The following is a 72,089-nucleotide window of genomic DNA, read 5'->3' as shown; positions in this document are numbered from 1 at the left end:
TTTCTCACTTGTCTTTCAATGTTCTTGAGGATGATGTTCCTCTCAAGAACCTTCGATAGGCTTGTGACATTATGACTCGGGGTTATGTTCTCAACCCCATCGCCCAAGCAAAACTCCACATGTTTTTGGACCAACTCTCATTGCTTCTCCATTGGCACCGGACTTCTTTGGCCACCACCCAATCTTTGGACCAACTTTCATCCCTCCGAGTTCATACCCAGTATGAAGCAGAGAACCTCGTCGATGAATACAATGACTTCGAGAATAAAGATTCTGCGTACTGGGATGACTTGGATATGGACGAGCTGGAACAAAGGCTAAAAGAAACAGCGTTCGAAATAAAGGCTGAAGAGCTCTTTTATCAAATGAGAGCACATCAACTTCAACAGCCAAGCTTGGAACAAATAGAGGATCGAATAAAAAAGGAACAAAAATTTATTGCCCATAGCTGGACTAAATTCCATGATCTCGTTATTTATTCTATTCCTTACTTATATGAACTGGAATTTGTACCCAAAGAGGAACTTTTAATGTAATTGCTTTTGTTTTAATACATCTATGTCTTTTCTCTTTGTTTGGCATGATTCGAATTTATCTATGTTTGTCTTCATAAGCAAATTTAGGGCCTCGAACTAACCAATCTCATCCTTCGAATTTGGATTCAATCATCTCAAATAAAACACTGAAAAACCAACATGAATTTTCCAATTTATGGAATACAGTTGACAACTTTTATTGATTTCTATTTAGAATCAGTGTTTCGAATTTTAACAACCTCGCCCTTTAAAGCTTGTTTTAATCATGTTCAATATATGGTCATATGGTTAGCACAATCAATTAGTTTTAAATTGACCATTTTTTGCTTCAAACAACAGTTCATACCCTCAAAAATATGGAAGCCCTCCCCCCCTCGAAGGTTGCATTGCTTTAATCCAACAAGCAACCTTCAAACCAACTACTGGTTTTGATACTTCGAACAACAATTTCCATCCTTCAGGGATCTCAAATCTTGCTTCGAAGGATTTATTCTACTAAGAAACCTTAAAACAAGCTTTCAACCTTGTTGGGGTATACAAGCACTTGAGCTTTCTTGCATCCTTAGGTATGGGATGTGCTTCGAAGTCAGCTCCTTGCCTTCGAAGCTATTTGTTATTGGATCTCGGCGCCAAAATTTGGCTTCGAAGCCAAATACTATATTTCGAAGTTGATATCAGTATTTAAGATATGTTTCCCTCCAAAACTATCAACATTGAGCGAAACCTTTCGCATCCGTATTTTTAGTACTTTTTATGAATTCCATCCGTGTCACACGACTAGGTATATCTTCAGACACAAAAGTTTTAAAACCTTTTTATTTCGTGTTCGGAATTCACCTATTTGTCTATCGCACACACCCTTTATCTCTACCGACCTTCCACTTCTCTTTACTCTCTTTCCCAACTTCATCCTTTGAGAAAGCTTTCTATCAATGGCTTCTTCTTCATTGAAAGTACCAGTCGTAGAGCATGCGAGCCCGTCTGTAACCCTAAAAAGGATCATTGAGGCAGAATGTGAAAAGTACAAGGCTAGTGAGAAAAGCGCCATCGACGGACGCATTTTCATCCCTCGTCGTCATGAGTAACAAGACTATGTGCTTGGGCCCATCTTCAAGGAGATTCTTACTGAGCTTCCAGCTTTATATCCACGTCTAGAAGACCATTGTCTTTTTTATGAAGGTGGTCTTGATTGGGGAAACTGAAGGATGAACCGCCCCCACCGATGCTGGCCCACGGTGAGACCGGAGTGGCAAGAATGGTATGATCGGGTTTTCCTTTATAGGACTCTGGACCTTCAAGAGCTCTGCCTTCTCAACGCCCTCCAACTATCCAGGTTCACTATCTTAGAGGACCCTTTCTTAATACCTGCTGTCCTTTGCTTTTAGAATTATGCCTTTAATTTCTTTCAATTCAGATGTGGGATGATGGCCCCTACTGTTCTTGATATCTACCATCTGTTAGGATTGTCCCCCATTGGAACCCCCATTGGACTAGATTATCCTGACCTACCAACCCCCTTTTCCCTCCCCTCCCTTAACTCATCCTATAGTGACTTTGTCAAGGCTGAGAATGGAAGGGAGGGCCCTGTAACTGATAGGGAATTCTTTTCTTTCATACTATATTAGCTTTGCAAATTCCTTTTTTGCATCTCTTCCTAAAGAATCATGCTTGAATTTTCCCCTCTTGCCAAAGCCCTTGTCTTACAGAAAAAGGTAGCCTTAGCTCCATATGTTCTAAGTCACGTATATAGAGTATGTTCTCTTTTTTGTGAGAAACCCTTGGATGCCAATCAAGGGGGTCCATTTTGGATACTTCAGCTTTGGCTTTTTGCTTATTTTACTAAGCTACAATCTAAATGCCTTAAATTTTTTGAGCCAAACCCTACTACTTATGGCATGAGGCTAGCCAACGCTTCACTCTATCCTTCTACCTTTGCTTTTTACTTCTCTTTCTTCCACCAACTTCCAGTTTCCCTTCCTTCTTACAGCTTTCGTCCCTTCGAACCTACTACCATTGGCCCATCTTGGTTGAAAAATTCTCTAAGTGATAGGTTCTGTGCTTCACCTCATCATAAGGACATATGGGCCTCTATTCTGATCCCCAGAGAGTTATTCATTGGGACTATAAACCCCAGAGCTTATAAATGTATTGCTGAGCCCCATTGTCCTGCTCAATTTGCTAGACAATTTGGCTTCTCACAAGGGGTCCCAATACCTCTCTACAGTAACACCAATTTAAGTCTTACCAGCAGGGATTTAAAGGTTCGAAGGTCCAGACTAGAAGAAGCAACTTCTAAGTTTATACAGGACTTGATTGAGTTTGAGTATATCCCTTTCATTCCTCAAGGTAACCTACTGAAAAGGTGCCAAAATTGGAGGGTGACCAATATGGAGGTATACTTGGCCATTCCTCCTCAAGACCTATTAATGGTGTTGGATGTGCCCCAAGCCAAGCCCAAAGGAGCTGGAGTTGTCACTTCTTCCACTGCTCCTACCACTTCAGTTCCTATGCTTACCACCACACAGTCTACTCCTACCGTCTCAACTCCTCCTAGAGTTACTCGGGCTGCCTCGAAGAAAGGTATATATCCTTGTTTCTTCTCTTTTTCCCTTCTTTATAATGCTTTTATCCTTATCTTTAATTCTTTTTTTTTTTGTGTAGGTGGTGCGGGTGCCTCACAGGGAGATTCTCCTCAAAAAACCCAAGCTTTAAATCTTCTCAGGAACAAACAGCAAAAGAAGAAAAGGAAACTTTTACTTGATCCTAAAAAGGAAGCACCTGAAGTTCAGGTAGCAGAAGAAGAAGAAGAATATCAAGAGCAAGAGACACCCTTACAAAGAAGAAAGAAGATGATTGTCTCTTCTTTTGATTTGGCTGAAGGTCCCACTCATGAGGCAACTGCCAGCGTAGTAGAAGAGGAACTCACTTCTGAGGAATCTGAATCCCAGATTGAAGAGAGAGAGATTGAGAAAGAGTAGGAAATACCAATACAGAGAAAAAAGAGAAGGAAGATGACTGTCACTCCTTCTGATTTCGTCGAAGACCCCATTCATGAGGCAGCTGCCAAAGCAGTAGAGCAGGAACATTCTAAAGCCATAATTGTTTTCCAGAGAGCTGAAAAAGGGCGGCAGCAACAACTGTTAAGAGATGAAGCTATTGCTGCTGCTGCAATCCAAAGAGAAGCTGCAAGAAGGCAGCATATTGCTGAGCACTATTCCCTTCGTAGCTCTCCCATTATTGCTACCACTTCTGAAACAAGTAACTTCTTTCATGTCTCTATTCTTTTCTCTCTTTTTTTTGTCAAATTCTTGGTATTGAGACTTGACATTACTTTGTACTTCTTCTTTTGCAGCAACAACTACTGGATATATTCTTCCAATAAGGACTCCCTCAGTTTCAGTCAAAGTTGAACAACCTCAAGATGTGGAGCCCAATCAAATAATTCTTCCACTTCCAGGCCCTATATTTTCTATACCTTTCTTGAGGCCAAGTATTCCTGCTCTTTTTTCTTCTGGCTTAACTCCATATCTCCCTCATTTGTCTTTTGATTTTTCTCAATTTAATTCTCTTTCGAGCCTTACTTTTCCTTCCCCTCCTAAGGAAACTCTAGCTGCCACTTCCTCTTTGATGGTAGTTGATTCTTCTATAGAGGGTACTAGTAGTTCTCCAACTCATGGTTTATTACCTCTACCTAGTTCCAGCCCCTCTTTCCTCGACTTATTGGTAGCTAGAACTATAGAGACTGCTGAAGATGCTCCACCCATTTCTCCTATTCCTATGCAGTCCTTTGTGTCTTCCACCAAAGCTCTTTATGCACTTTTTATGTCCATGGATGAGGTAGAAATCTTCAAAGCTAGACTAGCTAGTCTCTTCGACATACCTTCCACCTCTCCGATGGTTAGTGATGAGACTGAGCCATTAGTCCTGGCTGATTCTCTGCTAGAAATTTTTTAGAGTTCTTCCACCGGTAGTAAGACTTCCTTGCCTCCAATGGACTTAGACAACTAGCTGGAGCTGCTGGCATCCTTTTCGAGGACCCCTTTTGAAGCCTTACAGAGGCCTATAATCAGAAATGGCTTCCTCCAATGCTGCAAGATTGTTGAGCAATCCGTCATGACTGTCTCAGGTCACTTGTCTCATACAGCAGCTACCATTGATTTTTACATCAACATTTGTCATGCTGCCAAAGCTATGGAGGAGAAATTGGTGAGAGACCAAAGCTTTGTTTCTAAAGTACATACTGAAGTATCAGAGCTAAAGGAACAACATTTCTCTGTCTCCTAATTTCGAACTCAACTACTGGAGAAGAAAGCTCAACTTGAAGAGGAGTTATCCGCAGTTAACCAGGCCTTAGACCGAATTGACACCAAGTTGTCGATTACCGATCAAGGATTGGCCGACCGAAAGTAAGAAATGACCACAGCCATTCAGTTGTTTTCATCATTTAAGAATAGAACATCCATTGTAAAAGAACAACTGAAGCATTATAGTGATTTTTGGGCCAATTTATGGCAAAATGTATTCAACTCTTTATGAAAAGTAAATTCTTATTTATTATTTGAATATTCTTATGTTCTTTTTCTTAGTATTTATTATATTCCTTGTGTTTCCCAAATGATTGGAAAATAAGGCTTCAAATATCTGCCATTAATCTTTTTAGGATGTACATATCCATTTAAATTTTTCAAATGGTATGCTCCAAAGGACAGGACTCTATGAACTTGATATGGTCTTTCCCAATTAGGTGACCATTTGCCAAACTTATGGCTTTTAATCCCTATTGGGAGTATTGTCTTCCATACCAAATCACTTTCATCAAAGCCAATATGTTTGACTTTCTTATTATAGTTTTTGGCTGCTTTCTTCTTTTGGAAAAGAATGTTATTTAATGCCAGAATTCTAACTTCATCTATACTTTCTAACTCCAAGCACATACTCTGATGGTATTGTTCAGGATTTAACTGATCCTGACATCTTACCTTCAAGGACTTTACATTAATTTCTACAAGTAACACTGCATCATGCCCATATACTACGACATGTGGAGTGATTCCTGTACTTGATCTTTGTGAACTCCTATAAGCCCATAACACATCCAACAACAAGTTATGTCAATCTCTGGGATTATCTTCCGCAACCTTCTGAATTCCTTTTTTCAAAGACTTATTGGATGATTCAGCTTGACCATTGGCTTGTGCATAATAGGGTGTAGAATTAACAAGACTAATCCCAAATTCTGCCACAAAAGACTTTACCATTTTCCCATCGAATACAGTCCCATTATCAACAGTTATAGTCTGTGGGATGCCAAATCTATGGATTAAATCCTTAATGAATCCAATGACTTCAATCTGGTCTACAGCCTTATATGGCTTAGCTTCGACCCACTTAGTGAAGTAATCAGTGGCCACTAAGATAAAACAATGATGCTTCGAAGAGAGTGGGTGTATTTTCCCTATCATATCCATAGTCCATCCTCTAAATGGCCAAGGCTTCACAACTGCATGCAGGTCAGTTATGGGCACGTGCCTTATTGTGCCATGCTTTTGGCATGCCTGGCAACCTCTTGCATATTCTATGCAGTCTTTAAGGATAGTTGGCCAATAGTAAGAATGCCTTCGAAACAACCATCTCATCTTTACACCGGGCTGATGAGCACCACAGATGCCTTCATGAACCTCAGCCATAGCTGTCAATGCTTCCTTTGGGCCTAAACATTCTAATAATAACCCATCTCCCCCCCCCCCCTTTTATAGAGAGCATTACCATACATTATGTATTGCATAGACTGCAATTTAATTTTTCTGCTGGCTTTTGAAAATGGGCCAGCCAAATACTACATTATTGGATGCCTTCAATCTTGTTCTTGTAAGTCATTATGATTGAATTCCAGAACCACATTCCTTTTATTCAAGGGTGGTATTACTTTCCGATATGTCGTTTGGCTTATATCTCTTCCAGTATTATCCCTTCTCTTAAAATTCGAAGCTTTTTGAGCTACATCATTAGCTTTATTATTCAAGAATCTTGGAACATGAGTTACATTTGCTATCTGAAATTGTGAAAGCAGATGTAATGCAACAACATAGTATAGCAACATGCTTATACTTTGACATTTGAAAATCCCTTTCACCTGGTTAACTACCAATTAAGAATCTCCAAATATGTCAACTGCATGAGCTTGTAATCCAATAAGTATTTCCAATCGCATTATTAATGTTTCATATTCAGCTTGATTATTGGAACAAGTAATTTCATCCACTCTGAAACCATGCGTGGTTTCTACTCCTTGTGGTGACTTAATTACTATACCAATTCCAGTTAAACCATTGGCTTTTGATCCATCGAACCACATTTGCCATGGTTCAACACTAGCCATACCAAGTTCCATTATCTCTTGGCTTTCTGTTTGACATAGATGGTTTGCCAAAAAATTGGCTAAAACTTGTCCTTTTACTGTCTTTTGGGGGACATATTCTAGGTGAAATTCTGATAAAGCTAGTATCCATTTGTCAATTCTTCCTCTCAATATGGGTCTAGATAACATATATATAACCAAATCTGTGGTTGCAATTACCAAGACAGTTGTAGGCAAAAGATAGTATCTTAATTTCACTGCAGTAAAATACAATGCAAGGCACAGCTTTTCTACAACTGAATATTTACATTCACAAGAATTTAGAAACCTACTAAGGTAATAAACAGCTTGCTCCTTGCCTTCTTCATTGTCTTGGGCTAAGAAAGCTCCCAATGAATCCTCTGTTGCAGCTATGTACAACTTCAAGGGCTTATCACCCTTTGGTGGCATTAGCACTGGAGAGTTGGCCAAGTAAGCTTTGATTCCTTCGAAAACAGTTTGATGCCCTGCTGTCCACACAAACTCCTCTGCATCTTTTAGCCTTAACAAGGATGAAAATACTTTAGTTTTCCCTGCAGTATTACAAATGAATCTTCAAAGAAAATTAACCCGTCCAAGGAACTTTTGTAATTCTTTCTTACTTGATGGAGGTCTGGCTTCGATGATGGCTTTGGCTTTATTCTGGTCAATCTGTATTCATTTCTTGTGTACTACATAGCCCAAGAAGTTTTCAGATGATACGCCAAAAGCACATTTAAGAGGATTGAGTTTCAACTTAAACTTTCTCATTCTTGTGAAAGCTGCTTCTAGGTGAAACAAATGTTCCTCCATGGATTGGGATTTCACTACAATGTCATCAATATAACACTCTAAATACCCTCTAATGAGGTCATGAAAGATAGTGTTCATAGCCCTCTGATATGCAGCCCCAGCATTCTTTAGGCCAAATGGCATCTTAACCCATTTGAAGGTGCCAATATTCCCAGGACATCTGAATACTGTCTTATGGACATCCTCCTCTGCAATGCAGATTTGGTTATAACCAGAGTGTCCATCCATCATTGATAAAATTTGATGCCCTGCTGAACTATCTACCAACAAATCTACTATAGGCATAGGATACTCATCTTTTGCAGTTGCTAGATTCAAGTTTCTGAAATCGATGCATACCCTCATTTTACCATTCTTCTTAACTACAGGCACAATATTAGATAGCCATTCAACATATCCGGCTGTCCTAATAAAGCCTGCCTTCAGGAGTCTAAGAATTTCCTCCTTAACTTTCTGAATCACTTCTGGACTCATTCTCCTTGGTTTTTGCTTGTATGGCTTGAAATTAGGTCTCATAGAGAGCCTATGTTCCACTAATAACCTATCCAATCCTAGTAGTTCATTATAAGACCATGTAAAAAAATCTTTATACTTCTTCAAAACAACCAACAGCTAGTCCCTGTCAAGAGTATTCAACCAAGCACTTATCTAGGTGGGCTGTTGTATAGAACCTTCTCTTAAATTTATTTCTTCTAAGGGGTCTTGTATCTGAGAACTTACTGATGCTCTTTCATTGATTCCTTCTGACTTCGGAGCAATCTCCTTGCTTTGTTCTATTCCCAGCTTCTTTGATTTAACATCTTTACCCTCCTCCTCATAGACAAAGTCTGTCCACAAGGCTTCTTCCTCCTGTATCTCCTGGACTTTTGTTTCAATGTCCAATGCATAATATTTATCTAAGGCCAAAACTTTGACCTGTTGTTGTTCCTTCTTACAACCAATCATTTTGGCTTATTTCTCTTGCTCTTGGACCTTCTGGATTACTGATTTTACATCCAATACTGAAAACCTAATTAGAGCCAATGACCTGGCTTCTTGAGCTTCATCTTTTTGCCTACAACCAAGCATCATTGTCATCCTTAATAGCAAACTCTTCATCAGCATTCTCTTGGACCAAGTGCTTTAGGTGTGCAAATACTTCATCAGCTGACACATCGGCTGAACCATCAGGTTTCCTCAGTATACTGAGTGGTACTACTCCTTCAGTATATAATTTGGCCTCTGCGAAATTTGCACAAGCTATGAAGGGTTGGGGATCTGCATTAATCTCCTCCGTCTCCCCATTACACAAAGCCATCATGATTTTCTAATGCAAAGAAGAAGGCAATCCAATCTCTTCTAAGTAAAGCATTATACTTAGCATTGATGTCGATAACGAAGAATGCTGTCATGCAGTCCCTAGTTCCCACACTCAGGTTGATTGGCAGAATACCTTGGGCCATCTGTTTATCTCCAGCAAAACCAGCAATGGTTGTACTAGTTGGGATTAGCCTGGGGTTCTTCTTTCCTAGTTTCTTTAATGAAGACTTTGGAAGCAGGTTTACTGCTGCCCCGTTATCCACCAGCACCTGATTCATCTATATTCCATCGAAGAATGCCTTGAGCTACAAGGCTTTGACATGCTGTGTCATGGACGTCGTGGGATACTCAAAAGGGTATGAGAGGTTAATACTTACCTCTTCCTCACTCTTGTCTTTAGTTTTCATAGGTGTGGCTGCTTTGGATTCGCCTTGCACCATACTTACTTGTGAGTCTTCACTGGAGACTGGAATTGGGTCAATATCTTAACCTTGGTTTTCATCTTCAGCTTGAAATTCCTGTGGTAATATAAGCACCATATTCACTGACACCGGAGGAAACGAGCCAAATTGGACGACTGGTTGCACCTGCTTTCCTTCTTGGTCAACTTGTTCAATTACTTCAGAAGCATCCTCCATGCTGCATTCTGGCACTTCTGTATTAGTAACTTCCTTTGAATGGTCTATTTCTGTTGGTTTTCCAACCAAAAATATAAGTCCCCGGTGTCCACATCAGGAATGGAGGGGGAGTTCCTAGGCTATAAAAGTAAAAACCTGGACCCTTATATAGCATCGAGGCCTTTTCCCAAGTGGTGAAATCCCTATTAGAACTCCCCAGTTAAGCGTGCTTAGGCTGGAGTAGTTCTAGGATGGGTGACCCACTGGGAAGAACAAATCCGTGCGGGCGTGGCCCAAAGCGGATAATATCGATGACGTGTAAAGGGTCGGGGCATTACAAATGGTATCAGAGCCGACTATCCGGAGTACCGAGTGTGGGCCCCTAGCGTCTCTCGATGCATGTGGGCGGGCGGGCGAGCTGGCAGGCTACTGCACGGGGACGTGCAGCCTTATGGGGGTGGATTGTAAGGCCTCAGTGTCCCACATCGGGAATGGAGGGGGAGTTCCTAGGCTATAAAAGTAAAAGCTGGACCCTTATATAGCATCAATGCCTTTTCCCAAGTGGTGAAATCCCTATTAGAACTTCCCAGTTAAGCGTGCTTAGGCTGGAGTAGTTCTAAGATGGGTGACCCATTGGGAAGAGGCCTCGATGCTATATAAGGGTACAAGTTTTTACTTTTATAGCCCAGGAACTCCCCCTCCATTCCCGATGTAGGACACCGGGGCCTTACAATCCATCCCCCATAAAGCTGCATATCCCCGTGCAGTAGCCTGCCAGCTCGCACGCCCGCCCACATGCACCGAAAGACGCTAGGGGCCCACACTCAGTACTTCAGAGAGTAGGCTCTGATACCATTTGTAATGCCCCGACCCTTTACACGTCATCGATATTGTTCGCTTTGGGCCACGCCCTCGCGGATTTGTTCTTCCCAGTGGGTCACCCATCCTCGAACTACTCCAGCCTAAGCACGCTTAATTGGGGAGTTCTAATAGGGATTTCACCACTTGGGAAAAGGCCTCGATGCTATATAAGGGTCCAGGTTTTTACTTTTATAGCCCAGGAACTCCCCCTCCATTCCCGATGTGGGACACCGTGTAAAGGGTCGGAGCGTTACAAATGGTATCAGAGCTGACTCTCCGGAGTACTGAGTGTGGGCCCTTGGCGTCTCTCGGTGCATGTGAGCCGGCATGCAAGTTGGCAGGCTAATGCACGGGGACGTGCAGCCTTATGGGGGGTGGATTGTAAGGCCCCGGTGTCCCACATCGGGAATGAATGAGGAGTTTCTAGGCTATAAAAGTAAAAACCTGGACCCTTATATAGCATCGAGGCCTTTTCCCAAGTGGTGAAATCCCTATTAGAACTTCCTAGTTAAGCGTGCTTAGGCTGGAGTAGTTCTAAGATGGGTGACCCACTGGGAAAAGGCCTCGATGCTATATACGGGTCCAGGTTTTTACTTTTATAGCCCAGGAACTCCCCTTCCATTCCCGATGTGGGACACCGGGGCCTTACAATCCACCCCCATAAGGCTGCACATCCCCGTGCAGTAGCCTGCCAGCTCGCATGCCCGCCCACATGCACCAAGAGACGCCAGGGGCCCACACTCGGTACTTCAGAGAGTCGGCTCTGATACCATTTGTAACGTCCCGACCCTTTACACGTCATCGATATTGTCCGCTTTGGGCCACGCCCTCGCGGATTTGTTCTTCCCAGTGGGTCAACCATCCTAGAACTACTCCAGCCTAAGCACGCTTAACTGGGGAGTTCTAATAGGGATTTCACCACTTGGGAAAAGGCCTCGATGCTATATAAAGGTCCAGGTTTTTACTTTTATAGCCCAGGAACTCCCCCTCCATTCCTGATGTGGGACACCGTGTAAAGGGTCGGGGCGTTACAAATAGTATCAGAGCCGACTCTCCGGAGTACCGAGTGTGGGCCCCTGGCATCTCTCGGTGCATGTGGGCGGAAGTGCGAGTTGGCAGGCTACTGCACGGGGACGTACAACCTTATGGGGGGTGGATTATAAGGCCCCGGTGTCCCACATCAGGAATGGAGGGGGAGTTCCTAGGCTATAAAAGTAAAAACCTAGACCCTTATATAGCATCAAGGCCTTTTCCCAAGTGGTGAAATCCCTATTAGAACTTCCCAGTTAAGCGTGCTTAGGCTGAAGTAGTTCTAAGATAGGTGACCCACTGAGAAGAGGCATCGATGCTATATAAGGGTCCAGGTTTTTACTTTTATAGCTCAGGAACTCCCCCTCCATTCCCGATGTGGGACACCAGGGCCTTACAATCCACCCCCCATAAGGCTGCACGTCCCCGTGCAATAGCCTGCCAGCTCACACGCTCGCCAGCTCGCACGCCCGCCCACATGCACCGAGAGATGCCAGGGGCCCACACTCGGTACTCCGGAGAGTCGGCTCTGATACCATTTGTAACGCCCCGACCCTTTACACGTCATCGATATTGTCCGCTTTGGGCCACGCCCTCACGGATTTGTTCTTCCTAGTGGGTCACCCATCCTAGAACTACTTCATCCTAAGCACGCTTAACTAGGGAGTTCTAATAGGGATTTCACCACTTGAGAAAAGGCCTCGATGCTATATAAGGGTCTAGGTTTTTACTTTTATAGCCCAAGAACTCCCCCTCCATTCTCGATGTGGGACACCGTGTAAAGGGTCGGGGCGTTACAAATGGTATCAGAGCCGACTCTTCGGAGTACCGAGTGTGGGCCCCTGGCGTCTCTCGGTGCATGTAGGCGGGCGTACGAGCTGGCAGGCTACTGCACGGGGACGTGCAGCCTTATGGGGGGTGGATTGTAAGGCCCCGGTGTCCCACATTCGGAATGGAGGGGGAGTTCCTGACCTATAAAAGTAAAAACCTGGACCCTTATATAGCATCGAGGCCTTTTCCCAATTGGTGAAATCCCTATTAGAACTCCCCAGTTAAGCGTGCTTAGACTGGAGTAATTCTAGGATGGGTGACCCACTGGGAAGAACAAATCCGTGCGGGCATGGCCCAAAGCGGACAACATCGATGACGTGTAAAGGGTCGGGGCGTTACAAAAAATGTTTGTTCAGCTATGAAAGCTTCGAACATTTCTTCCTCAGTCATCTTCTTTCCTTGGCCTGGGATGACTTCATCTTCTATCTCACTATCACTTTCCATCAAAGCTTTTTCTAACCCTACCAAGCTTGATCTTTCCTTGGCCTTTAGTTCAGAATGAACTTTGGCCAACTGTTCCCTGCTACAACTCCTTTCGTCTAGAATAGTCGATTTTAGATTATGATCTAATTTTGAATTTTCTTCTCTTTTTGCCTAGCTCTTTAGCTGAACTAATGAAGAACTTGCTCCTCCTTATTTCAGATCCTTCTGGTACTGAGTGTACCTTCGTTGGGACTTAGAAATCATTGAAACTATATTTGGTTCTTTTGTTTTCGGGTGCTTAAGCAGCACCCAATTGTTTGGAGCCACCAAAGGTGGTTTAACCATCCTACCTTGGTTTTCCACAACATTTCCTTGGGTAGATATCTCCCTAGGTTTGTTCTGCATAACGAACCAATCTGGAACTCCAGGTACCCAAGAACCTACTGATCCGGCTGTTGAACTGTTTCTTTCTTCCTTCGAAGCCATCTTCGAAGCTGGCTGTGAAGACCACTGCTTGGCCCTGACCTCCTTTTTTGGGCCTAACTCAGGCCTTTGATGAAGGTGGCCACTTTCCATCCTGCGTGAGGTTGGTCTAGGAAACCAATCTCTGGCTTTGATCCCATAAACTGAGCCCTTCTCCAACCTCCTTTCAGGATGACTGCTCTCCATTCTGTAATAATTAGGTGGTCTGGACTCATATAAAGGCCTCTTGCCTTTAGAATGCATTCTAGCTGCTTTGGCTCAGCCATTAATGGTTGCTACCTAACACTAGTTGGATATGGCCTTTTGTTATAAGCACTGGTTAGTTTAGGACGCCTCTGCACATCCTTGTAATATTGTTTCCCGTCAATTGGAAGCCCCTTCAACCACTTGTAGCTCAGTCTACATCTGAAACACATTCTTTGCATGACAGCTACTTCTAAAGAATCGTCATCCAGTGCTTCTTCATCAGAGTACTCCCTCTGGTCTGAAAAACCTTGTCCAATAGCTGGTAGATTTCCAGTGTCTTTCTTGACAATTGTCTGGCTAGCAACATACATCTGCATATTGACTTCTTCCAATTCTTTCAAGGACAAGTTCTGGAAGTCTAGCGTGATAACATTGGCTGCCACCTCTCCAATTTCTGGGAACGGATTGGTATCAATCCCCATGGCATTTTCTCCTTTAGTTGGGAATTTCAAACTCCCCTTTCAAATCTGCTCTTGGATCCTGTCTCGAAAAACAATACAGTTTGGATCCTGTCTCCATTTATAATACACATTTCCTTTCAGTTCCTCTAAAGATGGAATTTTGACTCATTTTGGTAACTTCGAGAAATTTGCAACAAGCAAACGATCAAAAATATCATCTACCTTTGTTAAATTGAAAGAGTCATTTCCTATAAAGGTCTTTCTTTTTAAACTGCTGGTCAATCGTTTTGTCTTTATGAATTAATGCTTCACAGATCACAGGTTCTTTCCCTACAATCTCTGCTGCATCAATCTCATAATTAGGATCTCTAAAATATGTCTTGTATGATGCATTAATATGTCTTGTATGAAGCATTACTTCGATCTTATTCTTCTTCGAGTAATGTTTCATACCTAGACACCTTATAGGTTAATTCCACTAAGTCTCTAAACTCAGTTGAGTCAAACTTCTTTCGAAGCCTAAACTCTAGACCATTTTGAGCCAATCTCACAAATTCAGGCTCTGGTAAAATGATCCTGCATTTATTTCGTGCTCTTTTAAATCTGGCAATAAACTGAGTAGCCTTCTCATCAGGCCTTTTACTCAATCTTGCCAAGTTTGCCATAGAAACCTCTAGTTCTGTTTAGAAGAATTGGGCATGCAATGCCTCTTCCATTTGTTGCCAAGTTTGGATAGAGCCGGGTGTAAGATTAATATACCATACAAATGCTCCTCCAGTTAGAGAATTTGGAAATAATCTTAATTTCATATAGTCATTATTGGTAAATTCACCACACTGAGCCGCGAATCTAGCAATATGTTCAACCGTTGACTGGTTTCTATTCCCATAAAAAAGGGCAAAATATGGTATCCTAAAACCTCTTGGGTATTCATGTACCCTATCTACCCATTCTAGGTATGGTTTCCTGTAGACAGGAGTCTGAACCCCCCGAGCCATCGGTCCACACATTTCCGCGAAAGGACCTGCGAAAGGTGCTGGAACAGGTGTTGTGTCTCTTCCAGTTGTAGGAAAACCTTCCAACCCCCCGGGTATAAATTCGAATAAAGGGTTAGTGAACCCCCTCGTTCCAGGTATGGCTTCGAACATGGGATTTGGAGCCATCCTTATGCCATTTTCTTGTACTGGGCTAGATCTACCAATTTGCATGGCATCACTGTTAAGTAACGAGGCATTTTGACTTGCATTAAGCCTCGAAATAGGTCCATACCAAGACTGAGGTGATGGTCTTTCATAGTTTTGATTACTAGTTTGACCATTAGAATGTCCATTAATCTACATAGGCTGTTTATCTCTAGCCAATCTTTGCTGAGGGACATTTGAAATTTCCACCATGTGTCTTGTGTTTGTTGGTTGTTGGGTATTCATTCGATCCAAAAAGAATGTTGCCCACCTTTCCATTGTATTCATTAACTGCTGTCCCATGGCATCTACTAGGCCACCCCATGGTTTCATTGGCTGAGTAGATGGAACAGTGGATGGTCCAATTCCTTGGCCTCGTCCAATATTATGAACATGTGGTATTTGTTCCGAAGTGCTGGTCTGTTCGACCATCGGTTCTGATAAAATAGGTGTTTCCACAGGATGTGTTATCACATTATCCTCTGAATTAGGTATTTCTACCTCTCCTTCCACGCCTTCTTCCAAGCGTTTATTTTCTCCTTGTCTCCTACGTCTAGCCATTTCAATTAGTCCCACCGGGCGTGCCAAAAATATATGTTGGCTTTTTTGGCTTTCAAAGGTTATTTTTGTAATTGTGAGCGTGCCAGCAAGGATCAATCAGTCCTTACAGAATGTTAATTGCTAACGAATTATCAAACGATTGTGTTTTAGTTCTTTCAACCTCAATGAAAAGGATTTTTACTGGTGGCTTTATTTAGGAGAATTAAGCAAACAACGAGTAAATAAAGAACAGTTGTAGTATTTCGTTAAGCAAAAATGAAAGACTTACAAAGATCTGAATCAGCCTCGTAGATGTTTACAACAACAAGCTACTTGAAAACTACTCCTATGAACGAAATGCAGTGCAGGAATTTGAAGTACAGAAATATAAAGAATAAGAAATGTAAAACTGGAAAAGAAATAATGTAAAATAAAACTGGTTTTCTGGATTTGAGTCTGGAGCTTCTTCTGGCGTCTTCTCTGCTATTTATACTTCTCAAGGAGAACCATCGAACTGCACTTCTAACCGTCAAACTGCTCCTCCATGATTGCTGATCATGTTGCCTTAGAGCTAGCTCCACTATGCCAATACCTGCAGTTAGTCTTCTCTCCTGATTTTGAATTTAAATGTGAGTAACCGTTGAAGTTACATTACTTTGCATATCTTTGTTGATTCAATACTACGCAGATCTTATGAAAATCAATATTAACTGCCACGTGTATGATCACGATCGAAGATTTGAGTTGTCTTCCCGTATTACCCTCAATCTGCCACGTGTTGAATTATAATCGGCTTATACAAAATATGTAGCCAACAGAGTTTAATGATTAAAATATAATTTTTTTCATTGATTTTACTTAACAAAAATAGACGAATAGTTTAGATTGAAAATAAATCAAAAGATTAGAATTTAAATTGATAAAATTAAAAATTAAAAATTTATTTTGTTAAATGACTCAAACTTTATTTATTTATTGTAATTGTCCCTACAATTATAGTAAGTGAGATCCTCTCTTCTACAAATTCTAGATGAACATCTTGTTTGCCCTTTAAACCACATGGTTTTCATCATATTTGATCTATCATTATGTGGGATTGTTGTATTAGTTTTAATGGGTTCCACAATTTATGTTTATTATTAATAGAATAAATAAATTGAATATTAAAAAAATGATATATATAACATTAATCGAAAGGAAAGAACATGGCCTAAATAGTTTTCGAATTATCTCTTCTCTTTGAAAACGCAAGAAGGTCAGATTTATCTTCTAAAATTAATTAAGTTATACAATCAAGTGTGTAATGTTTACACACTCGTAAAAGTAAGCACTTATGTGAGATTAACGTTTAATCCCAAGTTTTTAACCTTTAAAATCTTATTTTTAAATTGTTGCCATTTTTAAAAAAAATTTACTCTTAGTTAAAGGTTGAGAACACGACCTTCGTAGTTTGCCTCGTGCAAATTTAATGTCTTTATTTTTGCACATCTAATTTTGATAAAATTAATATTTTGAAATTTATTTGTCAAAATTTAAAAAATATTAATATCAATTATGGAATTACTTATAACAAAAAAAATTTAAAAATTTTGTGAAATTTTCACAATTATGAAAACTTTACAATTTTTTGAATTTTTTAATTTGTATGCATGTGTTTGTGTCTGATAGAGAGATATTTTATTTCTCTTGATTTTCAATTGATTATCACATAAATAATTTTCAAAATTGGCACATTAAATCGTACGCGTAAAAAAAATAAAAAATAAAAAAGTGAGAAATTCATGGACATTGTATGCGAGCCAGGGCGGGCCCGGCCCGTTGACAATGTGAATATTCACATTGAAATGTTAAAATTCACATTAATAGGAGTGTAAAATTGGCCCCCGTCCCGTGGCGGCGCGAAACTCGCCCGCGGCCCATGGGCGGCCCGGGGCAGGCCCGGTTCAGCCCGTTGACAATGTGAATATTCACATTAACATGTTAACATTCACATTGATAAGAGTATAAAATTGAGCCGCGGCCCATGGGCGGCCAAAAGCTCGCCCGCAGCCCGGGGCGGGCCCGGCCCGGCCCGTTGACAATGTGAATATTCACATTGACATGTTAACATTCACATTGATAGGAGTGTAAAATTAGCCTGCGCCTCGTAACTGCCCGAAACCCGCCCACGGCCTGTGGGCGGGCCCGGCCCGGCCTGTTGACAATGTGAATGTTCACATTGACATGTTAACATTCACATTGATAAGAGTATAAAACTAGACAGCAGCCCAGGGCGGGCCCAACTCGGCCCGACCCGGCCAGTTGACAATGTGAATATTCACATTGACATGTTAACATTCACATTAATAGGAGTGTAAAATTGGCCCCCGTCCCGTAGCGGTGCGAAACCCGCCCGCCGCCTATGGGCGGCCCGGGGCGGGCCCGGTCCGGCCCGTTGACAATATGAATATTCACATTGACATGTTAACATTCACATTGATAAGAGTATAAAATTGGCTCGGGGCCCATGGACAGCCAAAAGACCGCCCGTTGCCCGGGGCGGGCCCGGCCCAGCCCGTTGACAATGTGAATATTCACATTGACATGTTAACATTCACATTGATAAAAGTGTAAAATTGGCCCGCAGCTCGTGGGCGGCCCAAAACCCGACCGCAGCCCGAGGCAGGCTTGGCCCGACCCGTGACAATGTGAATATTCACATTGACATGTTAACATACACATTGATAGGAGTGTAAAATTAGCCCGCGCCCCGTGGCTGCCCGAAACCCGTCCACGGCCCGTGGGCAGCCCGGGACTGGCCCGGCCCGGCCTGTTGACAATATGAATATTCACATTGACATGTTAACATTCACATTGATAAGAGTGTACAATTGGCCCGTGACCCGTGGGCAGCCCAAAGCCCGACCTCGGGCCAGAGCGGGTCCGGCCCGTTGGCAATGTGAATATTCACTTTGACATGTTAACATTCACATTGATAGAAGTGTAAAATTGGCCCGCAGCCCGTGGGCGGCCCGAAGCCCGATCGCAGCCCGAGGCGGGCTTGGCCCGACCCGTGACAATGTGAATATTCACATTGACATGTTAACATTAACATTAATAGGAGTGTAAAACTTGTCCGCTGCCCGAAACTCGCCCGCGGCCCGGGGTAGGCCCGGACCCAAACCCGGGCCATCTCGGGCCACCCATGGGACGCGAATCAATTTTACACTCTTATCAATGTGAATGTTAATATGTCAATGTGAATATTCACATTGTCAACAGGCCGGGCCGGGCCCGCCTCGGGCTGCCCACTGGCCGTGGGCGTGTTTCGGACAGCCACGGGGCACGGGCTAATGTTACACTCTTATCAATGTGAATGCTAACATGTCAATATGAATATTCACGTTGTCAATGGGCCGGGCTTCGGGCTGCCCACGGGTCACGGGCTAATTTTACACTCTTATCAATGTTAATGTTAATATGTCAATGTAAATATTCACATTGTCAACGAGCCGGGCCGGGCCCGCCCTGGTTAAGGGGCGGGCTTCGGGCCGCCCACGGGCCACGGGCCAATTTTATACTCCTATCAATGTGAATGTTAATATGTCAATGTGAATATTCACATTGTTAACGGGCCAGACCGGGCTCGCCCCGGGCCGCCCATAGGACGCGAGTCAATTTTACACTCTTATCAATGTGAATGTTAATATGTCAATGTGAATATTCACATTGTCAACAGACCGGGTTGGGCCCGCCCCGGGCCGCCTACGGGCCGTGGGCTAGTTTCGGGCAGCCACGGGGCGCGGGCTAATTTTATACTCTTATCAATGTGAATATTAACATGTCAATGTGAATATTTACATTATCAACGTGTCGGGTCGGGCTCGCCCAGGGCAGCCCACGAGCCGCAGGCGGGTTTCGGGCCGGCCACAGGCCGCGGGCTAATTTTACACTCCTATCAATGTGAATGTTAACATGTCAATGTGAATATTCACATTGTCAACGGGCCGGGCCGGGCCCACCCTGACCTGGGCCCGAGCTTCGGGCTGCTCACGGGTCATGGGCCAATTTTACGCTCTTGTCAATGTTAATGTTAATGTTAATATGTCAATATGAATATTCATATTGTGAACGGGCCCGCCCTCGGCGACGGGCTGGTTTCGGGCCGCCCATGGGCCGCAGGCCAATTTTACACTCCTATCAATGTGAATGTTAACTTGTCAATGTGAATATTCATATTATCAACGGGCCGGGTCAGGCCTAATTTTTTGGCTTGTGGGCCGGCCCGGCCCGACTCGAATTTTTCCGGGCACCCACGAGGATCGACATGAGCCGGGCCCCTACACATTGACGATATAAACATTTATATTGACGGTGTGAACATTCACATTAAGGGTATTTTGGTAATTATGTCACCCATAGGACTTATTGAAACATAAGAAAATAATGTAAACTAAATGGAACATAAGTAGATGAAAAGGGTATTTTGGTCTTCTTATCTCAAATTGGACCTAATGGAATAATCAAAAAGAATATGGGTTAGATGGAATAAAGCTCTTAGAAAATGGATTTATTAAAAAAGCTCCCTTTATTTTTTAGACTAAAAAGTAGACGAAAAAAATATGATTGTTTGAGATATTTTTTGTCTTTTTACAAAAAAATATATATTAAAATATTGTATAAAATAGTAAAATTACATTTTTACCCCTACATTCTAGATTTATCAATAACAGTGCTGCAGAAGGACCGTACGGAATGGTTGAAATGATGAGAAGAATCTAAACCATATGCATATATAACATGAGGCTTCACGGGTATTGTTGGGCCTGTGGAGGTAAACCAAGGGTCCCGTTTCAATAATCCAAACCGTTCAATGTGTATAACTCATTGATTACTATATGCTTATAAAAATTACTTTGATCGGATATCGATAGTTATGTGATCAAAACAGTTTTGTATAAGAAAAATAGACGGTGAAAAATAAACGACTGGAAAAAATCTAATCTGATCACATAGTTATCCATATCCTATCAATGTATTTTTTTCAGGCATATAATACTCGACAAGTTCTACACATTGAATAGTTCGGATTATCGAAACGAGATTCGTGATGGGCCCCCACGGGCCCAAGAGTACCCTCCAACTTAATGAATATATATATTTAATTTTTTTTTTGTACCATCACTGTGTAAATTTCTCATCACTTCAGTACCATCACTGTGTCAAACATTTTTGTACTTATTATCTTACTTGTTAATATAATATTAATGTTAAGGATTTGAATAATATTATATGTATTAATTGATATATTAATTAGTGTACTAACAAATGATGTGATATAATTTTAGAAGTTTTGAATAATTGTAATTTGCATATATATATATATATATATATATATTTGTGGCTGAAACATGTAACACGTGTTCAATTCAAATAAGTAAAAATTAAATAGATTACTAATTATATGTTATGTATTACTCAAGCAAAAAGAGTATTTTTTTTTTACAGCAGTGCTGCATACCCCCAGTGGGGGTCGCACCCCCAGTGAGGTGTCGCGCCCCCACTGGTTGAAACTTAAAAAAAAAAAAAAAAAAAAAAACAGTTTTTTTTTTGGCCAATAATGGACTGCCACCTCACTGGGGGTCGACCCCCAGTGGGTATATGAGGCATTTTTCTTTTTTTTATTAACCTTAAGTCCTTATATTCAAACCTCACTTTCTTTTCTATCCAATTAACTTCTTTCTTTTTTTTTTTTTTTTTTTTTGAATAGAAAAGTTAACACTTAGCGTCTGTTTGGGAAGATAGGTTAAGTTGGGTTTAGGGCTATTTTAGTTTCAAAAAGATAAAATAGGCTTTTTAACCTAATAAAACAAAATATCACATTTAACTCATAATCATTACATTCTTTCTGTCACAAAAAAAAATAAAAATAAAAATAAAAAATTAAAAAGCCCTTTCCAAACGAGGCTTTTTAGCCCCAGGCTAAAATAGTTAAAAAGTCAAAAAGCCAACCCACTTTCCAAACGAATCCTTAACATAAGGAGTATTTTTTAGAGAAAATTGTTGAAAAGTCTACTCTAGTAACTGTTCAAGGCATTAGATTTAGTAGATATTTTTTTTTGTTGATAAAAGGTCCACCTTTTATAAAATAGTTTGATGAGAAATTCTTATTAGTTTTGGAGGACATTTTGTTTTCAATTTTACCGCTTAATTTATCTGTTGACTTTTTTGACTATCTATTCAAATTTATATCTATTTAAATTATTTTCAATCTGTTCAATTTTTTTTTGACTATATGTTCAAATTTATATGTATCTGTTAATTTTTTTTCCCCAATCTGTTCAAAATGTATGGATTTATCTCTCTATCTGTTCAAAATCTGTGAGTTTCTCTTACTATCTGTCTAAAATCTATAAAAAAAAATTATCTGTGAATTTTTTTATCTGCTATTTGTTCATTTTTTTTATTTGTTAAAAAATATTATTTGTTTAATTTTTTTTCCCTATCTGTTAAAAATATATGTCCAATTATTAAGGTCTACCAAAAAAAAAAGTAAGAACTTCTTCAAGCTTTTACCGTCGTAGTTCCTCATGCTCCTCCTCTATTTCTCTCAGATCGACGCTAGAGTTTTGATGCTTGACGTCGTCGTTGGGTACGACAGATCGTCTGAGAGAATAGATCTGAGAGGATCTCAGAGAATTAGAGGGGGATGGCGGCGGTGACAGAGAGAGATAGAAGACGACGACGACGGTAGCGGAGAGACATACAACGGAGGTGGTTCTTCGTTCGTAATGGCAGTCGGTAGATAGGGAAGTTGGTGTCGAACTCTGGTGGCGTTGCAAAGGCACCGGATTTGTGAGTGAGAAGTGAGAGAGAGAGAGAGAGAGAGAGAGAGAGAGAGGGGGGGAAGGGCTTGGTTTGTCCATTTTCACCACGTAAACCATATATATACACATAGGTAATATAGTCATTTTGCAAGTGCTTGTTCGTATATATAAAATATTTTAAAGTGTGAACTTTTTGAATAGAAAAAATCTAAAATTAAATTTATTATTTTTTATTGTGTCTAGGAAACGTATTACGAAAACATTTAATGCCCTTAACTACTTCTATTTGTATGGAAAATGGTTGAACATAAATAAAAGTAAATTTGGTAGTTTAACTAAGGCAGTGGCTTCCTTCTAGTCTCAGATCAGATTGAAGGATATTGTTGGGTTCGTAGGGACTCATTATGGGTCTCGTGAGGGTCCACTACGGGTCTCGTTTCGATAATTTGAATCGTTTAATATGTAAAACTTTTTGAGTATTATATGCCTGTAAAAATTATATTGATCGGATATCGATAGCTATCTCATCGGATCAGTTTTCTATCAATCGTTTATTTTTTCACTGTCTATTTTTTTTTATAAAAAACTGATTTGATCACGTAGCTATCGATATCCGATCAACGTGATGTTTTACAGACATATAGTACTTGACGAGTTCTACACATTGAATAGTTTGGATTATCAAAATGGGACTCATGGTGAGCCCCCACGAGCCCAACAGCACCCTCCCGTCAGTCTGATTTGGGAGTGGAGGGAAATCAGGCCTTTAACTATAATTTTTGTTGGACATGACAAAACTACCCTTACTTTTTATTTTATTTTTAAAAACAGATTATATTATATTAGAATAAAACATGGCTGTGTTTAAGACTACAAGGCATTTTTGCTACAAACAAAAATAATAATTCCTTAATTTGGAAGGCCATATTTCGTTATAAAATAAATTAAAAGATTATAATAATATTGATGAATGATACTATAATATTTCAACCAAAAAATAAAAATAAAAATCTATTTCTCCTTGTCACAAAAAAAAAAAAAAAAAAAAAAACCTTATTATGTTCTTAATACGTAAAAAGCAATAAAAAAATATTTAAAAACAAAAAAACAAAAGTAGGGTAAAAGGTCCAAAAAAAAACAATAAAATTAAAGAATAAAACGAAAGAAAACACAAAAGGGTATTTTGGTTCATATATAAAATAAATTTTCTTCAATTTTGACAGCTTTTAAGTTTGTACAATTTCCTATGCAACTACTCTTAGGTTCAGTTTGGTTAGGTTTAAAATGGTAGGAAGTAAAAGAAATAGAAAAATAAATAAATAAATAAATGTCGCTTTTGGTTTAATTTTAGAATTATGATTTGAAAATAAAATTGTATTTTAAATTTGTGAGTTACGGAATCATGATTTGAGAAGAGAAAATTTGTTTAATTATAAGTTTTGAAAAGAATTTTAAATAGAGTTTTGAATTTTTGAAATGAGTTTTGAAATAAGAAAAGTTGTTTAGTTATGTGTTTTGAGATCAAATGGTGCAAGAGAAACAGAGTCACTTTTATTAAACGACAAAGCAGGTTGTTTGGCAAGTTGACAGGACACACAATCTAAAGCATCAGAACTTACAGGACCTAAATGACCACTAAAAATTAAAGATTTTAAACGACCAACAGAAAGATGGCCTAAACGACAGTGCCAAAGCTGAAAAGGAGATAAAGGAGGAGCAGTGGTAGCAGTGGTAGGAGCGGTGATCTGAGAGGAATCCGGAACATGAAGATGGATGAGTTCGTAGAGACGTCCATGCTTACGGCCTATCCCAAGAGTTTGCCCCGTCCGAGGGTCCTGCACCAAACAACCAGTATGAGAAAAGGTAACAGTTAGACCACGCTCACATAATTGACTAATGGAGATAAGATTTAAAGTAAGAGTAAGCATAAGATATACATGTGATAAAGATAAGTGAGAGGTGGAAACAGAACCAACATGACTTACGGACAGAAGAGACCCATCAGCAGTATGGATAGAAGGAACATGAGGAGTAGAAGAGAGAGGAGTAAAAACAGTAGGGTCAAAGGTCATGTGATTACAACAAGCGGAGTCAAAGTACCAGGAAGTGTTACCTGCGGTGACAGACAAAGCAGTAGATGGAGGAGTACCGAAATTCTGCCAAAAATGTTGAAACATGGCTTCGACATCTGTTTGAGAGAAGACTGGAGTGGAAGGGTCTATAGGGATAGAGGAAGGTAAATCCTCTGAGGCAGCAGCAGCAGTGCGTTGAGCAGGCATTGGTTTAAACGGAGTCCCAGAACGGTGAGAGTTGCTGCGGGAAAAATGCCCGGTGGAAGGACCATTGCGAGAGGCATGGGTGGGATTACGAAAGCAATCTTGCTGGAGATGACCAGGACCAGTCTTGTTGCAAAATCGACAAAGACGAACTGGACAATTAACCAGAAGATGAGTCGATGGAAGACTGCGGTTGTGACAGTAGTTGCAAAGAGTTGACTTCTGCAGTGAAGGTGGTGAAGGAGAACTCTGACTCTGGGGAGTAGCAAGAACAGAGTCCATAGGGTGCAGATAGAGAGTACCAAACCTGGTTTCCTCGGACAGTAGTTCAGAAATTACTTGCTTAAGAGTTGGTAAAGGAGTGCGATAAAGGAGAGATGCGCGTACTGGCTCAAAACGGGGAGTGAGAGCCATGAGAAACTGAACCAAGCGATGTTGGTCACGGTAAGTAGTAAACAAGGCAACATCCTTAGTACAATCCCATGGAGGTTCAGAAAGAGCGAGCTGATCCCAAACATAATACATTTGGGAGAGGAAATCATTAATGGTCTAAGTTGTATCTTGGCGCATACGGTGAAGATGACTCAGAAGCTGATATTGGTGAGCAAGGCCAGTAGTTTGATAGCGTTCTTGTAAAAAATCCCAGATGACCTTGGCTGGAGAGGAAGCAGAGTCAAGTTGGAACCGACCAAACTGAAGACTGATGGACGTAATAGAAGTATTGCGAAGCCAAGTGATGATCTGATAGTTTTTACTATCCCAATCCTCCAGACGGTCGACATATTTGGCAGCGGATTCCGTGGTGGCAGCGGATTCCGTGGTTGCTTGGATGGGTTTGCACACATCCCCAGTGATGATGCGCCAAAGTTTCTTTCCTTTGAGGAACCCAGACATAGCTTGTGCCCATAAGACATAGGTAGTCCCGTCAAGAACAACGGAAATAGGGTGGTTAGAGGAGTCCAGGCGATCCATGAGGGAAGAGCAGTACTATCGAGGTAGAATCTGAAAAATCCGAGGTTACCAGTAAATTCAGAGGGTCAAAATCAGTGGAAAAGGAGTGAATTGACCCAAAAATATGACCAGAAGGCACTAAATTGGCCGGTCAAAGGGAGTTGACTGTGCTGGTCAACAATGTTGGTCAAACAAAGTCAAACAGGATGATGTCACGACTGCAGAGGCGCGGCGCACGTTAGCAGAGAAGGGCGCGGCGTACGATAGCAGAGGAGAACAAGCGGCGCACGAAAGCATCCAGGGCTGACGTCGGCTGACGTCAGAAACACACGGCTCACGTTAGCAGAGGAGGCCACGACGCACAATAGCACGGGACAAGTATAGGAGGCGCGTAGAGCGCGTCTGAGAACGAGGAAGCGCGTGGCTGAAAGTTCTAGCGGCGCGTGGAGGCGCGTGAAACGTTGAATGAGGATGAATCTGGTGGATTTGGATTCGTCGTGAGGAGACGAAGGGTCTGGTGTGGTCCAATCTGTAATTGAGAGAAGGACGAGATAGGCTACAATCTACCAAACAAAAAATGTGATCCAGCGGAAGAAGAGACTAGGCAAAATACCTGTGCTCTGATACCATGAAAAATATGAGAGAGTGATATTGAAAGAGCAAGTAAGCTCTATATTTCAATGTGTATTAAAAGAGTAAGAAACATCATCATGAGATACAAAACATATAAAAAGGAAAAGAGACCGAAAGCAGCCGAAAGCAGAAGAATCCTATTCTAATCCTATATCTAGCTGTGATTGCATAAATATATTTAATATATACATTATATATATACATTATATATTAACAGCTTCAAACATGAAATATCAAATATATATAACTTCAAAACAAACAAATAAATAAATTCAAACATGATTTTTTTTTTTTTTATTAAATATGAAGATCACTGAGTTTGATTCTTTAAATGGAATTATTAACCAATAGGGAATAATAGGATCAGCAGTAAGCCTCTTTGTTCAAGCATGGTGCATTTCCCGTAGAGGTCCGCTCTTCTGTGCTATGTTCAGCCCTCTAGCCACCGTTATAGTAACCATCTTTGCTTCAATATTTCTACACGAAGAGATCTATAACGGCAGGAATGATTATTAATTTTAGTATTGAATTAGATTTGTCTTTGAGCATTTTCTCGGAACAAATTCAGATCTAAAATTGGCTTTGGTTTCACTTCAGCCTCATAGGTGCTGTTTGTATGAATGTTGGATTATATGTTGTGCTATGGGGAAAAGCCAAAGACCTTGAAGAACTACCAAAGTCGCAAAATGATCAGGCAACAAATGTACAGATCTTGGTGGAAGATGAATTTTCCAAGAAGATGACTTACAATAATGATTTGGAGGAACCCTTATTGTCATGAGAAATCAGCAAAAGTTGATCATGTGAATCTGAATGAGTTAGTAAAAATACTAATATGTGTTTACACGATTTCACTTGGCTTTCAATAACATTGTAAAAGAGCACTAGGCATAATGTTTAAATGTGTGCTCCCATTGGAAATAGATCATAGTTTTGTAACAATGAGATGAAACCCATTTAAAACAGTAAAACGTCTCTGTTTTAATAGTAGATAAGAGTGAAGAATTTTGTTCGCCCAATTTGACTAATGTGAAACCAAGTCCAATAATGCTTACTTTTGGCTTGGCTTGTGTGTTTACTTCAGTTTACATACATAAACGTAAACCCCACCAAAAAGAAGTCTAGCTACATATCTACAAAGTCTCATATGAGTCATGACAACAACAGACCTACATTGTCCTATGAAATTAGGTAATCTCTATATTTCTTCCACACCACTCAAACACCTTGAAATTTTCAACCCCACTTCAGTTTTATATTTAAGAGTCCCAACACAACACTGAATGATGACACTCCCATCACACAACAAAAAGTCATTTGTTTTTGAATAAAGAATGTAGGACCCGCTAAATCAAGTGAAGTAAACAAGCTAACCACCATACATTATTATCATCTACTATACATGACCATAGATATCAAGCTTATCTTCCAATTTTAATAAACAAGCCATCCCATACTAAGGCCAAGTTTGACATCCTCCAAAAAATTCAAAAAGTCAAAAAATCACTATCCTATTTAAGTCACATCATCTTATTTAAGTCACATCACCTCTCTAACACATCACTTCAAACCCAACCCAAATCCAATCCATATTTCATAAAAAGTCAAAAAGTACACTTATTTAGTCTTCCCAAACTTGGCCTAATTAAACAGAGGGTCACCACTACCACATTAGGTGGTATGATGATGTATGTTATAGACCAATTAATGTGTCTGAATGATTTAATCCACCATTAGATTAGAGCCGTAAAAGCAGATGAAAACTAGGGAGGTTATAAAAATGACATAATTATTTTAAATTAAGAACATGAGATTCATCTAGCCAATCTTCAAATAATTGGGATAAAGGATTCTTTGAGCTGAGTTACATATAAACCACAGAATGCACCTACCAGCAGTCGGTTCTAGTGTTTTTAACCTAGCACTAGCACAATAATGGCGAGCCAACAAAGGAAATGAGATTTTAATAATTTTTATGTGATTTAATTATATGCATATAGACACAGGGAATGCAACCAAAGCCTCCATAGAATATATGTCAAATAACAGATAAAACTGATAATAAGAAAAGTAATAGACAGAAATATACAAGAAAGAAAGCAACTGAGTACAGATTCTTCAGAGACTAGTATAGAATACAACAGACCAGATCAGTTGAAGCCCTAAGCCCTAATAAAACCTCACGGCTATGCGGCTAATAACATAGTAACAACTAGTGGAAATCCATACATTCAGAGCGAGTTTCAGGGCCGTCTTTTCCACATAAAATTGTGTTCCCTGTTGTTCCTGAAGGCACAGCAACCAATTGAGTAGACAATGACGAGGATGACGAGGAATATAATGTTGATCACAGCCACCTTCTTCCAATCATGCTTGATACTATCCAGAAGCCCAGCCTTGCATGATTGACAGTCAAAGCACAGAATACTTGGGTCATTGTTCCACAGCTTGCAATCTGAATTTGTATAAGAAGATATGGCTGAGGTTGTCCAGTTGGTTGGGCTAATATACGTGAAATTGCAGTCATTTGAAGGCTTGCAGCAACCCGACTGCAAAGGAACACAACAAATACCAAACAAAACAAAACAACCATATAGAAATACATCAGAAGATGCTTACTACTTTATTTATAATAAATAAAAAATGAAACAAAATAGAACAACACAACATACATTTGTAAGTAAAATTATATATCTATTTGATTTCTTGGAAAGTTAAATGTTGGCATTGAAGAAAATTCCTGAAGAAGCAAAAGAAAGCTTAAATTAAATTATGATAGCGTCACACAATTATTCCAACTCAACTGCTGCACAAAACCCATATGAAACCAATTAGTCGAGTTAGAATATGCTGCAGAAATTGAACCAAGTACTAAACTTTAAGCACCCCAACCCCACCCCCTTCCATAAGAAGAGAAAATTAAAAATAACCCCAAAAGATAAAGATTAACCAACAAGAAAGGTCAAATGCAACAGCTAAATCAGAGCCAAGGGCGCTAATTTGTATGAAGAAAACTTAAATGCAAAAAGTGGTGTTACAGAATCACACTGCAGGTGAACTTAAGAAGGCAGAGGAGAACTAAAGCAATCAAGAAATTGCTAAGCCAAGAAACAAGAGTCGCATTAAAGAGAAAATGCTAGAAGTCATCAATTGAATGGCAGTACGAAAGTTACCCTAGCACGCACAAGATTAAAGGAAGAATAGTAACGGTAACTGAAATTCATCAAGAACTCAACACCCACAAATCCTATACCATTAACCAATCAGTATGTAAAGCAAATTCGAACACAATAAAAAGAATCAATTAAACAATCTTCCATGACAACCAAAATTTTGAGTAGCATGGACATGGAGAGAAAAAAACAAACACACACACACCATGTTCTTAGATTTTTCAAAGAAATCCCTCATCTAATGATGGAAGGCATCAACAGCAAAGTATATAACCATGAAAATTCCAAAAGTAACAAAAGTTGCAGTTAAATATGACATATTAAAGTGAAACCTTAAAAAAGTTTCAAAAATTAAAAATAAATCAGAGAAAAAGAAAGAGAAATCACATGAAAGGAGCATATGATATAATATATATATATATATACCTGAACAGAGGACAAATTCTCGAGATAGAACTGGGTAACCGTGGTGTTAGAGCCAGCATCAATCAAGCTTTGGCAGACCTTACCGTCCTGCAAGCAACTCTTGATCTTGGTCCAATTCTTGGTACTATTAACCCTCTTCTGCAACCAATTGGAGTAGTCCCCGAGTCTATACTCCTTGTAGCCCTTCCCTGACAAAGCCTCTCCGGCTCCCTTGTTGGTGACGACAAAGGCAAAGATGGTGAAGCAGAAAAGGAGGAGGATTAGGAGGAACATGACGAGGAGGTAGAACCAGAGAAGCCATGAGACCCGACAGCAAGCGCCGATGAGACCGGCGAGAGAGACCACCATCAGGACTATCCCAATAGCGATGAGGGGCTTCTCCAGGAACTTCTCGCAGTCTGTTGACCCCTGTCGGCTCAGCCATATTCCTGCCCACAGGATTGGTATGGAGAAGAGGAATGTCAGAAAATTCAGAATCCCAATCAGGTTGTTGCTCAGTTTAAACATCTCTTCTTCTTCTTCTTCTTCTTCTTCACTTCCAAACTTCTCCAACAACAACAACTACTACAATTACAATTTTGCTTCTTTCTTTCTCTCACTCAAAACAACCAGCCAAGCCAACCAACTTCGGCAGACACACAGAAATTAAAGGACAGACAGAATTTGGAAAAGATCAATGAATGGAATAATGGGGTGTTCGCCACCTTAGGGCTTGTTTGGAAGGTGCTACCGTTTGAATATTTTTTTTTATCTTCTTATTTATTTATTTTTTAAAATTATATTATTTTTTTACTTCTTTTTATAATTTTTTAAAAAAAAACTTAAAAATATACTTATTTAATACTTTCCAATCAACTCTTTTTCACGGGCTCTTTTTTAGATAGGTAGATTTAGGTTCAAATTAACTAATAAAATAAAATAAGTTAAAATAGTCTATAACATGAAATATTATATTTAAATTATAATTATGTTTTTTTTTTTACACAATCATCAAATCAATTATAAAAAATAAAATATCAAACTATACATCATCTCAACAAAATTTTTTAATCATACTAAAATAGTCACAAAATTAAAAAATCAATTATAATTGCTAACTTTTCAAACCAGCTCAATATAAAAAAAGAGAATACATATACAGGGAATATATATATATATATATATATATATATATATATATATGAGTAAATTACACTGACATTTCTTGAAATTTATATTTATTATAGTTTCTCTTCACATTTGAGAAATTACACCAACCCCCTTGTCAGTGTAATTATTTGACGGTATTAACTTTTAAGTTAAAATGATATATTTACCTTTAACCTTTATATATACTTTAAAGGGTAAATTACACTGACACCCCCCTGAGGTTTTAATTTAATACGGGTCTCCCTTGATATTTAAAAATAAATATGAAAAAATATATTTAATTTGTAAAAAATTATTTCTAACCACTCGAAAGATTAAAATTATATAAATATGATAATTATTTTTTATTATTTATTTCTTAACCAAATTAATTTTTAATTTTAAAAAAATTTAAAAATCAAACTATACATAACTTAAGAATCTTTTGATAAGTCACTTCTTATGTTGATAACTTATTTAATTATTTGTTAATTTTATGATATTTTTACCATCTGAGGCCTGTTTGGTAACCATTTCGTTTTCAATTTTCAATTTATGTTTACAAAAATTTTAAAAACCATCATAAAAACTTGATTGATAATTTTTTTGGTTTATAAATGGTTGTCTCAGTTTGTAAATTTAAGAAAAAAAACGTAAATTCAAAAAATGAGTTTACCTTGGTTTTTAAACAGAAATTTAAAAATTTGACTAACAATTTTTTTTTAATTAATTTTTTTTTTCAAATAATTTTTTTTTTCCATTTCATTTTTTTTCTACTAATACTAAGGGGTTGTTTGGGGTGTCCTAAATAAATCTACTTTTTGTCTTTTTGGACTAAAAAGTTGAGGGAAAAAATATGGATGTTTGGGTTAACTTTTTGACTTTTTATGGAAAAATGTATAATAAAAAATTGTAAAAATTGGTTTGTAGAAGAAAATTAGAATTGGGAGTTGTGCAGCCGTAATTGTTGACTTTTGGTGAATAGTGTTAACTTTTTAACTTTTTGAGTAACTTTTTGGCTTTTTAACTTTTTTTGAGTATCCCAAACTTAGCCTAACCGAGGGGCAATTGGTAATGCTACTTTAAACCTTGAGAAGAGGATTGTAATTTTTATAATGTGAGGGATGTCAATGTAATTTACCCAGTGAGGGCAAAATTGGTATTTTAAAAAATTAAATTGCTGATATCAGCAATATCTGTTAGTTGACTTAACAGTCAACTAACTAAGGGAGCAATCTGTAATGAAACTTTAAACCTCAGGAAGAGGGATGTAATTTCCAAAATGTGATGGAGGAATTGTAATAAACATAAACTTCAGGGGGTGTCAATATAATTTACCCTATATATAAATCTAGGCAAATTTTAATATACACCATTTTAAAAAGATGTACCATATGCACCTTAATTATGATATATATTTTTTTTTAGTTATGATATTATTTTAATTATGACTCAAATTCTTTATACCTTATGTTATATTTAGCTATGATATTTTTTTTATTTTTTTTTTATGACTTAGAAAATTAAAATTATGCATTAAAAAAAAAACCGTAGATGAAGGTTGGAAGGTTTTGGACTGATACGCGAGGATACAAGTTCAGATCCTCTGCTGTGTTTTCCTGCGGTGTTTTCTGCCATGATTCAAAACGACGTCGTTTTGAGTTTTTTTTTTTTTTTTTGGTTGTCATTTTCATTAAGAGTTGAGAACCTAACCTATACACCACAGACGGCGATGAAGTGAGGCCACAAAGACGAGGGCGAGACGAAGCTAGGCGACAACAGCAGCAAGGCCAAACGACGGCGACGGAAGATGATCCGAACTAACCCTCTCATCTTCCCCTGTTTTTCCTCCTCATGTTCTCTCTCTACAAGCCTATATGCTTCTCTCTCTATAAATACCATTATTTTCATAATTGTTTCGGCTTTCTCTCTCTTGAACCCTCATGGGGACAATTTGGGTTTTTAGTTTTTGGTTTTCTTTTCTTTTTTTTCAATGATATTCATCATAAATGTACATATCTATTTGATTATTTGTTGTTTATCATGTTTGTCCCAAACACTCTTTCGATTATTTGTTGTTGTTTATCATGTTTCGCTCATATTTTTTCAATCTCAGTTTTGGGTTTATTTTTCTTTCTTGATTGATATTCAACCGGTGACAACCGATGATGGACGAATGTCGACTGGAATAAGTTCTGCTTCTTTCTATTTTATGTATATATATATATATATATATTTGATTTCTTTGGTTTTATAATCTTTCAGATTTCTTTGATTTTATATAATTTTGGGTGATTTGTGAGATGAATTTATGAAATTTTGGGTGTTTGAAATGTTGATATTGAAATTATGAGCATGAAGAAAAGCAAAGTTTCCAAATCTCTTGACCATTGAAGTTGTTGAGTGAGAGGTTTATTAAAAATAAAAAAAAAAAGAGTCATTTTATTGTTTGACAAATCAATGTGATTCAATGAATGAAGAATCAAAATGGGTTTTGAATTTCCTTCGATTTTGTCTCTTGAGATGTTAAGATATTGAAGATTGGGGATGCCCTCTTTCTTCTTCCCTGTTTCTCTTTCTCTCATTCTGTTCTTTCTTCTTCTGTTTCTCTTTCTCTGGTTCTTTTTTTTTTTTTTGAAATTTTATTGTTTTGGGGCACCGCAGATACCACCGCAAGAAAACACCGCAGATGATCCGGACTCGATACAAGAGTAGATGTACATCAATACTCGATCTCTAATTGAGTCTCGCCGTTACTTTGAATAATAATATTAATAACAGTAATAATAATGCTTCAATAACAACCAACTGTGACGGTTTATGTTAGTAGGGCTGTCATCTTCCCAATACATTATTATTATTATTATTATTATTATTATTATTATTATTATTATTATTATTATTTTAAATATAAATACAACTTAATGAAAAAATTATTGATATCCAATTAATTTTTTTTTATAAATATGTTTTAGTCGATATATTTTAAAAAGTAAACGATTTAAATTATTAAAATAAATTTCAAAATGAGTCTAATAACAATGACTATTATGCACAGTATAACACCCACCCCAATTCCATATGAGAGAAGAGGGAGGAATCTACTTTTAATGTTCAATTTAAATTTCAATACTTCATTTATTAAATAAATAGTATAATATGCATGAAGAATTCCTAATTTCATGACATTGGGTCGAGTTTCGTGGATTGAAACTTGTATACTTATTGCCCAACAAAAATATGTATGAAGTATTCCTAATTTTATGAGATTTAGTCAAGTTTCGTGGATTGAAACTTATATATTTATTGCCCATCTAAAATTTGACTTTTTTTTAAAAAAAATTATAGACTTGCATCTGTCCACCCAATATATCGAACATGAGAGGGGAATTTATGTGAAAATTGGGCCGAGCTGGGAAATGGTTCTTTATGGCCCATAATACGAAGGGCTGAATAAAAAAGACCGTAAAGTTACTCTGGCCCGAGAGAGGTACAAAGTTACTCCGGCCCGAGAGAAATGTAATGTTACTCTGGTCCGGAAACGACTTGGAGTTAGGCCGGTTGGAAGACGCTTTGAAGTTAGACCGGTCTCAGAGTTATCTCGGTCATGACGTATTGTGGTTAGACCGGTTAGAACCTTGCTACTCGGTAGCTCGGTCTAACCACGCAATTCTTTGTACATGAGGAACCGAGATAAGGAGTAGTGAAAAGAAGAACCGAACTAAAGACAGTTCGGTCTACTCTGTGGCTCGGCGTTATCGTAATTACTTCGGTCATATTAGAGTTCGGCCATGGTAAAAACCATCTCACTTGATTTAAGCAGTGAGGGGGGTGTTGAAGGATAAACATTATCTTTCAGGAGTATGAATCCTAGGAGGACTCTGCATGGAGAAGTAATAGTCCTACTAGGATTGTGCCACATGAAACCTATAAAAGCTCACAAACATCACCTTTGGAGAGGTAACACACAACTTTGCTTTCTGAATACACAGAGCTTTTGTCTATTGGTCAAGCTTACTGACTTAGGCATCGGAGAGGTTTCCGGCACACACCCACCGGCTAGCTCACGTTTGTGTTTTTAGGTGATAAAGCGATGACGTACAGAGGAGGGCAGACTTGATCAACAGGATTATACGAGAAGGTTTATTTCTTTCCCGTACAATTGGCGCCGTCTGTGGGAAGGACAGACAGGACAAAACCTCTTGATCAAGCTTTACCTATTTAGGGACAATGGCACACATTGAAGAATTACCACAGTCCGCCATCGACGGACAAACACCAGATGGGGGTGCAAGGCGTGAAGGATTACCTTCTATCCCTCCCATGGCGGACTTGAAGCCCCAAAGACATAACTCCAGGAGAGATACTAGGGAGAGGCGAACTCACAGCCCCCGTCACTCTCATTCACAAAGTCCTGACAAGCAAAGGCGGATGATTGATCCGCAAGTCCTGGAGGACCGCGTGAAGGAGCAAGACGAATTAATAAGGAAGATGGCGGCCGACATGGAAGCCTTGAAGCGCCAGATGAAGGGAAAAAGAGTGGCGATAAGAGAGGGGCGCAAAAACAAAACGCCTCCTCGCCGCTCAGAAGACCATGGAAGGCATTCAACGCCATCACAAACAGAAAGTAGAAGCCTCAGGACAGGCGATACTCAGTCTGGAACCTCCAGAACTCGTTACTCCAGGTCTGAGAGAACGAGATCATTGAGGTCTTACACAGAGGGAAGTACCTACCGACCCTCACACTCACACCAAACATCATCCAAACAGACGGAGTTGCCAAGATCATCCGATTTGCGGACCATGTTGGAAGAAAAGGCACGATGGAAGGAGGACACCAGGGCGCGCGACCCTCGCAGAGTTTCTGTTCTTCAACGATTGGCTCCTCGATCGCATGGAAGCGTCGAGGTTGGAATGCCATTACCACGCCCTGCCTACGAACCGACGGACAAAGCATTAGCAAGGCTGCAAACCTCGCCGTTCGTTCCGACAATTGAAAACGCGCCCCTACCTACAGGCTTCCTTCAGCCCAAATTCACTACGTACGAGGGGAAGACGGACCCCTACATTCACCTAAGCCACTTCCGCTAGGTTATGGCGGTATATCGGCGAAACGAGGCTCTAATGTGCATCCTCTTCCCGTCAAGCCTTGGCGATCTAGGCTTGACTTGGTTTGAAAAACTTCCAGAAGACAGCATAGCCTCCTGGGCGCAATTGGCAGAGGCGTTTGTCACAAGGTTCAGAACAAACACTAAAACCCCGGTGGAGATTGACTAGTTACTCTCCATCGACATGGGTGAAAAATAGACGCTAAGGTCCTACAATAGTTGCTACTGGGAGACATTCAACTAAATTGGCGACTGCCCCACCAATCTCGCTATTGCACAGTACAAAAGAGGCCTTCCAGTCGGGAATAGACTAAGGGACTCAATCACCATGACACCACCTATCACCATGGAAGCCTTGATGGAAAGAGTGCATTAGCACATTAGGGTAGAAGAGGATGGCGCACGTGCCAAAACAAAATCTGACACGACCACAGTACCAGAAAAGAAGACCTCAGCAAAGGTCAATACAGTAGATCGACAGAACAGAAACGGACGTGGCAGGCGAGACAATGGAGAGGACCCAGATAAAAGATGGTTGAGGGTCCGCACGGCCATAACCACGGTATTCAAGAAACCGATCTACCGAATTCTAAGTGAAATAAGAGATGAGCCTTTCGTCAGATGACCAGCCAAACTAGGGGAAGCGCAGAAGGACTATGACGAGAGATCACGGTGCACCTTCCATAAAGAAAAGGGGCATCGCACTGAGAATTGCACGCCATTGAGACAACACCTGGAGGAGCTGGTGGCAGCAGGACACTTGGATAAGTACATTGAAGGAGGGACGCAACCAGCCCCCCAGGACCATAATAACCCCAACGGGATGCCAGTCGACGCCCCACCTCAAGGGATTATCAATGTAATACATGGAGTCTTTGAACCTGAGCGTGTATGCGAGCTCAGGGGATCAATCAAAAAGGCTGAGCACTTTAGAGAGGTGCTAAGTGCCCAACCTGCCATCAAGAAGGGGAAGACAGAGGCAACAAACGTCATGTCTTTTTCGGATAAAGACTTGGGATGGATATATTGCCCTCACAATGATGCACTGGTCGTCACTCTTCGAGTCAAGGATTTTGACGTCAAGCGGATTCTGATTGACCAGGGTAGTTCATGTGAAATCATGTACTACGAAACATTTAAACAATTGAAGTTGCAAGACAAAGACTTGGCGCCTGCCGTATCTCCCCTAATTGGATTCAACACCATGCCAGAATGGCCCGTCGGTAAAATAATTCTTCCAGTCAGAGCAAGAAGTGTGACGAAACAAGTGGAGTTCTGGGTATTGAAGGTCCCCTCCACTTACAACATCATCTTGGACAGAACATGGCTGCATGCCATGCGATCAGTGGCGTCATCCTACCACCAAGTAATGCGGTTCCCCAACGATACCGGGGTAATTGAAGAAGTCTATGGCGACCAGATCATGTCGAACCAATGCTTCGTCACGGTGAATGGCAGTCGCGCTGCCAAAGAATACGTTCATTCGGTGGAAGAACCTGAGAGCAATGAGCTATTCGCAGATGTCGGCAAAGCGGCTGATCAGAAAGCGGTGGAGGACTTGGTAGAGGTAAGAATAGATTAAAAGAACCCGGATAAGTTCTTTTTGCTCGGTTCGTCGTTGTCCAGCACTGAAAGATTAGAGGTGTTGGAATTTTTGACCTCTAACATCGAAGTATTCGCCTGGACGCCATACGACATGCCAGGTATTGACCCCAACTTCATCTGTCACCAACTCAATATCCACCCATCCGCCAGACCAATCATCGAACGCACACGCAGATCGGCACTCCATCATGCCGAGATAGTGGCGGAAGAAGTAGGTAACCTGCTGGAGGCAGGAGCAATTAGAGACGTGCACTACCCAAAATGGATCTCCAACACAGTCGTAGTGCCAAAGAAGAATGGCAAGTAGTGTGTCTGCGTCCATTATAAAACAGTCAACAAGGCGTGTCCAAAAGACAGCTTTCCTCTACCACGGATAGATCAACTGGTAGACCTAACGGCGAGGCACAACCGACTTAGCTTTCTGGATGCATACAGAGGCTACCACCAAATCGCCATGCAAGAACCAGACCAGGAGGTCACATCCTTTTCAAATCCAAGAGGACTATACTGTTACAAGGTCATGCCCTTTGGCCTAAAGAACGCAGGGGCAACATTCCAACGAATGGTCACCAAGATGTTTGAACCATTGTTAGGCAGAACAATGGAGGCTTACATCGACGACATGGTGGTCAAGAGCAAGGATGAGAATGACCATCTCAAGGACCTAGGAGAGATGTTTGAAATCCTGAAGAAGCACAAGTTGCGCCTCAATGCATCTAAGTGTGCATTCGGAGTAGGATCTGGCAAATTCCTGGGCTTCCTTGTGACCAACCGGGGTATAGAAGCAAACCCCTCACAGATCAAAGCAATCCAGGATTTGGAGAGACCAAACTCAGTAAAAGAAGTACAGCATCTCACCGGCATGGCAGCCGCGCTCAATCGGTTCATAAGCCGGTCATCAGACAGACTACGACCATTCTTTCAAGCTTTAAAAGTCAAGTTCGAGTAGGACGAAGAATGCGACCGAGCTTTGGAAAGGTTGAAGGAATATATGTCTTCCCCACCATTGCTTGTTACCCCAGTACCTGGAGAAGAACTTTTCTTGTACCTGGCAGTCTCTCAGCACGCAATTAGCGCAATGTTGGTTCGTGTAGAAGGAATCCAACACCTGCCCATCTTTTATGTCAACAAGACATTGCTGGGAGCCGAAACAAGGTACTTGCCACTGGAAAAATTAGCATTAGCCTTAATGATGGCCTCCAGGAAATTGGCACACTACTTTCACGCCCACACCATAGTCGTCCTCACAGCTTTCCCACTAAAAGCTTTGTTTGAGAGGGCGAACTTTTCTAGGAGAATCTTGAAGTGGGCAGTAGAGTTGGGACAATTCGACATCAAGTTCCAACCCAGAACCGCAGTAAAGGCCCAGTCTTTGGCAGACTTCGTCGCAGAGTTCACTCCTGGAAGTCATCATATCTGCCCAGTCGACCTAACTGACACAACCGAACTAGGGATGGAAGTTGACGCCGGAATAACGTAACCCCTAGCAGAAGGTGCTCAGTCAGACTCCAAGGCAGACCAAACTAAAGACAGCAAGGAAGAAGCAAACCAAGCTACACCAAACCAAGACTCACCAACAAAAAAAGACTTGGTGCAATCAGATAACGAGGGGCAGACAGCAAGCAGGAACCTCGAAGAAAACACCGGCAACATTCTTGACCCCACGATATCATCCGACCCCTCCACTTGCTGGAAGTTGTTCGTCGGTGAGATGTGGAAGCTCTTTGTGGATGGAGCATCCAACTGGCATGGTGCAGGACTTGGCATAGTCCTCATCTCACCAGATGGCCTGGTTGTGGAGCAAGCAATCAACCTTGGCTTCCCAGCATCAAACAACGAAGCGGAGTATGAAGCGCTTCTTGCAGGACTCAAATCAGTATACTACATGAAGGCCACCGAATTAATGGTGGTAAACCGAATTTCTAGCGACTATGAAGCAAAGGATGATAGGATGGCCAAGTACCAAGAATTGGTCAGAACAGAGATCAAGAAATTTGAAGTAGTGGGGATAGAACAGATAGGCAGGAAAGAGAACAGCAGAGCAGACGAACTAGCAGGCTTCGCTTCAATGGCAGATACTTCTATCCCTCATCCGTTTCTCATCGACTTCTTACCAAGACCAAGCATTGAAGACCCCGAAGCAGAAGAGGTATGTTGCGCTAAATTAGGCCCCTCATGGATGGATCCCATCATACTATTCTTGAAAGATGGCGTCCTACCAGAAGAAAAGAAAGAAGCCAACAAAATTAGAGCAAAGTCACAGTGATTTTGGCTCTCCCCATCTTTGGCATTATACAAAAAGTCATTCTCAAGACCCTACCTAAAGTGTGTCCACCGCAGCAAAGTGGAAGCATTCTTATACGAGATACACGAATGGGTGTGCGGAAGTCATCAAGGAGGAAGATCGTTAGCTTACAGAGCCATTTCGCAAGGATACTGGTGGCCATACATGCAAGCTGACTCAGAGAAGTATGTGAAGAAGTGCGAGAAATGTCAGAAGTTCGCACATCAAATACATCAGTCGGTTAGAGAACTCCTACCATTGACCAGCCCATGGCCTTTTGCAATGTGGGGCTTGGACATAGTAGGACCACTTCCAACGGCACCCGGAAATAGAAAGTTCTTTCTCGCAGCAACAGACTACTTCACAAATGGGTAGAAGCAGAAGCATTTGCATCAATCAAGGAAAAAGATGTGAAGAAGTTCGTCTAGCAAAATATCATCACACGATTCGGTATACCTAAAGCTCTCATATCAGACAACGGCACTCAGTTCGACGGCAAAATTTTTAGAGGCTTTTGTGAAGAATATAAGATAGAGTTCTACAATTTCACACCGGCATATCCTCAAGCAAATGGCCAAGCAGAAGCATCAAATAAGGTTGTCTTGGATGGACTGAAGAAAAGGTTAGAGAAGACAAAAGGCAAGTGGGCGGAAGAACTTCCTCATGTTTTATGGGCTTACCGCACCACACCTCGACGATCAACAGGAGAAACACCATTCTCCTTAGCCTACGGAATGGAAGCAGTAATTCCACTAGAAGTTGGCCTCCCCACAATTCGAAGCGAAAATTTTGATCCCGACTTGAATGGAGAAGCCATAGCATTAGAGCTTGACCTCGCCGAAGAAAGAAGAGAAAGAGCACTAGTCCACATTGTCTCATATCAACAAGAGTTGTCCAGGAAATACAACAAAACAGTACATCCAAAGCAATTCAAGATCGGAGATTGGGTGCTGCGCAAAGTGATGGGAAACACCCTGGTGCTAGGAGATGGCAAGCTAGGGCCTAATTGGGAATACAAAGTGGTTGGGTTAGTAGGCAAAGGGGCATACCACCTAGAAGACAAGGACGGCAAAGCAATCCCTAAGCCATGGAACACCGCCAATCTCAAATTATTTTATTTTTAGCTTTCCTCTTTCAAACATGTGTAATTTTTTCTTTCCTCAATAAAACAAATCGATTCTTTTCAGCATAAGTTGTTCTCTGTAAAAGTTAGCTTTAGTGAAGTTAGGTACATTGCAAACATTTTATTCTAAGTTGACTGGAAAAACTAACTTAGAGGTTGGCTGGATTAAACCAACACCCCTCCTAAGCCCAGGATAAGGATCCAGGCTGCAGGACGTTTGGTCGGAATAACCAAACATTTTATTCTAAGTTGGCTAGAAAAACTAACTTGGAGGTTGGCTGGATTAAACCAACACCCCTCCTAAGCCCAGGATAAGGATCCAGGCTGCAGGACGTTTGGTCGGAATAACCAAACATTTTATTCTAAGTTGGCTGGAAAAACTAACTTAGAGGCTGGCTGGATTAAACCAACTCTTGGTACTCTTTAGCCGAAGTAAGGAAATCGACTAAAGAGTAGTTGGCTGGATTAAAACCAACCCTTGGTACTCTTTAGCCGAAGTAAGAACATCGGCTAAAAGAGTGGTTAGCTGGATTAAACCAACTCTTAGTACTCTTTAGCCGAAGTAAGGACATCGGCTAAAGAGTGGTTGGCTGGATTAAACCAACTCTTAGTACTCTTTAGCCGAAGTAAGGACATCGGCTAAAGAAGTGTTGGCTGGATTAAACCAACTCTTAGTACTCTTTAGCCGAAGTAAGGACATCGGCTAAAAGAGTGGTTGGCTGGATTAAACCAACTTTTAGTACTCTTTAGCTGAAGTAAGGACATCGGCTAAAGAGTGGTTGGCTAGTAAGCTCAGTCAGATTGCTCAGCTGAGACCGGAATAAAGTATCTCGGCCACACTACTATTAGAAGGCAAGATAACAGTTGGAAGTGAAAAGATCATGGAAAAGTCATTACAAGTATAAACATACAATTCAAACCGAAAAAAGTGTGGTAACAGAAAAGATGATTTTCATTGATCAAGTTCAAAGCAGTTACAAGAGAAGGGCTCCCAGCCCGGTTACAAATCGAAGTAAAAAAATAAAAATTAAAAAAATTAAAAAAAAAATTATTAATTAAAAAGGTCTTCAAGATCGGCTTTAATGTCAACCTGAACACCGGTTGTAGATGGAAGATCAATCTCAGTAGCAACTGGCAGCACGGCGTCAGTCGGCGGCTCAACAGTTGGGTTTTCAAACGTTGGCTCCAACCGAGCTGGTTGATCGTTACCTTGCTCGTTGACTACCGGAGTAACAGTTGGCTCATTTTCTTCATTTTCATCATCTGAACCCTGCAAAAATTGTTGTTGGACAGAAGCAGCATATTCCGCTAGTGAGGCCGGAATGAAGTACTACGGAGCATTCGGTTTCGGGCCCACATCCGAGTTGTTGCACAGCACTTCTCCAGCCGCACTTAAAGAATAAGTCCTTTGCTCCCTCACATTGTGGAATGTAGAGGCCCTCCGCCTCTTTGAAACCTTCGGCGTTGGCATCACCCAGCTTCTTCTTCAGTTCGGCAATTTCGGCATCCTTTTTCCCTTCAAGCTTGACTAGCTCAAGAAGGTACTTGTCTTTCATTACGATCAACGCCTTCTGTTTGTCAGCTTCAGCCGAGGTAACTAGTCCGGTTAGACGAGCTACCTCAGCCTCTAGCTCGGCCGTTTTTTGTTGAAACTTCTTCAGCTCGGTTGTTTTTTCCTCAACCTCTGCTATGGCCTGCCTAGCCATTTTCCTGAGCTCCAATACCTTTTGATGGGGAATTTGGCTCTTCTGAAGAGACTGAAATGAATGGAAAGAAACCAATGACGAAACTGAACTGAAAGTTAGAAAAATTTGAGAGACGAGGGGCACTTACCAGGATCATGGATTTAGTGGCCGATCGGATGGCCTTTAGCTCGGTCAGGTTCTGGTGGTGTTCCATGTCTGCGGGAAGGCAAACACTCTTGGCAAGGTTGAAGGCCATCAAGTGATCCTTCTCAGCAACCACCGAATCGGTATCTTGGATATGGCGGTTCTGAAATTTCAGCTTCGGTGCCCACTTGGAAGAGCCAGCACGGTCAGAAGGCTCCAGTTGTGGAATTGGTGGAGGGGTGATTTCGTCCTCATCCACTAGACGCTGCTCGGTCGGGGTAGACCGGGCGCGCTTGGATGGGCGTGATGAAGAAGGCTGTTGAGAAGGAAGGGCCACAACGGCAGGTTGCGTTTGGCTTGGTGGCGGTACTTCAGGTCTGTTGGTTTCGGTCAAGAGGGCCTTGACTCTGTTTCTCTTGGCCATTTCTTCTTCAGCGGTCAGTGGGATTAGTCTAATTTCTGGCAAGTTTAGGTCCGGTTCGGGGGCCTCCTCTAGCAGAAAGTCGGTCACTCTCGCTTTTCGGCAGCCGCTATATCTATAGGTCGGTTCGAACTTTAGCAGCTTGGCCCAACTACGTTCTGGATACCGTAGTGCGGCGCGTAAGGTCGCTAGATCTGGGTAACTGTATAGAGACTGAAGGTGGGCAGAATCTACAAAAGAAGACAACTGTTAGTTCGGCTGAAAAATAGAGAACCAAAATATAGTAAAGCACGCAAGAAAACCGAAGTAATTATACCAGGTGTTCCTTTTTTCCAATTAATACTTCGGCCAGGAATCCGGGCTTGATGATCCTCAAAGTTCCCAGACACCCAAAAAAAATCGTCGTCATTCAAGTTTTTATCCGGTGTATTTTTATTATTTTCTCACGTCGGCGGCGTATTCTAAGATAGTACACCCAGCCGTCTTCCTTCAAACCTATGGAATACTAGTGGAAGATTTCGGCTAGACCGAGGTTGATGCCTGCTTGGCGGTTTAGTTCGGCTATTCCCATTATTATACGGTAGGAGTTTGTGGAAAGTTGGGTTGGGCATAGTCTGGTTTGCCTAAGGAATTCACAAATAAGGGGTTGGACTGGAAATCTTAGCCCGATTTCTATTATTGAAAAAAGGGTAAAGGGTACAAAACCCTGGTTTCCCCAAGGTATGACATCTTTCTCGGCTAAGATTAGGTGGACGTCGTCGGGTATATTGTAATCTTTTCAGAATTCAGCTAGACCGCCTGGAGTATTTACTAAAAATCTATACTTCCCCATTTATTTTATAAGTTATGAATAAGTTAGATCGGTGGCAAAATTGTGCTCAGTAGCTCGGTATGGCGCGCAATGGAGTGCCTGGGCAACCTAAGTCTGCAAAGTGGAAAACAAAGGGGTTAAGCACAGATCATTGGACCGTGCTACAAAATAAAAGCAAAAAATAGGAGTCCTACTTCGGCTATGTGCATGCTACAGGTTCTGTCTCGGTTTCAACAAGATGCTTAGTAGCTCGGATTGAGCAGGGGTTTCGATATCTCGGTCTTGGCAAGCGATTCGTTATCTCGGTTAAATAAAAGGCTCAGTCAGACCGGTTGAGCCTCTAGGGGCAGCTTTCTGAGTTCGGTCTAAAACTTAGAAAGCTGGCTTAGCCCCAAAAGTCCTAGCTCGTTCGAAAGATAAGGTTTCAGTATGCTACGTTCGGACTTAGTTCGACTCGTTTACCTCGGCTAAGGTCTATCAAAAAGTGGTTGACTTATTGAAACTATTGGTACCGACATAGAATGCTAGTTCGGTTAAAGTCTGATAGAAGGGTTAAAGTCTGATAGAAGGACATTGACTACAAACTACTTTCTAGTTCGGTTATATGGTAATTATGGATCAAACAGTGTTTTATAGATTATTTCATGAAGTTCATGAGGTTCTTATGAAGTTTTTCCTAAAAAACGCATGATAGAGCAAGAAAAAGTGTTTTGCAAAAACACCCAAAACAAAGTAGGAAAACAAGGAAAGCAAGATAAAGGTGCAGTGCTTACCAGATGAAGAGGCAAGAACTGGAGATGAGGGCAGCAGCAATGGAGAACACGAGCTCAGAGGTTGAAGAAGCAATGGAGGTTCAGAGAGAGAAGTTGAAGAATGAATGGCGTAAATAATTCTCTAGCCAGGGGTTGTTTTGTGGAAAGAGAAGGGGCAAAAGACGGGAACTGTTCAAATTGTACGAAGTATGAGGGCGGCGTGACAGCTGCGATAGGCCAGTAAGGGCGTGCCACGTGTCTTGGGAAGGAGAAACGCTTCAGTTACTGTGATTGAAGAGACGTTTTGACCGGACAGCTAGAGCCCAGTATGAGTTTTAGTTCGGTTGAAAAGGTTTACGAGTTTTTAGCTCGGCTGGAAAGGCTAAATGATTTTTAGCTCGGCTGGAAAGGCTTAAAACTTTAGCTCGGCTGATAGACAGGTAATCCCTATCATGCTGCGCAGATGGAATCAAGGGGCAATTGAGAAGGGAATTTATGTGAAAATTGGGCCGAGCTGGGAAATGGGTCTTTATGGCCCACAATATGAAGGGCTGAATAAAAAAGGCCGTAAAGTTACTCCGGCCCGAGAGAGGTACAAAGTTACTCCGGCCCGAGAGAAATGTAATGTTACTCTGGTCCGGAAGCGACTTGGAGTTAGGCCGGTTGGAAGACGCTTTGAAGTTAGACCGGTCTCAGAGTTATCCCGGTCATGACGTATTGTGGTTAGACCGGTTAGAACCTTGCTACTCGGTAGCTCGATCTAACCACGCCATTCTTTGTACATGAGGAACCGAGATAAGGAGTAGTGAAAAGAAGAACCAAACTAAAGGCGGTTCGGTCTACTCTATGGCTCGGCGTGATCGTAATTACTTCGGTCATATTGGAGTTCGGCCATGGTAAAAACCATCTCACTTGGTTTAAGCAGTGAGGGGGTGTTGAAGGATAAGCATTATCTTTCAAGAGTATGAATCCTAGGAGGACTCTGCATGGAGAAGTAAAAGTCCTACTAGGATTGTGCCACACGAAACCTATAAAAGCTCACAAACATCATCTTTGGAGAGGTAACACACAACTTTGCTTTCTGAATACACAGAGCTTTTGTCTATTGGTCAAGCTTACTGACTTAGGCATCGGAGAGGTTTCCGGCACACACCCGCCGGCTAGCTCACGTTTGTGTTTTCAGGTGATAAAGCGACGACGTACAGAGGAGTGCAGACTTGATCAACAGGATTATACGAGAAGGTTTATTTCTTTCCTGTACAGAACGGATGTTTGCCCGGTCTTAATTGCCACTTAAAGCTTGTTTGACATCTTTTAAATAAGTGCATTGAATTATTTTTTTTTTCTTTCTTATATATATATATATATATATATATATATATATATCTTAAAATTTTAACTAAGAACTCTTATTTTGGTGAAGCGTGCCCTTCCGACAATTCATCATGCCCACCGAAATCTCCAATCCCAATGCACATACTGGCCAAAATTCCGCCAAAACACTACTCCTTTCTGTTATCAAACCCAAGTATTGTCGTTGACATACCTTGATTATTATTAGGATTCATTTGAGATGTGAATTGATTTTTTAACTTTTTGACTTTTTAACTATTTTAGTTTAGATTAAAAAAACCTTATTTAGGATGGGCCTTTTGACTTTTATGAGAAAAATTGAAATGATTATAGTTTAAATATAATATTTTGTCTTATTAACTTTTTAATCTATTTTGTCTTTTTATGACTATTTTAGCTCAAATGTGATAGGTCAAACGGGCACTTATTATTATTATTATTATTATTATTATTATTTTGCAATGGATTTTTTTTGGAGGGGGGTAATTGCATTGTAATAAGATTGTGAAGAAAAAAAAAATTATAATTTCACTTATTGATATTTATAAAAAAAATCACTAATTTATAATTATTTTTATAAAATTACACTAACTTGATATTTTCCTTTTTTAATTTATTAGTATTTGTTTTTTTTTTACTTTTGTTAAAAGTTGAAAGACTAGTAAAGTAAAAAATATATGGTAATTTATGCTTTCCCCTTTATATTTGGTCATTTTTTCACTTTAATTCTTGAAAATTTTTTTTTTCAATTTGATCTTTCATGCTTCAATTTTTTTTTTTTCAATTTACTCCTAAAGCTAACTTTTGTTTAAAATTAGATAAAAAAATATTAGGTTAACTATCACATAATATAAAAAAATATATATTCATTAAAATTTTGATTTGTGTAACAGGTGTGAATTTTTTATAATAAAATATTTTTATGCAATGTAAGTGTTAATGTGTCATTTTTTGTCTAATTTTGAGCACTAGAGTAAATAGAGAAAAACTTGAAATGTGAATGGTTAAAGTGGAGAAAAGAGTAAATTTAAAGGGGCAAAATAAGAAAAATGGCCAAACATAAAGGGAAAGTGCAATTTATCCAAAGTAAATATATAAAAATCCTAACGGTTGTATAAAAATCCGACTAACTAATTTTGTCTAAGAAGGAATTCTATGAGGAACAGGACAAGGTGTTTGTAATGTATTGGGTTGCTTGATTGAGAAGCTTCTTAACAGAATCAATTAGTATTTAATCTTAAAAACCCTAATTAAAGAACCCTAATTCAAAGAAACGTCATACAGCTATTCGTGTAAATTGATTTGGAATGAAGAAAAAGATGATGGCAGTGACAAGGAAGATGAAAGGGATTGAGGAAGAGGAGGAGGAGGAGGAGGAGGAGGAGGAGGAGCAGATGAAGAAGAAGAACAAGACAGTGAAAGAGAATGTTGAAGATGGAGTGACATGGAGGAGAGGGAAGATGATCGGCAAAGGAAGCTTTGGGTCGGTGTATTTGGCTACTTTGAAGAAACCACCCCCCGACAAGTCGCAGCTGCTGATGGCTGTGAAATCTGCGGAGTTGTCTGTTTCGAAATCACTTCAAGAAGAGAGAAAGGTTTTCAACAATCTTCAAGGCTGCCCTTATATCATTCAGTGCTTTGGAGAAGAGACTACTACCAGCCAAACAGGCGAGACTGTTTATAATTTGTTGCTGGAATATGCTTCTGGAGGTTCCCTACGTGATCTGATCGAGAAATCAAATGGGTTTGGATTGCAGGATTCGGATGTCAGGCGTTATGCCAGGTCCATTCTTCGTGCCATTAAACATGTTCATGACTCTGGCTATGTCCACCTTGATCTCAAGCCTGACAACATCTTACTTGTGCCTACAAAAAGTCAAGGTAAAACTACTACTTCTACCCCTGCTACTACTAAAGTAGAAGCTGCTAATAATAAGAACAAGAAGTTTATGGCAAAAGTCTGTGATTTTGGGTTGGCAAAAATGGTGAAACAACAAATCAATAAGAAGAAGAAGAAGAAGAAGAAGAAGAAGAAGAGTGAGTCGAGCTATTATTACCTGAGAGGGACTGCTTTGTATATGTCCCCTGAAGCTGTGGCTGATGGCATACAAGAGGCTCCCTCTGATATTTGGGCTATTGGCTGCGTGGTTCTTGAGATGCTAACCGGGAAGAGGGTTTGGGACAGGAAAGTTCATGGGAACAACGAGAAACTCCTCTACAACATTGGCTATGGGTCCGATTTACCTGAAATTCCAAGTTCCATATCAGAAGAGGGAAAAGATTTCTTGAAGGGTTGCTTTGTGAGGAAGCCTGCTGATAGATTGACTGCTGATATGTTATTGAAACTTCCATTTGTCTCACAAGCAGAAGAAGATGACGATGAAGAAGATGCACAAAAAGTCGAAGTACTGAATCTGAATTTGAAGGAGAGTTTGGATGCACAAGGGGTCAGCACAATGCTGTCACTTTCCGAGACTGATGATGAGGATGACTCTTGGTTAGTTGAGCCAACTATGATGTCTGAAGACAATAATGACTCTTCTTCATTAGTTGATGAGCCGAGGATTATATCTGAAGAAGAAGAAAAAAAAGAGCCCTCCATTTGTTGCGAGTACGACAATGACTGTTTGATGGATGAGCCAGGTATTATATCTGAAGACGAAGAAGAGCCGTCCATTTGTCCTTCATCAGAAGCAGAAGCACTTGAGGGTGTAGATGCTGATGATGAACATGAAGAAGCATCATTAAAAAAGAGTTCGGATACTCAGGGGGCCAGCTCAATGTCGGATACTGATAATGATAGCGATGAAGATGAAACCATAGAGGAAGAAGAGGATGAGGATCACTCAATTAGTCCTTCATCTGAAGCAGTAGAGGATGTAGATGAGGATGCAAAAGCTGAAGTATTAAAATGGAGGAGTTTTGATCCAAAGGAGGTCAACTCAGGATTGTGCTTGTCAGATGAGTCCTGGTCAGATGAGTCAAGTTCTGTGCCTGAAGCTGAAGATCATAAAAAGAGACCTGTGAGTCTGGCTATGGATGATGAGACAACGACACAAGATCACAAAAGGAGGAAACGGATGATGCCTAGATCAGTTGCAGGCTTGAAGCAAATGATGATCGAATATTTTATTGCAAATCATCAACCCAAACCTGTCAAGGCAATACCACAGAAGCCGCCATCCACCTTACCCACCACTGCTGCACATTAGCGAAGAAGATTATGTACAAATCAGCCACCAAAATTCTAAAAGATCTCAATGTGCCAGCTCGCTTTGGCACATGTTCCAACCCTCTCCTCTGCCTTTAGTTGAAGATCATTTTTGCTATATAATTTAGCAGCTAATTTCAGGAACTTATCCTATTATTTGGTAGCTGAATCGTATCATTTTGGTGCCTATCTCAACAGGCTTTCGAGTCATTGTTTGCTGCCATTTGCTTAGGTCTTTCCTCTTCTTGTTGTGGTTTGTTTGAAATTCACCTGAGGGTGCTTGTGAATATGACCTCTCTATCTCTTTAAACTCATTTGTTGATAATGAAATCAGACTTCGGTCACATGAACGTACCTCTTGCTTAAGAGAAGCATCTAAAAACTTCCTGTTACATCGGAAGACTTTTTTTTTTTGGATGTCGTATTGCTTGCAAAAAGAAAATACAGAAGCCTGTTCATATTTTTGGATATGCATGAAGCAGGAGAGCTCATGATAGTGATATCGATTTTTGTTTTTCTTCCCTTATCACTCAAAATTGTCAAACTGACAAACTTTATGCATAATGATTTTGTCTGTACATTGAAATTGAATAAATACAAATCTTTGAAAAGTGTATACACATATCTACAATTGATTTCTCTTTTTGCCATAGTTGCTGGACTTTTAATAGTTGCTGCACATTTTTGGGCAACCATTCTTCAAATTCTTTCCTTCAATGCCTCCTAGGACTCTTAGTTCTTCTTCAGATTGGACAACTGGAAGATACAAAGATACCAATTCTTCTCATTATTACAATTTTCTATACTCTCTTTCTTTATTTATTCTTCATTTAGATTTAGATTTTCAAGTAGTACATCAGTCACAGAGTATGACAGACTAGGGGAACATTTGATGTGCTTCTCTGTTCGTTTGAAAGAAAAAAAAAAAACAAACACTGAAATCATCATTGGCTTTTTGTGATGAAAATTTCCAAGGGGTGATTTTTAAATGGATAACTACAGCTTTCAATTAAAAAGCTCGGTTTGTATCCTTGTTTGATTTTAGTAGTAGTGTCCGCTTAATTGGCTTTGTGACATGTACTTTCATGTTCACAGAGATGAAAGTCCTTTTGCAGTTCTACAATGAATTTTTAAAATCTGTTACACTTTCTTTGAAAGGCTTCTACTAAAAAATTTATATAATTAGTATGGGGATATATTTTCTGAGTACCAACACGTAGCAAGGTAACGCCGACGTGTCAGCCGAGGTGCCACGTGTCCTGGTTGTGACGCCGAGGTTATCTCGGCGAGGCCGAGATTATCTCCGAAGATATCGGAATCCAAGATAAGCGGATAATGGATAAGGGGCAAGGGTCCTAGAGTAAAGAGAAGACTTTGCTAAGATAAGAATAAAGCTCTTAGGGAGTTTATCTTTATCTCTTGAGAAATCCAAAGTAAGCACTGAATGGGAGTCCATAGAAGTTAGGCTTCTATTGGGACTAGGTTTATGTTGACTATAAAAGAGAGCACCCCCGTGGGTCTAAGGTACGCAGTTTTATGCTTTGAGTAGTGAGTTTAGTACTTGGTTATCTTTGAAAGATATACTAACTTGATCGTCGGAGTACCCCCGGGTGGAAGAGCCACCGCTGGAGCCTTTTCTTTCTGTTACAGGTTTGCTGAAGCCATCTATTCTACCGGTGCTCTCCAGCTGATTACTAGGCGAGCAGTGTGGTCAGAAAATCACTCACACAATTTGGCGCCGTCTGTGGGAATCTTAGAAGAATAGATGGCCAGTAACGGACAAAAGGAAAACATTGGGGGCGACACTCCTGCTAGGAGTGGCAGACCAATTGACCTTGACGTTGAAGGAGACAACCACAATGCAGAAACTCATGACCAAGGCCACAGAGAGAAAGACGTCGGCCAGGAGGGCGGCGCTTCGAAGAGGACAGACCAAAGCAAGTATTATAACGAAGATAACCTTCAGGTATGGAGAGATAGGTGCCTAAGGAGGGATGAGGAAGTAAAAGACTTGGCAAACAAATTGGCAGACCTACAGTCAGTGGTTAACTTCATGATGCAAAACAATGTCATGCAGCCACCATATCCGCTACAGGATACGCCGATGCCAACAACGAACACCCAGAAGGGAGGAAGAAGAACAATCCCCGAAGTCCCTCAGCACACCAGGAGCGGAAGGCACTCTCATCGACCTTCCAAGGAAGGCAGATGAGAGGAGCCGAGACGAGAGGAGTCCCGAAGAACGTATCACACGAAGGACCCAGAACCCAAAGAACATTGGCATGTTCAAGGGTAAGCGCTTTGCTTTGACACAACACATGGAGAGAGATCAAAACGAGCCCACCACGAGGCCGAAAGTAGTGTGCCGAAGAGATTGAAGTCCAGAGATAGCCGAGCTCCAAGAAAGAGTAAAGAAGACTTGAGAGATTACCTCAAAAGGAAGTAACAGAATGCTGAAGCCGAGGTAACTTCCCTGGTTAAGCCGAGGACACCATTCTCGGTGGAACTGGACAAATTTCAAGCACCAAAGCGATTCAGTATGCCGAGGTTCCAAATATATGATGGTAAGTCAGATCCCAACTTCCACGTTGGGCTATACCTGAATTCGATGGCATTATATAGTGGGAACGAGCCGTTGCTCTACAAAGTGTTCCCCTCGTCCTTTGGGGAAATTGCATCAGATTGGTTCCATAAACTACCGCAGGGAAGCGTAAAGACTTGGGAAGGCCTGGCCGAGATATTTGTGGCCAGGTTTGTGACGAACAAACTGCAGCCATTGAGGGTGGACGCATTGATGGCTCTGAAGATCTGCAAAGACGAAGGCCTTAGGGCCTATGCGAAAAGGTACTATGAGGTGTTCAATCGAATACCATAATGTAATCAAGAAGTAGCGGTCGTGTCATTCAAGAACGGCCTGAAAGACAATTGTCCACTACGGAAGTCTTTGGCAAAAACTTTGCCAAAAAGCATGGAAGAGCTCATGGCGAGAATTGAGAAATATGCCAGAGCCGAGGAGGACACATCGGGGAATAAGGAGGTAAAGCAGGAAAAAGGGAACGGCGAGCCGAAGCGAAGCCGAGGTGACTACGGATTTAACAAGTCGGAGATAGAATTAAGGGATAAACAGGCATTGACGACTGTGTTCCGAATCCCAGTACACAAAGTCCTAGATCAAATCCGAAATCAACCTTATTTCAGAGCACCAGCAAAGGCCCCAGGGGAATACATGGGAAAGAACGTTGGTAAGCGTTGTGCTTACCACAATGAAGAAAGGCACCCAACTCAGGGTTGCAGAGCCCTAAAAGCATACTTAGAGGACTTAGTAAGGCAAGGCCATCTGAGGGACCTCGTCGATGAAGCCAGAACAAGAGAAGAGCAGGCAAGATTGCCTCAAGCACCAGCGGCCCCGCCTCTCCCAGCACAGCAACCACAGGGAGAGGGACCTAGGGTGGTTAATGTAATTCACTCAAAAGTGAACGAAAGCGACATTCGGGGAGAAACCCAAAGAGTAAAACACCTACAGCACGTGAACCAGGTCGGACATAAAAGACCTCAGCCTGAAGAGTGCCGAGGACTGATGATAGCCTTCACTGAAGCTGACCTAGAGATGGTCCAGCATCCGTATAATGATGCCTTGGTAGTATCCCTCCAAGTTGGAGAGTACCAAGTGAAACGCATCCTAATAGATCAAGGTAGCTCTTGTGACATCATGTACGTTAGATGTTACAAGGAGCTAGGCCTTCACCCAGACGACATGGAGCAATCGAATGGCCCGATGGTCGGCTTCAATGGAACGCCGACGTGGCCACTGGGCGCAACAAGCTTGGAGGTACAAGCCGGCACTAAGAAAATTAGAACTGTAACGCCCTCAAAATAACAACAATAAACCCATCAGATAAGACATGCATTTACATATAAACTAACCACATTCTTTTATACATTAGAGTTCCATTACATAAGTATTACATGTTAACATCAAAACAAAATGCCCTACGGGCTTACAGCTTTCCAAGTTAACACTTGGTTACAACAAAAGAGTACTAACTCGTTTACACATTAAGCCCTAGGCTTGAAGTTACATGTAATACATCAAAAGTTAAGCGACAAAAGTATGTCCGCCTCTAGCCTCCCAGCTATGTCCTTGGAGGTGGCATGCTTCCTGCACCTGAAAATGATATTCCCTTATAGGGTGAGCCACAGCCCAGTAGAAATATACTAAACCAACCATGAACAATGACTAAAATATTAGCAATTGATAGATGGTCAACACTGATACATTCACATAAATCACATATTTATGTCATACGACTTATGAGTCTAAGTTACCTTTCATTTTCCCTTTTTCAACAGATAAGCATGCTAGCTCTATCATTATTTCCACAGATATGTATAAAAACTATATCCCACATTCAGATATGCATATAAGCTATATCCACATTCTCATCAGATATGTATAACAACAATATCCCACATTCACAGATAAGCATATAAGCTGTATCCATACTTTACCAAGATAAGCATATAAGCTCTATCTTCACTTCTCTAGACAAGCATATGAGCTGTATCTACGGAGTTCATCCCCTATCTTCTCCCAACACTATCCGGTTTAGAGGTACATCCCCTATCTTCCCCTAAACCGCGGAGTACATCCCCTATCTCCTCCTCTACACATAACGTATATAAACACATTGGTTCTATATACAATCACCCAATACATACAATTAATGTATTCTATCAACCGTCAAGTTCCATGACACATTTCATTGATTAGTTTCAGTTTGCCTAATCGTCATGCATTGTCTACAACAATCACGACTATCCTCCACCGATAGCCCAAAGCAGTTATTTCTAAACAGAAAATAAATGCACAAATGGATATTCAATCAACATTTCATTTCCTCATTTCTTACCATTAATTATCCCAATTAATCAATCAATGTAATTAGGCCATTTTCCATAATTACCATTTCAACCCTTAGGTCCCATTTTCATCAATGATTCAACATTTATTCCATTTCTCTATGCCAAACATGTATCTAGGTTTATTATGAATAAAACCCCAACTTTTGTAAAATTACACAAAAGCCCCAAACTTTCACAAAATTACCAAACCAAGCCCAACATCTCAAAATACCAAAATTTAAAGACAAAACCCATAGAGAGGAGTAGGATATCCCTACCTCAAATTCGGAGTCCCAAAGGAGAAGACGACAAAACCCAACGTGCTCCAAAACCCGAGATTTTCAGATTAAAATGAAGCCCTCGACGATCAACAACTTTTTTGTAAAGGCCAAAGGTGAGTAAATCACTCCTACTAGATCACAACCTAGAGAGAAGGTAGAGTTCTAGAGTGAGAGGCTCAACAATGGTGATTTTGGAAAAGTAAGAGAGAGAAGAGAAAGTAAAAAGTGATTTGAAAAGTCACAATTTCGGAACTTAAACCCAGTCTCCCGCTCGAGCGTAAAACACCCCGCTCGAGCGTCACTCACAGACTCCCGCTCGAGCGTCCAAACTTCCGCTCGAGCGCCGGATGCACTCTCCCAGCATTTATACAGAACGAGGCCTCCGCTCGAGCTTCCAACTCTACGCTCGAGCGGCACTCAGACAACCCCGCTCGAGCGGCCAATCCCACGCTTGAGCGTACATCGCTGCACAGGAAAATACTGAATGGGTGTAATCTCCGCTCGAGCGCCAAAACCCCCGCTCGAGCGTACAGGCCAAAACCTGGGCAACTAGTTTTGGTCTCTAAACTCAACCAACCTGTAACAAACCTGCCCAACACATCCTATAACTCAATTACGAAGTAAAAAGGATGTAAACAAAATAATAAACAACTACCAACATCCACGGACACATGTCCGGATCACTGTACAACAAGGGTAAACCCGGGATCGCTATAACCTCCCCCCCTTAAAGAATTTCGTCCCCGAAATTAAGCACAAGTTTTCAAAAACAAGTTTTTCTTCATTTTAAACAATGTTACACTTTAACATTCAACAATTCGACCCATTACCGGTCATCCCATCCCTTTAACAAGAGACATTCCACAATATGTAAACAACATATGTGATTTCAACATGCATTAACATTACGCATTATCTTTCCAATTCCAACAATACATTCAACACATACAATGTTACATTCAACTTCCATATGAGGCAAGTTCCAAAACATACTTCCAATAAACCAAAACATTTTCAATGTTTCACAACTTAAGACATATATAAAAGCTCTTAAGTTCAACAATAGTTCAAAATCTAAATACAAGATTACATATTAACAAACAAGTCCGGATATTTCTCGCGGACTTCCAACTCACGTTCCCAAGTGGCCTCCTCCACTCCGTGATGTTTCCACAAGACTTTCACCAAAGGAATGGTCTTGCCACGCAGGACCTGATCCCGCCTATCCAAGACCCGAACCGGTCTCTCCTCATACGAAACATCCTCATCTACCTCTAAATCGGTCCAATCCAGCACATGTGATGGATCTGGCTCATACTTCCGAAGCATACTCACATGAAACACATCATGCACTCCGGACAACTGTGGCGGTAAGGCTAACCGATAAGCAACCTCACCTATCCTCTCAAGGATCTCAAAAGGACCAATAAACCGAGGGGATAACTTCCCACTCTTCCCAAACCTCATCAGGCCTCGTCTAGGTGATATCTTCAGAAAGACATGATCACCTACCTCAAACGCCAAAGGCCTCCTCCTACGGTCGGCATAACTCTTTTGTCGACTCTGGGCTGTAACAAGCCTCCTACGGATAAGCTCAACTTTCTCCGTTGTCTCCCTAACCAACTCCGGACCCAACAAAGGTGTATCACCCACCTCGGCCCAACAAACTGGAGACCTACACGGTCGGCCATACAAGGCCTCAAACGGTGCCATACCGATGCTAGACTGAAAACTGTTGTTATAGGCAAACTCTACCAAGGGCAAGTGCCTCTCCCACGTCCCACTGAAGTCAAGGACACAACCCCGAAGCATATCCTCAAGGATCTGAATAGTACGCTCGGACTGCCCGTCAGTCTGAGGATGATAAGCCGTACTAAAGGTCAACTTAGTACCCAAGGCACTCTGCAAACTCTGCCACAACCTAGCAGTAAAACGAGGATCTCTATCTGAGATGATCGTCACTGGGACCCCGTGCAATCTCACTACGTCCCGAATATACAAATCGGCAAGATGATCTACCGAATCTCTCACGCGCATAGGAATAAAGTGCGCCGACTTAGTCAACCGGTCTACAACCACCCAAATAGCATCACTACCCCGTTGAGTCCTCGGAAGACCTACAACGACGTCCATAGTGACATGCTCCCACTTCCACTCGGCAATAGGCAAGGGTTGCAACAAACCCGCTGGCCTCTGATGCTCGGCCTTCACTTGCTGGCAAGTAAGGCACTTCGATACGAAAACAGCCACATCTCTCTTCATACCCCGCCACCAAAACTGGCGACCCAAATCCTGATACATCTTAGTACCTCCCGGATGCACCGCAAGGCGCGAATGATGAAACTCTCGGAGTACTTCCTCTCGGCAAGACTCCGGTACAAACAAACGGTCTCGGTATCTCACACTCAGGTCGGGATACACCGTCAAACCCTTCTCAACTTTCCCACTGGAGATCTTCTCTCGGAGGGATTCTACCTCAAGGTCACCTCTCTGTGCGTCTAACACTCTAATCACAAGTGTAGGCTGCGTAACAACAGAAAACAAGGCTGCAGCCTCAACAGATTCGCCTAGTAGCAAATCAAATTCGCCAAATGCTCCCAACATCTCCCATTCCCGGATGGCTACACTAGCAACATCACTAATGGTCTTCCTACTAAGGGCATCGGCCACAACATTGGCCTTTCCCGGATGATAATGCAACTCAAAATCATAATCCTCGATGAACTCCATCCACCTCCTCTGCCTCAAATTCAAGTCCCTCTGTGTAAACAGATACTTCAAACTCTTATGATCCGAGAATACCTCGAACCTCTCACCATAAAGGTAGTGCCTCCAGATTTTCAAGGCAAAAATCACTGCTGCTAACTCTAGGTCGTGTGTGGGGTAATTCTTCTCGTGTATTTTCAACTGACGTGAGCCATAAGCTACCACTTTCCCCTCTTGCATCAACACACAACCCAAACCCTCTCGTGAGGCATCACAATAAACCGCATAACCCAACCCTCTCTCCGGAATAATCAACACCGGAGCGGTGGTCAATCTAACTTTCAGCTCTTGGAACGCCTTTTCACAAGTCTCACTCCACACAAACTTGACTCCCTTCCGAGTCAGCCTAGTCAACGGTGACGCTAACCTGGAGAAATCTTTCACAAACCGACGGTAATACCCAGCTAATCCCAGAAAACTGCGGATCTCAAACACACTCTTAGGCTGTGCCCAACCTTGCACTGCCTCAACCTTGGATGTATCAACAGACACCCCTTCCCCGGATACCACGTGGCCTAAGAATTTAACTTCCTTCAGCCAGAACTCACACTTCCCAAACTTGGCATACAGCCTATGGGCTCTTAGTAACTCAAGCACCACTCTCAAGTGTGCCTCGTGCTCCTCCTCAGAAGACGAATAGATAAGAATGTCGTCCACGAAGACGACCACAAATCGGTCTAAGAACTCCCGGAAAACCCGGTTCATCAAGTCCATAAAGACTGCCGGTGCATTGGTAAGCCCAAATGGCATCACCAGAAACTCATAATGGCCATACCGCGTACGGAATGCCGTTTTCGGAATATCCTCTTCCCTGACCCTCAACTGGTGGTAACCCGATCTCAAATCTATCTTAGAGAAACAACGGGAACCCTTCAATTGGTCAAACAAATCATCTATACGGGGCATAGGATACTTATTCTTAACCGTAGCCCGATTCAACTTTCGGTAGTCAATACACAATCTCAAGGCACCATCTTTCTTTTTAACAAAGAGGGCCGGTGCTCCCCACGGTGAAACACTAGGGCGAACAAAACCCTTATCTAGCAATTCCTGGAGTTGAACTTTCAACTCAACCAACTCTGCTGGAGCAAAACGGTAAGGTGCCATAGAAATCGGCGCCGTACCAGGCACTAAATCAATAGAGAACTCTATCTCTCGGTGAGGTGGCAAACTAACAAGGTCTTCGGGAAAAACATCCGAATACTCACAAACCACCCTCGGCAATACATGCTGGGTCTCACCACTCTCAAAGCTAGCAAGTAGACTACTAAGTTCACTTCGCCCTCGCGAATCATACCCCGGTGGCAAAACACTACCAACCCGGTCTCCCAAGAAATGGAACCACTCCCCACTCAAGGTACATAACGTGACCCTCTGGCGGTAGCAATCAATAACAGCCCGGTATGACGATAACCAGTCCATACCCAAAATAACATCAAAACCCTTCATGGGCATGACAACAAACGGAAAAGGAAGCCTATAATCGGCGACCTCTATATCACAACCTCTAACATCCTGTTTCAGGATCAACTCACCACCCAAAGGCGATACCACACAAATAGGAGATGCTAACTGTGCTAACTCCAATTCCAAAACCGATGCAAATGCAGCAGATACAAAAGAATGAGATGCACCCGTATCTATCAATACACTAGCAACTGAGTTGCAAAACAGAAAAGTACCTCTCACTACTGATGGAGCCGGTACTAAATCCTGCGCGGTAACAGCATACACGCGCCCCGTAGGCCCCTGGTCTACCTGCTCACCTCTCGGAGCAAAAGACTGCTGCACAGACTGGGATGACGATGCTCCCGGATTGGCCCTCGAGGCCTGCACAGACTGACTTGGCTGAAAACCCTGCGTCTGCCTAGAACCAGACGCTCCCGAAGTGGCACTCAACTGCGGGCAAAACCTCTTCAGGTGCCCAGGCTGTCCACACTGATAACAAGACAAGGGTTGCCCCCTGCCCAAACTCTGACTCTGCGGTCTAGCTGAAGAAGAAGCAGCTCTCTGACCCCCACCCTTCTGCGGGCAAACAGAAACCTTGTGACCCAACTGGCCACACTTGTAACAGGTGAATTCCCCCTGACTGCCTCTCCCCGAGCCTACACTCGGCACTGGAAAGGTCGATCTAGAGACTGCACCCTGAGACTGCTGAGGGTTATAACCCTTCTGTCTCCTGCCATCACTCTGACTATCCTGGCTCCTCTTGGAGCCCCTCTGTTCTTCCTCCTCCTCCTGCATCATAATCTCCATATGAGCAGCAGCATCAACTAGGTGTCTATACTCTCGAATGTAAGACCCACCAACTCTCAACTTGAGGCCCCACCTCAACTTTCGCTCAAACTCATAGCAACGGCGTTCCTCAGACGCCACCAGTTCCGGTGCAAACCTGGACAGACTGGTAAAAGTAGCCTCAAACTCGGCCACTGACAAGCCCTGCTGTTTAAGCCGGCTAAACTGATCCCTCAGCTTCTCCCTAGCTACTGCAGACAAAAACCTCTCCTGAAAAGCATTCACAAATGCCTCCCAAGTACCATCAACACGAGCCTTCTCGTACTTCCACCATTGACCCGCATCTCCCTTCAGCTGGAAGGATGCCAAGGTCACTTTCAGTGCTCCGTCCTCAATGCCAAGCATCTCGAACGTCTTACTCATCTGTTCTAACCACTCATCAGCCTTTAGTGGCTCCTTCGGATCCCCGACAAACTCATCCGGATTAGACCGGAAGAACTCCCTTTTCAAGAAAGAAGGCCCTGTCTCAGCTGCCTGATTCCCAGCTCTAAGAATACCCAAAGCTCCCGCTATCTCTCTGGCCAAGGCACCCATAGCCTGCTGACCCACTGGCTCGACCACGTTGGCCTGACCAACCCCCTCCTATACTGCCGGAATCTCACCCGGTAACGGTACTTCCTGCCTCGCAGGTCTACCACGCCTAGCACCTCTTCCTCGTCCTGACATCCTAATAAAGGCAACACAGAACATTAGCACATTCACAAATGTGCCGAAACTAAACACTCACGTCCCAATGCATGGACAACTGTAATTCACTCCACATAAGCACATAAACACATAAGCACTTACGAATTTCATTTCCGGATAATGATAGTCCCGAGACGTTACTAGAGTTCCGGTTAGAAACAGCATTGATCAAGTGCTTTTCCAACAAGACTCCCAGAAACTCAAGGATCCAATCAATATCCTAGAAATTAAATCCCATACCCACATAGTCACATAAGCATGGAAGAGCTCAGAATAAAGGCAACACAGAACATCCTAGCGGTCGTGTCATACAAGAACGGCCTGAAAGACAATTGTCCACTACGGAAGTCTTTGGCAAAAACTTTGCCAAAAAGCATGGAAGAGCTCATGGCGAGAATTGAGAAATATGCCAGAGCCGAGGAGGACACATCGGGGAATAAGGAGGTAAAGCAGGAAAAAGGGAACGGCGAGCCGAAGCGAAGCCGAGGTGACAACGGATTTAACAAGTCGGAGATAGAATTAAGGGATAAACAGGCATTGACGACTGTGTTCCGAATCCCAGTACACAAAGTCCTAGATCAAATCCGAAATCAACCTTATTTCAGAGCACCAGCAAAGGCCCCAGGGGAATACATGGGAAAGAACGTTGGTAAGCGTTGTGCTTACCACAATGAAGAAAGGCACCCAACTCAGGGTTGCAGAGCCCTAAAAGCATACTTAGAGGACTTAGTAAGGCAAGGCCATCTGAGGGACCTCGTCGATGAAGCCAGAACAAGAGAAGAGCAGGCAAGATTGCCTCAAGCACCAGCGGCCCCGCCTCTCCCAGCACAGCAACCACAGGGAGAGGGACCTAGGGTGGTTAATGTAATTCACTCAAAAGTGAACGAAAGCGACATTCGGGGAGAAACCCAAAGAGTAAAACACCTACAGCACGTGAACCAGGTCGGACATAAAAGACCTCAGCCTGAAGAGTGCCGAGGACTGATGATAGCCTTCACTGAAGCTGACCTAGAGATGGTCCAGCATCCGTATAATGATGCCTTGGTAGTATCCCTCCAAGTTGGAGAGTACCAAGTGAAACGCATCCTAATAGATCAAGGTAGCTCTTGTGACATCATGTACGTTAGATGTTACAAGGAGCTAGGCCTTCACCCAGACGACATGGAGCAATCGAATGGCCCGATGGTCGGCTTCAATGGAACGCCGACGTGGCCACTGGGCGCAACAAGCTTGGAGGTACAAGCCGGCACTAAGAAAATTAGAACTGTAACGCCCTCAAAATAACAACAATAAACCCATCAGATAAGACATGCATTTACATATAAACTAACCACATTCTTTTATACATTAGAGTTCCATTACATAAGTATTACATGTTAACATCAAAACAAAATGCCCTACGGGCTTACAGCTTTCCAAGTTAACACTTGGTTACAACAAAAGAGTACTAACTCGTTTACACATTAAGCCCTAGGCTTGAAGTTACATGTAATACATCAAAAGTTAAGCGACAAAAGTATGTCCGCCTCTAGCCTCCCAGCTATGTCCTTGGAGGTGGCATGCTTCCTGCACCTGAAAATGATATTCCCTTATAGGGTGAGCCACAGCCCAGTAGAAATATACTAAACCAACCATGAACAATGACTAAAATATTAGCAATTGATAGATGGTCAACACTGATACATTCACATAAATCACATATTTATGTCATACGACTTATGAGTCTAAGTTACCTTTCATTTTCCCTTTTTCAACAGATAAGCATGCTAGCTCTATCATTATTTCCACAGATATGTATAAAAACTATATCCCACATTCAGATATGCATATAAGCTATATCCACATTCTCATCAGATATGTATAACAACAATATCCCACATTCACAGATAAGCATATAAGCTGTATCCATACTTTACCAAGATAAGCATATAAGCTCTATCTTCACTTCTCTAGACAAGCATATGAGCTGTATCTACGGAGTTCATCCCCTATCTTCTCCCAACACTATCCGGTTTAGAGGTACATCCCCTATCTTCCCCTAAACCGCGGAGTACATCCCCTATCTCCTCCTCTACACATAACGTATATAAACACATTGGTTCTATATACAATCACCCAATACATACAATTAATGTATTCTATCAACCGTCAAGTTCCATGACACATTTCATTGATTAGTTTCAGTTTGCCTAATCGTCATGCATTGTCTACAACAATCACGACTATCCTCCACCGATAGCCCAAAGCAGTTATTTCTAAACAGAAAATAAATGCACAAATGGATATTCAATCAACATTTCATTTCCTCATTTCTTACCATTAATTATCCCAATTAATCAATCAATGTAATTAGGCTATTTTCCATAATTACCATTTCAACCCTTAGGTCCCATTTTCATCAATGATTCAACATTTATTCCATTTCTCTATGCCAAACATGTATCTAGGTTTATTATGAATAAAACCCCAACTTTTGTAAAATTACACAAAAGCCCCAAACTTTCACAAAATTACCAAACCAAGCCCAACATCTCAAAATACCAAAATTTAAAGACAAAACCCATAGAGAGGAGTAGGATATCCCTACCTCAAATTCGGAGTCCCAAAGGAGAAGACGACAAAACCCAACGTGCTCCAAAACCCGAGATTTTCAGATTAAAATGAAGCCCTCGACGATCAACAACTTTTTTGTAAAGGCCAAAGGTGAGTAAATCACTCCTACTAGATCAAAACCTAGAGAGAAGGTAGAGTTCTAGAGTGAGAGGCTCAACAATGGTGATTTTGGAAAAGTAAGAGAGAGAAGAGAAAGTAAAAAGTGATTTGAAAAGTCACAATTTCGGAACTTAAACCCAGTCTCCCGCTCGAGCGTAAAACACCCCGCTCGAGCGTCACTCACAGACTCCCGCTCGAGCGTCCAAACTTCCGCTCGAGCGCCGGATGCACTCTCCCAGCATTTATACAGAACCAGGCCTCCGCTCGAGCTTCCAACTCTACGCTCGAGCGGCACTCAGACAACCCCGCTCGAGCGGCCAATCCCACGCTCGAGCGTACATCGCTGCACAGGAAAATACTGAATGGGTGTAATCTCCGCTCGAGCGCCAAAACCCCCGCTCGAGCGTACAGGCCAAAACCTGGGCAACTAGTTTTGGTCTCTAAACTCAACCAACCTGTAACAAACCTGCCCAACACATCCTATAACTCAATTACGAAGTAAAAAGGATGTAAACAAAATAATAAACAACTACCAACATCCACGGACACATGTCCGGATCACTGTACAACAAGGGTAAACCCGGGATCGCTATAAGAACAGAATTCGTCGTGATTGACATGCCTTCACCTTACAATGTCATCTTGGGAAGGCCATGGTTGCATGCAATGGGGCAGTTCCCTCAACGTTGCATCAACTATTGCGGTTCCCCACAGAACATAGGATTGAAGAAGTCAGAGGAGACCAACTGCAGGCAAATAATTGCTCCATAGCAACAATGAAAACTACCTGCAACATTCGGGAACCGGGGAAGGCAGAGATTGAAGACGAGGACATGGAGGTCCTAGATGATGTCGGTAAGGAGCCAGCCGAAAAGAGTAAAAAGATACTAAAGAAAATCCTCGTCTAGGAGGGCGACGAAGAGCGCTTCTTTCTCCTCGGCTCAGGCTTAGCCGAAGAAGAGGAAAGAGAACTGGAAGATTTTTTAAGAACAAACATAGAAGTGTTCGCCTGGACACCTTATGAAATGCCTGCTATTGACCCCGAGGTCACATGTCACAAACTGAACGTCGACAGGTCGGCCAAACCTGTAATACAACGAGCCAAAAGACCAACGTTGATACACGTCGAAGCTGTAGAGGAGGAAGTAGACAGACTTCTGAAAGCCAGAGCCATCAGAGAAGTCAATTACCCAACGTGGCTATCAAACACTGTAGTGGTAAAGAAGAAGAATGGTAAATGGCGGGTCTGCGTAGATTTTACAAGCCTGAACAAAGCTTGTCCCAAAAACTACTTTCCTTTACCCGAGATTGACCAGTTGGTAGACGCCACATCTGGACATGGAAGGATGAGCTTCCTGGACGCTTACAGAGGATACCACCAGATAGCCATGTACCATCCAGACGAAGAGAAGACAGCGTTTATCACCCCGAAAGGACTGTATTGTTACAATGCCTTTTGGGTTGAAAAACGCAGGAGCAACTTACCAAAGGCTGGTAACCAAAATGTTCAAACACCTGATTGGTCAAACAGTAGAAGTCTACATCGATGACATGGTCGTAAAGACCAAGGAGCCTAAGAGTCATCTTGCCGACCTAAAAGAGGTATTCAAGATCCTCAAAACATATCGGCTCCGACTCAACGCATCAAAGTGCGCGTTTAGAGTTGGATCTGGTAAATTTCTGGGGTACCTGGTAACAAGGAAGGGCATAGAGGCCAGCCCAGATCAGATCAAGGCCGTCCTAGACCTACAGAGCCCAACATCGGCAAAACAGGTACAAATGCTTACTGGAAGGGCCGCAGCCCTAAAAAGGTTCATAAGCCGAAGCTCAGACAAATGTAAACCCTTCTTCAACCTGGTGAAGAAGACCACGGACTTCCTATGGACTGAGGAATGTGAGGCCGCTTTGGCCGACCTAAAGAAATATCTGACCACCGCTCCGGTCCTCTCAACACCTGAACCTGGGGAAGAGCTGTTTTTGTACTTAGCTGTGTCAAAACACGCAGTAAGTGCAGTGCTAATCCGAGAAGAACAAGGAGAACAAAAGGCTGTTTATTATGTAAGTAAAACCTTGGCCGACGCAGAAACAAGGTATCTACCACTAGAGAAATTAATGCTGGCCTTAGTAATGGCTTCAAAAAAATTGAACCATTACTTTTAGGCGCACAAGATTTTGGTGCTCACAGAGCACCCACTGAAATCCCTGCTGCAACAAGGAGACTTAACAAGAAGAATCGCAAGATGGGCAGTTGCCTTGGGCCAGTATGACTTGGAGTTCAAGCCCAGAACAGCAATAAAGGGCCAAGTTTTGGCCGACTTCGTGGCAGAATTCACACCTGAAACCATCGAACATCGGGCTCCATTGAGCCAGGATGAGAATTGTCCCAGCAAGCAAGGAGAATCCCAGCCTAAGGCAAAAGAGTAAAGGAAGGAAAAACTCAGACCCTGCAGTATCTATATCGGCGACTCATTCAGACTGTTTGTCGATGGAAGTTCGAACCGACAAGGAGCGGGGGCTGGAGTACTGCTGATATCTCTAGATGGAGAAATAATAGAGCAGTCCATCCGTTTGGGGTTCAATGCCTCAAACAATGAAGCGGAATACGAAGCATTAATTGCAGGGCTAAAACTGGCAGCAGCAGCAGAAGCAGAAGCAGATGAGGTAATCGTTTTTTGTGATTCTCAGCTTATTGTTAACCAGTCAACAGGAGGATTTGCAGCCAGAGACGAAAGGATGTCGGCATATGCAAAAGAGGTCATCAGATTGGCAGCCCTATTTCAGAACTGTCGGCTACTCCAAGTTAGCCGAGATGACAACACCCACGCCGATGCGTTGGCTAACCTGGCAAGTTCAATACAGACTGGAAAAACAAGAACAATTATGATCGACTATACGTCGGGACCGAGCATAGAACCACAGAGCACAGAGCAGGAAGCAATGTGTGTGGACATGGGGCCAAGCTGAATGGATGCAGTTGTTGCATTCCTGAAAGAAGGAAAGCTGCCAGAAGATCGTAAGGAGGCACACAAAGTCAGATTGAAATTGGCAAGATTCAGTCTGACAGCAGATGGACACCTCTACAGAAGGTCCTTCACTAGACCCCTTTTAAGGTGTGTACACCCTTTGCAGGTTGAAGATTTCCTATATGAAATTCATGAAGGAATTTATGGAAACCATGCTGGAGGCAGATCATTAGCCCATAGGGCCATTACCCAGGGGTATTGGTGGCCCTACATGCAAAAGGATGTTGAAGCCTACGTGAAGAAGTGTGAACAATGCCAAAAGTTTGCACCTTTGATACATCAGCCAGCTACTGACCTAAACCTAGTATCTAGTCCTTGGCCGTTTGCCCAATGGGGCATGGATCTTGTTGGGCAACTTCCCCAAGCAACTGGGTAGAGAAAATACTTGCTGGTAGCAATAGATTACTTTACGAAGTGGATAGAGGCAGAACCTCTTGCCAAAATCCGAGATGTGGACGTCAAGAACTTTTTATGGAGAAACATCATCACCAGATTTGGCATTCCAAGAGCAATAATTGCCGACAACGGAACGCAGTTTGACAGCAAACTCTTCAAGAACTTCTGCGCGAAATTCAAGATAAAGAATTACTTTTCAATACCAAGTTTTTCCCAAAGCAATGGGCAAGCAGAAGCATCCAACAAAGTAATTTTGGATGGGATAAAGAAGAGGTTGCAGTCAGCAAAAGGAAAGTGGGTAGACGAGTTGCCCAATGTACTCTGGGCATATCGGACTACGCCGAGGAGATCAACAAGGGAAACCCCCTTTGCCATGGCTTATGGCACAGAAGCAGTCATCCCTCTGGAGATCGGCATCCCAGGGATCAGAACCGACAGAGTAGAGAATGGCACAAATGATATATTTCTAGCCCGAGATCTGGATCTCTTAGAAGAAAGAAGGGAGAAAGCTGCAATTCAGCTCGCAGCATACCAACAACAGCTTGCCAGAGCTTACAACAAGAAGGTCAATCCAAGAGATTTTCAAGTCGGCGACCTAGTCCTGAGAAAAGTCGTCGGCAACAAGAAGGATCCCAGAGAGGGCAAGCTTGGCCCAAACTGGGAAGGACCCTACAGAATTACTTCGGTATTAGGCAATGGAGCTTATCGGCTTGAAGATAACGAGGGCAAAGCACTGCCAAGACCTTGGAACACTTGTAATTTGAAATTCTTCTATCATTAGATGTGTATTATTTTTGGCCGATGTCATCAATAAAATCTTTTCCTTTTTCTTTAAACACATACGATTGATAAAGTTACATATTGGTATTTTTGGAGACATGAATAATGAGAACCCAAGTAGAACTCAGGTTCACATTGGAGGCAAAGAGAAGACAGAGACACTTAATTCACTTGTTGAAATTTGTAGTAATTTACAAGTTGAAGTTAAGCTGAGATGGTTCCTTATCTTCACTTGTTGAAATTTGTAGCAATTTACAAGTTGAAGTTAAGCCGAGATGGTTCCTTATCTTCACTTGTTGAAATTTGTAGCAATTTACAAGTTGAAGTTAAGCCGAGATGGTTCCTTATCTTCACTTGTTAAAATTCGTAGCAATTTAAAAGTTGAAGTTAAGCCGAGATGGTTCCTTATCTTCACTTGTTGAAATTTGTAGCAATTTACAAGTTGAAGTTAAGCCGAGATGGTTCCTTATCTTCACTTGTTAAAATTCGTAGCAATTTACAAGTTGAAGTTAAGCCGAGATGGTTCCTTATCTTCACTTGTTGAAATTTGAATTTACAAGTTGAAGTTAAGCCAAGATTACTGTTTCTTTTCGCTTGTTTAAATTCGTAGCAATTTACGAGTTGAAGTAAAGCCGAGGTTATTGCTAAACACTTGTAGCAATCTACAGATTGGTTAAACCAAAGAAGATGCTTAACACTTGTTGAAATTTGTAGCAATTTACAAGATAACGTTAAGCCGACATATGATCATCTGTTGAAATTTGCAGCAATTTACAGGTTTAGGAAAAAGCTAAGTATGTTGTTTAAACACTTGTTGAAACTTGAGAAAAAGTTTGCAAAGTTAACATTGAGTAGTATATGTTTCACACTTATTAGAATTTATGAAAAGTTTGCAGGTCAGTATCTTGCCGAAGTAAAAGTTTTGTAGCTATTATACCCGAGGTATGTAACCCCGAGAAGATTGCACAAAGGAGGCAAAGTACGAAAGGCATACAAAAAATTCTAAGCATAAAATCAAACAGAGGCAGTCAAAGAAAAGGCAAAAAAGAATGCAGTCATTCAAAGAAAGATAATTATGTTAAAATATCCAACACAAACAGAAAGCACATCGGCCGTACAGAGAAGCTTCTACTGTCCAGGAAACAAAAAAGTACAAATGTCACACCCCAAATCCGGGAATGACCGGCCGTGGCCCACAGGGACTTAGCCCAAGGCACACGTAAGCCTAAACACGAATCCAATCACATTGAACAACTGAACAATAGTCCAATAATAAATAACCAAAACTCAATCCAGACATGTCACAATTATAAACGGCAAAATCAACCGCAATCAAAAACCATCCAAACTTATGGGATATAGACAACCCACATATCAAAAATAATCCTAAATGAACTTCGATAAGAATAAATATAAATATGCACAAGCTTGACATAACACTCTAAACTAAAGGAATGCCCTAGAGGTCCATGCAATTGAGTCCCCGCTATGCCATGAGTCCACTCTAAGTCCTTCTAACACCTGGAAATGGTAACAACTAAGTCAGCTGATAGCTCAGTGAGTAGCAACATGGATAGTAAATACAGTTTTGAAAACATGGTTCAATTCCAAAATAAGATATATATCACAGAAACTAGATTGGCATACAGTTTGGTAAATACAATCTGTTTCAAAAAGAAGGTTCCACAATTCAACACTTAAAATACTCATGTCTCGCAAGAACATGATAAATGACTTTTTTCACTTAAAACAGATTATAACATGAACACCAATAATTTTCTGGGTACCAATAAAAACAAATAATCTGCCACACATTTCTCAGGCTATAAGCCCCGTTGGATCCAATACCGAACTAAGAGTCATCCTCAGGGTGGCACCTGGGCCTTTTCTCAAAGACGATCCGATTGAAGGTCACCTAGTTGTTTTTAAAGGTCTGTTCCTTACAATCGTTGAGCACTAGAGTCATCACGGCCCAACCCGGATCTGTTCCCTAGTGGCCAGAGTCACCACACACAGTGGAATAATTTCCCTGGACTAAATACACACATGGTCCCAATAATCAATACACATCAGTTTCGCAAAACATGGTAGTTCATCATTATAAACATGAGACCAAAAATAAATAGTTTACAGTATGCCAAGTTCACACATGTTTCAGAAATAATTTGATTCAATTGATAATATAATAATTTATCAAAACAGTTTAATCATGAAACAACAATTTAATTTTTCCAACAGTTCAGGGTAGGGGAACATTTATAAAAATACGTAGCATGAAGCTACTCACCTGAAACGCAATAATATAATCCTCGAATAGAGTGTAAAAGTCCAACTAGTGGCCTGAACCAAGTATAAAAGCTACGCGTCACAACTAATTTAAAAATACTAAAAAAAATAGGAACTAAGTAATCTCAAACTAAAACGCACTAGCACGGCTCAACCCAACTCACCGTTACTCTTAAATATTACCTAAGTTCATATTCTTCAAGGTCTAAAATCACCCAAGACATAGATTCCGATCGAAACTTAACTAAAAATAACTTTAAGATAAAACAGTGTTTTAAACTAGTTTTCCCAATCTATTCGCTAACTTTGAAAATTACAAAACCCACTCCACGCTATTCGAAAAATTCCAATAACCTCCAAATATGATCTAATATATCCTAAGTTTCAAACCCAATTGGTTTCACTTGATTTGCTTATCAAAATAATTATCTACAATTTATTATATCCAAACAGGTTGTTTTCTGCAGCACTTTAAAGAAATTGACGGTTATCTTAATATACACGAGCAATCAATGCAAGGCCAAAAATGTACGAAACTAGACTCGTAACCGGTTCTAATGACACTAATTTGATAATTTTTGGATTTACACCCAAAGAGAGCAACACTCCCGAATTTACTATTTCGGACTGGTTTCCTGGACAGATTTGAATACCTCAATTTATATGGATTTTGACTCCCAAAAATTATGAAAAAATTCAGATATGCAATTCAATATGTAATTAATCTACTGTAAAAATTTCAGCTTAAAATTCATTCGTTTGTTATGGTTTCTTGATTTTTAAAGTTTGCGATTCTGTGCAGAATTTTTTCCTTGAATAATACCCAATCTTTATGCATGAATGTGTTGAACCTTAAACATTATATCTAGACCTATACCAAACAAGGGCACCAGTCCACTGCCAACAAAACACACAAAAAAAAAATGCCACATCTCTTCCACAATGAGACTCACGCAACCACACAGCACCTCTTCTTCCATCATTATTTCCCATAACCCAAGTTTGATATACTAAACTTCCCTTCACACCAGCCCATAAATTAATATATACCTGAATGATCAACCATGCATTTCACGAACTCAACTATAGAAGATCAAAAAAATAATAATAGAAGTGAGAATAAACAATTAAATTACCCACAAAGTATTGGTTACATAGAATTCCTCTCCCTCATTGATTGCCACAAGCTTCTTTGTCTCTCTCTCCCTCAATGACTCACGGCTGTTAAGCCTAAAGTGGTTGCTGTTGTGTTGATTAGAAAAAAAGAATTGATATCTCACCATTAGGGTTTTATCCACCTAATATAAATTTCCAAAATGACCCCTTACTAACTAGTTTATTATTATTATTATTATTACTATCATTAAGATTATTATCAAAAGTCTTAAAAAATTGTGAACTTCCATAACAATTTATTTATACTTTAAAAATTAATTAAAGATCCCCCAAATATATAATTTGCACTTTAGAATTCACCATCAAAATATTTGAGATTGTAATATTATTGTTGTTATTATTTAATTATTTACTAAATTTTTATATTTGGGTCTTCACATTCTCCCCCACTAAAAGAAAAGTTTCGTCCTCGAAACTAACCTGAGTAAATCATGTGAATAGATGTGGGTACTTCTCGCTCATCTTGTCCTCGCGCTCCCAAGTCGCCTCTTCAATTAGATGATTACGCCACAATACCTTAACCAATTTAATGACCTTTGTACGCAACATTTTCTCTTTCGAATCCAAAATCTGAACAGGTATCTCCTCATATGAAAAATCCTCTCTAATCTGAAGCGGCTCATAATCTATCACATGCGATGGACTGTGCACATATTTCCTCAGCATAGACACGTGAAACACATTATGCACTTCTGCCAACCTAGGGGGTAGAGCAACACGGTACGCAACCTCACCAACCTTCTCCAATACCTCAAATGGACCAATGTATCTAGGACTCAACTTTCCTTTCTTTCCAAACCTGATCACTCCTTTCCATGGTGATACTTTCAAGAATACCATATCCCTCTCATGAAACTCTAAGTCTCTCCTACGATGATCAGCATAACTTTTTTGTCTACTCTGGGCAGTCAATAATCTCTCTCTGATGGTGATAATTTTCTGTGTAGCATCCTCTACCAAATCAGGTCCCAACATTTGCCTTTTACCAACCTCATACCAACACAAAGGAGACCTACACTTCCTCCCATACAAAGCCTCATAAGGAGCTACTCCCAAACTAGAATGATAACTATTATTATAGACAAACTCCATGAGCGGCAAATAATCATCCCAATTACCTCTCCACTCCAAGGCACAAGCCCTCAACATATCCTCAAGGGTTTGAATAGTTCTCTCTGATTGCCCATCTGTCTGAGGGTGATAAGATGAACTAAAATTTAACTGAGTACCCATAGCTGATTGTAACGCACCCCAAAACT

The 72,089-nt window shown here is 41.3% G+C and overlaps 2 protein-coding genes across 2 annotated transcripts; one reads left to right on the top strand and one right to left on the bottom strand.

Moving 5' to 3' along the window:
- Nucleotides 1-28,312: 28,312 nt before the first annotated feature.
- On the bottom strand, nt 28,313-30,721 carry LOC114289762 (tetraspanin-8). The gene is made up of 2 exons (XM_082896652.1): nt 29,902-30,721; nt 28,313-28,851 (listed from the first exon to the last, which is right to left on the bottom strand). Exons 1-2 carry the CDS (start codon nt 30,406-30,408, stop codon nt 28,546-28,548), a joined length of 813 nt encoding a protein of 270 aa, XP_082752778.1. The 5' UTR covers nt 30,409-30,721; the 3' UTR covers nt 28,313-28,545.
- A 16,744-nt stretch (nt 30,722-47,465) lies between these two features.
- Nucleotides 47,466-49,920, top strand: LOC114322783 (uncharacterized). Its single transcript, XM_028270198.2, has one exon. It carries the CDS (start codon nt 47,623-47,625, stop codon nt 49,525-49,527), a length of 1,905 nt encoding a protein of 634 aa, XP_028125999.2. The 5' UTR covers nt 47,466-47,622; the 3' UTR covers nt 49,528-49,920.
- Nucleotides 49,921-72,089: the final 22,169 nt, after the last annotated feature.

This window comes from Camellia sinensis, chromosome 12 (assembly GCF_055761805.1).
Source record: "Camellia sinensis isolate YWXY chromosome 12, ASM5576180v1, whole genome shotgun sequence".
NCBI classification, from domain to species: domain Eukaryota; kingdom Viridiplantae; phylum Streptophyta; class Magnoliopsida; order Ericales; family Theaceae; genus Camellia; species Camellia sinensis.
Note: the sequence above shows the minus strand (reverse complement) of the source record. Positions and strands in the feature narration are given on the sequence as shown.

What these genes read in the sequence shown, in the direction of transcription:
- LOC114322783 (XM_028270198.2), top strand. Translation starts at nt 47,623, where the DNA reads ATGAAGAAAAAGATGATGGCAGTGACAAGGAAGATGAAAGGGATTGAG.
- LOC114289762 (XM_082896652.1), bottom strand. Translation starts at nt 30,408, where the DNA reads ATGTTTAAACTGAGCAACAACCTGATTGGGATTCTGAATTTTCTGACA. An exon ending in AGAATTTGTCCTCTGTTCAG is followed by an intron (nt 28,852 to 29,901) that starts GTATATATATAT and finishes GTTCCTTTGCAG; the next exon opens with TCGGGTTGCTGCAAGCCTTC.